This window comes from Larus michahellis, chromosome 4 (assembly GCF_964199755.1).
Source record: "Larus michahellis chromosome 4, bLarMic1.1, whole genome shotgun sequence".
NCBI lineage: Eukaryota > Metazoa > Chordata > Aves > Charadriiformes > Laridae > Larus > Larus michahellis.
The window spans coordinates 33880512-33951359 of record NC_133899.1 but is presented as its reverse complement, the minus strand read 5'-3'; the positions used below and the strand labels follow the sequence as shown (position 1 = coordinate 33951359).

The window sequence follows — 70848 nt, the reverse complement described above, 5'->3', positions numbered from 1 at the left end:
AGCGTCTGTGAATACTGACATGAAGCAAAGCAAGGGGGAATCCAAAGAATATACAGAACCAACCGGTTGTCTCTTGCACCATTTTCCCTTCCCTGCCCTCACAAGCCTCGTACAGAAAAATTCCTGTGCTGATTAACTCAAATACAGGAACATCACCCAGCACAGAACAAAACTCTTACATGTGATCTCCCTTCCCCCACACAGTTAAATCTGAATCACATAAAAAGCTATATTTAAAAAAAAAAAATCTATATCTCATGAGATGTTCGCTCAGCCTTTCCCTCACCAAAATTTAATTAGCTTGCCCCAACTGGAGCCATCACTTCAGCTAAGTGACAGCCTGCAATCACAGCCTTAGAAATATCTTAGTGTCTACAAAAGAAAGCTTCAGTTATCTACACAAACCTATATAAAGCTGCACACTGTGAAGCCATTTATCAACCTTTCATCACAATCCTTCTATAAAAGCCAGGTTTCAGTAGCAGGCAGAGCTGTTGAGCAGGGGCTATCTGCTTCCCAGGTTGCACGAGCTGCAAAAGCTATTGTTACTAAGGGTCTGATGCTCCTACCTATCAATACTTCTCAGTAAGTGTCACTCTTGTAGGTTAATAAGATGATGCTTCCACACAGCAACCACACACATACGTTGACTACAGCCGATCTGGAGAACAGACCTAGATGATACAACACTCAAGCTCATACTCAGAGAAGAGCCTGAGCTTCCAAGCCAGGTTGTTTGGAAAAAAACCCAACTATTTAACATATTTTAATCAACTACACTGCTTGTTTTTAGGTTCATGGGAAAACTAACACAGGGGCCAACAACAGTCAGCTGAAGAAAGCTACAGTCATCCGGTATTTTCCTGTAGCTGGCAGCTTACAGCCCCCATCTCTTCCCTGACTGAGCTGAAACCACTTAGAGAGAAGCATAGGTTTAATCCAAGTTCTTAAATTTCATCTCATTCCTTACCCCCAAAAGAGCAGTTAGTTGTTTACACCAACTCTCAGCACATCTCTAGATTAAAGATGTGATCTCGTCCCCACAAACTAGCTTAGTATAGGTATTATTATGGGCTGAAGCCTGACCACAGAGCCTTGCCCTGCAGCCCCTGGAGGGGGCCTGTCTGAAAACAGTCACCCTTTGTACCCAGATCTGTCTCCCCTCCCTTACAGGAGTCAGCTTGGCTTGCTGTAGATAATGACAGTTTACAGTTGCCATGAGCAGATGCACAAGTCAAAGCCTCAGAGGTAGGGCATGTTTGCAGTGACTCATGTTTAACACTAGTTCTCAAGTTTACAGCAACTACAATTAAGTTAAAGGTTCACTTTTGACACTGCTTTAACCACACTTCCAACCCGAGTAGACTGCAGCAGCCAGAAAGGTGTGCTAGCACACAAAACCAGCCCATCTAGCATAACTAAGCAAACAAAGTCACTTAAATCTCAAAAGACATTCAGTTAACACATCTAAGACATCTCAGGCCAAAACAACAGTTTATTTCATTTTCAGCAACATCTCAACCATCAAAAAAATAAACTCTAACACAGATGGATGGAAGACTTCTCTACAGTGTAACTAAGTGGGCTCTGACCCCAACGGTTTGAATTGGAGTAACATTTTATTATTCATCCAATAAGTTAGGAAGCATGAGAATAAAGTGCTTTATTTCTGAGCTGGTATGAGGTCATCAATGGACTGGCCTTTTTCAAGGCGTTTTTCCATTTCAATGAGCAGCTTCACACCATCCACCACCATCTGCACTAGCTCCACCTCCGAGAAGCCAAGACGATCGGCATTGGAGACATCAAACACTCCTCCAACAGCAGCCGTGTCCACACCACCTGGAGCAAGAGATTTAGTTAGTACACTGACCACTGCTAGAGCAGGCAAGCCCACCTTTCTTCCCTCACTAGCCTGAGGTGGGAACACAGCAAGAAAATCCCCTAACAAGATGCCACTCCTGCCTCCTCCCACATGCAGGGAAATAAAGTGCATGTGACTGTTAGCACAAGCCACTGAGCATGCCATGAGGCCAGCTCTTCATTCTTTTAACCCATGAGCAATCCAACCTGTGGTCAAGAAGTACCTGCTGGAGCTATTTCCTAGACAGAAGTTAAATCAGGATTCCCATCCCTGCTTACAAAAGGAATAGCTGCCATCAGGTCCACCTTATCTAGTGCTCAGAATACCACACAGAAGGACACACCTAGACAGCCAGATACAGTAAGGTATAAGCAGAGCACTGGCACCCCCAATTCAAGATAAGGTTTTAAGGCTTTGTCCTCTCCATGTGTTTTACAAGGGTACCTTTTGGATAGTTCGTCTGACAGGCATTGCCAGTGTGAACCAAGACATGGCTCTGGCTGTAGCTAGGCCTTTGCTGGTGTCCTAAGGCAGCCTGACTAGGACATCCCTGTTTCACTTCTCACCTGTGCCTCGTTTCTGCAGCCGCAGCCTCTTGAGGACTTCTCCAAACTTCTCATGTTTCCCAAGGTTCGGTAGCTTGATGTGCACACCAGCACGGAGCCCTGTTCCAAGGTTGGATGGGCAGGTCAGGATATAGCCCAAATGTGGATTCCACATGAACTCGTAGTTTTTGGACTTGAAGAGAGTTTCTATCTATAAATAGAAAGAATGGATGTTTAGAGATTATTCTCTGCCTGAAGGATGTAGGTTATCCATTAGTGCTCATTTACAGCTTCAGTTACATAGCAACAACCACAACAGTTTGAACAGCTATTTAAGTCAGTCACATAAGCCCCCTCCACTTGGAAAAAAAGGCCACCAACAAGGGGTTTAAGGCCTTAATCTTGCTCCTAGCAGTGAGACAGGCTAAATTTAAGCTCCACTACAAAAATTTGAAGTCACTATCTGTTACAAAGCTTGACCAAGTACATGTCAAGGTAGCACATCTGTTAGGATTAGGAAGAGGGCTGGTAAGGCTCAAGCTCCTATCAAGACTAGAAGCTGAGAAAAGCATTCAGCCTGGAAACTTCAGTTCAGCTTTGCCCATCCACATTCAAGCAATTTCTCCTCCCACCCAGGGTGTCTCAATGCTTGATTTATTGAGCCATGTAGAAATCCTTGAAGTACAGTTTAGACACTTGGATAAGGGTGCCACATCAGAGGACACATTCTAGATTTCATAGACACACCACCCTGCCAATAGAGGATGTTTCAGAGCTCTGGACCTCATCAGGGTGCTCCCAGAGCCCCAGGGTATGAAGCACCACCATGCACGACTCCAGAGGGGGCTTGAAAGAGTTTGCATTCTCAGCTCTAACCAGAGAAACATGTACCATTTGAATGTACAGCTCAGGCAATATTGATTTACCTGTGTTAGGCCAGTGCAGAAGCGGGTGAATACTTCCTTCATGTTGCCACCTTTCTGCATGGAAATAACTCTAAGGTGATCCTCCTCATTGATCCAAACAAGGAAGGTCTTGTTGTCATTGTGCCTAGGAGACAAGGCAAGCAATTTGTCATCTGTCCCGTCTGACATTTTTAAGATAATTGTAATAGCACCAGATTACTCATCATTGTAGCTTTTGAGAAGCTCACTTAGTTGCTTCTTCAATTAAGTTAATCTTACTTCTTTTGTCCATGCAGGACCTAAAAGAGTTAAGCTAGTAGTTTTTACCCTGCTCTTTTCAAGATGTAGACTGAATTGGCCTATATCTAAACAGGTCAAAACAATAACATGACATCAGCCAGTCTTACAGTATCAAACCTTAAAATCCAGTCATCCCCCTAGCTCACTTGTGGCCCAAGTTTACAAGTTTAAAAGATTTCATCTGTTCAGCAGAGTCTGCAGAAGGGAGATCAGTACAGTACTTTGAGGCAGCCCTGTACAGTGATGTTCACAATGACACTACATTGACAATGTGTAACAAAGCCCTTTATCAGAATTTTGTCAGATTCTGTGAAAACTGCACTTTTTACCTTATCACAGAACTAAGTTGAGTTTTTACTACTCATTTTAGATCAGAGCTCTTCAGAGATGCTACAAAAACCTCTGAAGACCAATGGCCCCCCCTTGTCCTAGCTTGCACCTAGAAGCAAGTACTACCATCAACATTTATCATGCTGATAATTTCTCACCTTGATTAGGATCAAAAATTAACTAGTACCTGAGGAAAGCTACATATGCGGACAACACTTGAGACTTTACACTTCAATCTTTTAGATTAGTCATGCTCAGATGATAGTGCTATCTAGTGCTGGCAATCTGCAGGTAGATGATGCAATCTCAAAGGTGACCTACAGAAACGAAGCATGCTTGCTCTGGTTTGTACTGAAGCAGCTACAGTAATAAGACTAGAGTATTCCAGTTGATAAAAACCTAGCCCTTAGCTTACAAGGGAGCAAGTTAATTATGCTGCAGAAGCTCCTGAGATGCAGAGTTTTATGTAGGTGACCTACATCTGACAACCAGAGTCATTCTATTCCACACCTCTGCATCAGTCAACTCATGTCACCAAGTCTCTGGGGGCAGGAGGGCAAACCTTATCAATAGTACAAGTAAAGCCACACTAGTCCAGCACCAGTTTCTGCAAGCAGGCATGATGAGACTACAAGGGAGCAACTATGCATCCAGTATCAAGTCTGAGCTAAGCCAACACTGTGATTTGTCACCACAGGTTACTCTAAGCTCCAGGGCCAAGAGCTGAATGTAGTGGCACATCTACTCCTTTAGAAGTAATCTACTATCATAAGCTAATTCAACTGTTGTCTGGTGCCTCACCAACCTGTGCTGGATGGGTAGGCTCCGGTTACAGGCTAGCCAAGCTGGCTTGTTCTTACCAGTCCAACGGGGTGCATAGAGACACATGTCCAAATTCTGCTGGTTTAGATACAATTTTCCCAGAGGATACCACATAAGTTTCTCATCGGATTCGGTAATATGAGTTCAGAAGCTGCCATTTTGCTCAATGGTACAAGCCACAACCAAAACTGCAAGATTTTTTTTTTTTTTGCAGGGACTTTGTACGACTTCTCCCTTCCATGTGTACTCACCAGATACCCCTGGCATCAGGCCAATCTCGTGCCATCCCAGAAGCCAACAGAAGAGGAGAAACTGGCTTGTCAAACAGGAAGTGATCATCAATCAGCTGCTGCTGCTCTGCATCAGTCATGTTCCTCAAAGCGTAGTACTTCCCCTTGAGATCACCTTCCAGACTACCCAGAGCTGAAAGAGAGTCCCTTTTAGGATGGGACCAAAGCTGCCAGACATTCCCAGCACTTTAGAGATCACACACCAAGCATGGCAATGTCTCATCTGCTGGGTTTGGTTCCTCCCTTGCTTTTATCTGCAATTGCAATGCCTTTGCAGCATTACAGAACTTAAGGCACTATCAGATGATTTGTCTGCACCTTCCAGGCTTATACAAATAGCCTTTGTTCCCTTACATGCAGCATAGAATCATTACTGGTGCCTAACTGTAGAAGTGGAGTGCATTCTTCCAAGGAGAATCAAGACCATGAATGTAACAAACAGTATTATTCTAGTCAAAGACTGTTACCCTGCCCTTGAGAGATTTTTGGAGTGACTACACTCTCAAGTCTCCAGAACTGCACCTTGAGTGTATCCTTCCCTATCACTTAATAGAGTTGGGAGGCAATAGAAAAAAACAAACTGCAGTGGAGGAGTTCCACTGAAAACTAGGGCTTACTCTAGTCAGCTGCACTTCTGGAGCAAGACTACACCTCTAAGCAAGCTGAACATTAAAGAAAGTCAATTAAAAGCAGCCACAAAATACTGCAACCATGACTCAAGCCCTGAAGTTGCTACATACCTGTCCAATTTCAGGTTTGGAACCAACCTCTTTCCACACGCACACAGAAAGCAGCTTTCAAGATCAGCAAAGGTCAACTAAATGCAGTCCAACTCCCCTCTGACATGTGCTCTTGCTCTGAGCTACGAACTGCAGTGCTGAGGCAGCTCTAATGTAATGAGCATTTTTCAGGGAAGGCTCCATGTTCAGTCTTGAGGGAGGTGGCTTTTGACAACTGCCTCCATTTTCAAACTCCAAAGCACACCTCTTGCGCAAAGGACACAAGTAGTTTCCCTGATGCACCCAGATCTCACTTTACCTTCAACAGAGAGCTTTTCAATAGCCCGCCTCTCTCCTCGACTACAGTGCGGGGGAAGACAGAATCCACGGATGCTTCTACCGGTTCTGACACGGGAACTTAGCACGTAATTGGGATCCAGGTCATCACCTCCCTACAAGATTAGGAAATCAGTAAGTACAGCCTTGTTGCCAAGATATCTACCCTAAATACATGTAGCTCGCATGCATTTAAGCAGTGTTTTACTTCAGGACTATTTTCTTCAGCATTAGCTCACCTATCTGTTTAACACAACCCTTGTTTTGAGGCTAAGGCTACGGCTACTAATAGTGCTAGAAGACAGGGATACCACCAGACCTCCAGTTTTATGTCCGCTTCAGACTACAGTCTGGGCTTCTGTTACCCCTTCAGATCTGCAATCTGGAGGGATCAACATGAGGCCAATCCTTGTTCTTTAGGTAGGTGTTTACTCTCGCAAGTGAGAATTATTCACTACTGTCATCCAAAATCTCTTATTTTCAACATGACCTATGACTAGCCAATCAACATTGCATTATGAATTCCTAGAGCCTACAGTAACATTTGAAACCCATAAAATGAGCAGAAATCCTTAATCCTAGCCACAGCAATGTATATTCTATAGTATGAGACCACCAGGTGATATGTAAGATCCAAGATCAGATAGTAGGAAGTGTTAAGTCTCCTGACAATCCTTACTGCTAGAGCAGTGTTGTTTAGCTTGACTACTACAGCCCACAGTTAATGGAAATACATGTTGAACATGTTTGGCATGACCTGTGTTGCAGCAGCAGATGAAGCAAGCTCCTGCTGCATGCCAGCTGCCTGGTTCTACCCAGCCACTGACATCCTACATCAGTAAGCCCTTAAGTCTGATTGCACTTGACACAGCCTATGGGTCTGTCTGTGCTGGGTGAGAATGAGGGGACAGAGCCTGAGCAATCAGTTTAGGCAGCTGCCAACAACTTTACCCAGTCCTCAGACCAGTAGGCACCAGTAATTGATCAAAAGTTTATACCTGCAAGTTATCAGCATTCAGGTCGGTCTTGTGCTCATCAGTTGGTTTGTAGCCACCATGCCTGTCTTCAATAACTGGATCAAAGAGTTCCTTAAACACATCATAGGATTCTTCATCACCAGCTACACATCCTACTGTCATTATGAAGGGATGGCCTGGAGTGGTAATAAAGTCAGAAGAGCTAAGTTTGGGTGATGTTTGGCTGTACTCCAGCGCAGCACTAACCTGGCAAGTTCTTTAGTGGCAGATCTAGTCACCTAGAAATGCATTCTTACATAAAAACATTTGGAGAGACCCTACATTTTACACTTCATCCAGTTAAGTCAAATGCAATGCTATGAAAACCCATAGCTGTTGCCATTAAACCATGCTTATTTGTCAAGCTTGGTTTAGGACAAATTTGCACAGCAAATCCAGTTTCACTAGCTAATTTAGACCACCAGATAGGACTTTATGTCTAAACAATCATGCTTCGCTGTAAGCAAGCATGCTTTGCTTTTTGTTCCTTCTGCTACAGGCAGAGATGCATTTCTGTAGTCTGCTCATAAATACCACCTCCACAAGATTAGTTTCAAGCCTCCGTATTCAAAAGCACCAGTTACTTCAGCTGGCTCACACAGAATATTCTCAATGCATTTTACCAGGATTATCAACCCCAGTCTGAATGACATCATCCAGGGTGAAGCCACTGGGCGTGACTCTGTCTCTCAGTTTCTTGTATAAATCCAGGGTTAGAACTTTGGCCATGTGGTTGTTGTGGGTGCTCAGGTCCGGGTACTCCTCATCAGGAGGCAGTCTCTGATTATTTAGTTGGGCCATTTTGATATTGCTAGAGTAAAAATAAATACTGTAATGTTAACATGTAAACACATCTGCTCCCCCTTTTTTCATAGAAGTGCTAGAGAACATCACATAACCAGTTTGGAATGGGAATAGACCAGAACAGTCAGGTAAGCCCACATTTTCACCCCCTAGTTGTGTTATAATTAGAATGCATTTGGGTTTTGGTTTTTTTTTGTTCAGATTGAAAGTATTTAGCAGAGCAGTTACATAATTGAAGTGTCTGGGAATTGATATGTCAGATCACAGCAAGGAACATGGCTTGACAGAACAAGGCGTCTTTTAACACAGCTACACCTTAGAGTCGTCTCTCAATGCTTTACAAGATTTGCCTCTCAGCAGCTCAAGAGCCTTGGGTGCTGTTGTCAAGAAGCACTTCCATTAAGGAGGGAGAACAGATAGTTACGCAGATCTAACGGTCCCCAGCCGTTACCTGGGTTGTCAACCCCAGTCTGGATGACATCATCCAGGGTAAATCCACTGGGAGTCTGTTTATCCCTCAACTTCTTGTACAGGTCCAGGGTCAGCACTTTGGCCATGTGATTGTTGTGAACGCTCAAGTCAGGGTACTCATCATCAGCAGAGTTCTTCATCTTCAGGAGGTTGTGGCTGTTTGAGAAGGGCATGTCTGACCCTACCGCAGTCACTAGGGGAGAAAGAAGGGAAGCCTATCACTGGGGGCTTGGCAAGCCTCCAAACCACCCGGGGGAAAGCCCGGCACCCAGGCAAGGTCACCTTGGCTGTTGTTCCACCCGTGCCTTTTACACCTTTGCTGCTACACCGCCTTCCACAAGAGCCAGGAAGGAGGAAAGAAAAAGAAGTTCTTCACCTCCACCGGCCTTGCCCCCCGTCCTTCAACATCCCAGCCGGCGGGGCAGGGACTCTCCCCGCTCCTCCGGGCCACCGCCCGAGTGAAGGGACGCGCCCAAGGTCGCACGGAGCGGCCGCGGCAGCACCGGGCAGACCCCGCCGGCGGCGATGGGGCGGGAAGGGGGGCGGGGGGCGTCCGGGCCGCCGCGGGGCTGTGGGGGCTCGGCCGCGCCGGGACGCCGGGCGGGGCGGCAGGTGAGCGGAGCAGCCCCGCGATGCCCTCAACGGGCGGTCGCGCCTCCTCTCGCGGCTGCCGGGCGGAGCGGGGAGAAGGACGAACGACCCGCCGCGCCCCGAGGGGCGATAGCGCCCGGCACCCTCCCCGCCTGCGGAGCCCCGACTGCTCCCCGCGTTGGGAGCGTAGGGGCGGGAAGGATCCGACAAGCCATTATACAACAGACGGCTCCCTCGGGGGACCTGGCTGGGGCGAGCATATGTAACTACCCTGCTAAATACCGGGTTAATCTGGTTTTAGAGCGGGGGCCGCTCCAACTTGGGGGGGGGGGGGGCAAACCCGCTGAGCACCTGCGCCGAGCTCCGCGCCGCGTCCCCTGCCCCACACCGCCCCCCCCCCCCGCAGCCCCGCTCCCCCTCCTCAGCCGGACCGGCTCCGCCCGACACAGTGAGGGGTAAGGAAAAAAAAAAAACAAACACATAACTTAAAAAAAAAAAAATCTTATTTTAAAGCTGCAGGACGGCTCGGCTGCCCCGGGACTTACCGAGGACTCCGCAGCCAAAGCAAGTACCTCCGCGCCCGCTCCGCACCCCGCCGCTGCCCTAGCCGGAGTGAAGCGGAGGCTCTACCGCCGCGCCTCTTTTATATAGAGCGCGACCCGCCGCCCCATTGGCCGCTATTTATAGCCCATTCATTCCATTGGGCCAGGCGCCGGAGGGCGGGGCCAGCGCTCTGTCGCTAGCCGGCGGCAGGCCCGCCGCCATTTTGGTATGGCCTCGTCGTGGGGCTGGGGGCGGTGCGGGACCCCCCGCCGGGCCGCTCCCCGCGGCGGAGGGGACACGGCGACTTCGCGAAGCGCCAACATGGCGTGCGGCAGTTCGCGTCCGCCTTCCATCAGCCAAGGGTTGTCCACAGGTGGCGGTGCCGTTGCACGCCAACACGGGCATGCGGCCATTGAGGCCTCACACCTTGGCTGAGGGTTCGATAACGGGTGTGACAACCCACCAGCCCAAAAATAATGGCATTTTAGCGCCAGCATGGCATGGCCCAAGTGGTGTGAGTGACTGCCTGTCCCCAGGTTGGCCTCGCCAAAACCATGGCCGCAGCCGTGGCTCTGAGCGGTGGCCCCCTTCGTCAGGGAGCAGCCGTGGCTCTGAGCGGTGGCCCCCTTCGGCAGGGAAAGACCCACAGCTCGTCCTGTGGCACCCACAGGCCATGGGCTCATTTTACAGTTTTAATTCGAAAGGTTGGGTGGTTGTGCCAAACACAGCGAGCGTCCTGCCCTCGTCATGTGCCAAAAAAAAAAAAAAGTCTTTTAAGTTTTCTGTATTGGCGAGCGTCTGAATTCCCACTGAAGACAGGAGGAGGAAGGCCAGTCTTTGACCCATCTAAAGCTCACCTGGAATTCATGGAAACGGTGACTTCCACCAGTCTCCGCGTAGGAATGAGCAGGGTTTGTCCCAAAGCTAAGACACAGCTGAGAATCCCATTGTTTGCCGAAATAAATAACATTAACACCGTGAATGACTACCTTGGTCTGACTTTCACCTTTACATAATAGTGTCTTTATCTTCCTCTGACGTGTTATTTCTCACAACAGAACCCGTGTTTATCCTCCTGTCCAAACAGAGGGTGCACGTATCCACGGGAATGCGGACCCGAGTCGCTGAGACACTTTGTCTCGCACCGGTTGTGAACGTCAGGAGACATCAGCAGGAACTCCTTCCCCACCACAATTCTTCCAGTGCCACAACCAGTGCTCTCACCCCAACAACGAGAAGCGTGTGCACTTTACTGAACGGCTCAGGATTAAAAAAAATAATAAAAAAAATAAAATAAGTATACAGATAGAGGAAATAGTTACAAAATAAAAAGCACAGACTGCTCCAAAGAAAAATGCATGTGTTTGGCTGCCATCCAGGTTTCTGAGTTATTCCAGGTCTGATAGACGGAGATGCTGAGTACACACATCTCCAGGAGACGCCAAGGGCCCAGCATCTGTGCGAGTCTGGTCCCTTATCTCCCGGATCAAAGAACAAATCCTCTCTCTGGGTCTCCTCTGCCTTTTTAACCTCACAAAATCCACCCCTATGTTTTACTAGTTTCCCACAACGCTCGTGCTTAAGAATAGTGTAAATTGCAAATAATGCCATCGCTAAGCAAGAATTAAATGAACGTAAGTGTAAAATCATAGCCAGAGTCCTCAAAATTAATGTAATATTGCTGGATGACTTCAGTTGAAAACATAGTTCTGATCGTGTTTTTTTTTTTATGTAAAACATTCAGGTTTTACTTTTAATTTAGAACAACAGAAATAAAACTAAGAACATTTTCCTACATTACACCACATTTTGTGGTGTTTTTCTTCACAAAAAAAAATCCTATCAGGGTAGGTACCGAAGGCTCCTTCTTGTTTTATTCCATAATCTGTTGCCACACAAACAGAAAGCAATCAACTGTTCTGCACTATAATTGTCCTGTAGATTTGTGGAGTCAAGGTCACCTCAAGAACCAAAATCCAAGGATCCATTTCTATTCATTGGATACGCTTTCCCTCCCAGTCTTGCAGAACAGGGAATACCAGTCATTATAGTTATTATAAGCTGGTAGTGCTCTCAATGTGCCATTCATTATAGCACTTCCGACACAAACAGACACCTCTCCTTTTCAAAACTTTTGTCTGAAAAGAAGACATGGAGAGTCACGGGCAGAAAGCAACCAAAATATATCCAATTCACATGTTTAATAAACAATGCACCCTCTACCCTCTTTTCTGCCCTAAGTCAGAAGTGGCTATTACCTCACTCACTTTTACTCAGACGGCATTTTAAGATTTGCTGAAAGCTGTGTGTAAATTGGATCCGACCTTTGTTAACGCATCCCATCCCAGCTTCCCTAGTGACTTAATTATAGATGCTGTGCCGTGTGTCAACAGTCTCTGATCAACCGTTTTATCTGGCTCATCTGCTGAGAGAATACTTTCTTTGGATAATCCTGTATGGCCTGTTAGATTGCGATAAAAGCACCAATACGTACTTTCTGTGCTGGGATGGTATCTTAGTGCCTACTGACTTACACCCTAGGTTGCCACTCAGCAGCTCAGGATGGAAAGGTGGGGTGATAACTCCGGACATCTCTGCACTGAGCTTTAACAATGAAGAATTAAGGAAAGTTAATCATGGGCCACGCAGCCAACTTCCTAAGAGGCTTAATTATAAATGTTGTGCAGTGTACAACTGCAAGAGGAGATGGGTGTTAGCTATTGAATGCGTCTTCTGAAATTACCCGCATGAACGTAAGAAGAACCTGAAGAATTAGGGGATAAACATCTTCTTGAAAATCTAGAATATTCCAAATTAGGAAATAGCAAGAGAAGGTGCTTTGCTACTACAATTGAATTGCTTCCAATTCCTGATTGACAACTAAACAGAACTTGAAAACGAAACATAACACTCAGGAATCGGTAGATTAAAGGAATTGGTTATAGCTGCATCTGCTTAACTTCCTAAATGAAACTTCTCTTCCCGTATACGTTTATCACTTAAAATATATTTGCCTAGTTATTATCATTCATGTATTTTTTCACACTGCTTAGGCAGTCAGTTGAAAATTACTGATCACTTCCAGCGAGCTGAGTGCCTGTGGAAACTAAGAGTTGCCGAGCATCTTGATCTTGCATACAGTCAGGCCCAGCTGCAGTTCATCATGGGAAAGAAAGGACATAAGAACATAAACAATGACAAATATAACCAAAGACACTGAAAATGACAGAAAAAAACCAACAAGGTAGGTACAAATATAAAGGCACAGTACAGCCATGACTGCAAGTCAGAAAAACATCTGAGTAGGAGTTCGCAGTTTAAGAAACCTCTGAAACTGCATACATTATGTTTAGACTAGATGGAGGAGAGTTTCATAACTAAATAACAAAGACTACTGCAATTATGATATGGGCAGGTCAACAGGCTAACAAAAAATATGTTCTCAGTGAAGGTAATGGGCAAAAATTCCCTTATACTTGGTAGAATCACGTTCATCACAAAAAAGTTACAAATTGTGATATAAACAGCTCTCCATCATTGTGTTCTTGATGGTGGAAGGATGACTTTTTCCCCACTGCTGTGCGTTACAGGTTACTGGGGAACGCAGCACCGTACAGAGGGTTATCTGATTTAGCTGGGAACGTTACCTGCACGTCCAGGGTGACTCACATACTCTCTGCTGTGCCTGTTCCCCTCCCGTACCAGGCAGCCTGGGCTTGTTGCGAGCAGAAGATGGGGCGATATTCTCCTCAGACCCACTGGGGCACGCGGGGCTCTCCACATCACCTCAATCCTAAACGCGAGACAGAAGCAGGAGTCAGTACCATGCTATTTGGGGTTGAGATAACGATTCCGCTGCTTCTGAGCCCACACTGTGGTTTCTCCTACAACCTCATGAAACCCGTACGAAGAGCTTGGCCTGCCCTGAGCTGCCTTCCCCTGGAGCAGGCTGTCCCGGGGGTGGGCCAGGCAGAACTTTCTGGAAGCCGGATGCCCGAGGTGAGGCCCAGGTCTGCTGACAGCAAAGGCGGAGCCATTTCTTGGGGAAGGGGCTTCACCCTTGTTGGTGGCAGGCCCCAGGACTCCACACACACATGGGCTCAATGGGTGAAGAACCTTAGTTCATGTTGTGTCCATCGCTCCCCATCATGGTTCTTCATAGCAACCTGCTGCCCAAAGGCACCCCTCGAGTTTCACCACGAGAGTGGTTGCCCCTCTGCGCCATCACGGCCCCACAGCCGACTGGGACCGCCGCCCCTGGCCGAGGCAACACCACGCCGGCCGGCTCGGCGAGGGGTGCTGAGGGCGGTCGGTGACCGTGCCCCTCCTCAGGGACACAGCAAGGAGCTCCGAGGGGACGGGAGGCTGCGGCGGGCAGAGCCCTGCGGGGCGGGAAGGCTGCGGGGACGGGCGCGGGGTGGGGGGGTGCTGAGAGGACGGGCGCGGGGTATGGGGTGGGTGCTGAGGGGACGGGCGGCGGACGCTGGGGCTGCTTGCATCGGGCACGGACGGCGGCGACTCGCCGGCTCCAGGCAGGGCTGGCGGGGGCGGAGGCGGCGGGGAGGCGGGAGCGTCAGCAGCCTGCGACCGGGGAGGAAGGAGGCGCTGGGCGGGCACCGCGTGTGAGAAGAGCCGGGCCGGGCCTTGCTGGCGGGGCTCAGCCCCGGAAGGTAACGGCTGTGGGGATGGGAAGAGCTGGTGGCTGCTGGGGGGACGCGAGGCTCTGAGGAGCGGCGGGGTCCTGGGTCCCGCCCGTTACGGGTTAATGCTGCTCCCTTGCAGGCCGATCCTTCCTCTCACCCCGCCGGCGTGCTCTGTCCCTTTCCCTGCCTGGTCTTTTCCGGGGAGGTCAACCCTGGACACGGCCCGCAGCAGCCATTAGGTTCCCGGGTCCGCTCCTCACGGGCACGGCAGCGGGGCTGCGGCTGAGGGGGCTCGGGAAGAAACGGCCCCCGGGGAGGGCGGGAGGCCCTGCCACCGGTGACAGCTTCTCTGCAGCGGGATCCACCGGCCTTCGTGTTACCAGGGGGCCCGGGAGGTGAGGTGATTATGCCTGCCTCTTCCTCCTCCTCCTCCTCGGGAGGTTTATCCCACTGCCGTGTCAAGCAGCCAGGCTTCTCAGGGAAGAGTCAGCCTGCCAGGTCGGTGTGGAAGCTGGTCAGGATAAGGAGAGGTGTGTCTGGGTTTTGGCTCAAGGGAACACAGAATCATTGTCATGGTTTAATTTGTGGGGCTGCAAGGGATCGCCTGGGCCATTGAGTTTAGGTCGCTGCAGCCATGGGAAAAGTAAAGTTGAGGCAAGCCCATAGAAAAGTCCTGTAACGCCTCACCACAAGGCACTGCCTCACCTTCCTTTCCACTCCCACGCCAGAGCACCCTTGAAAAAGTAATGCTGTACCATGACTTATGCGTGCTACCCAGAGAGTAAAGGAGATGCATTGGTAGGGAACCGGAAATCATTGAAAATGAATGAAAATGAGTGCTTGTAGATCACTGTGCTCCTTGCCATTTGGAGGAAGAAGAAGAAGCTACCCAAACTCCTCACAGATTCCAAATTTACACCAATTGTGTGAATATAACGTCCCAGGTGAGACCTGAACGCAAGAGCTCTGTCACTTGGGATGTCAGCATACGCTGCTGTGACAATTAGCTGTGGTAAATGTAGTGGCTCAAAGGAAAGCAAAGAAACTGGAAGCCAGTTCGTGTAATCAAAGGGAGAATAATTCTCTCTGTGTCCCTGCAGACATGCTGCAGGAATGTTGCTTTTGCACGTGGGTTTAACTGCAGTCTAAATAGTGAAAAAAATGGGATTACAGTCTAGCTCCTTTCAAATGGTACTGTTCTAAGAGCTGAAAACTACGTTGGATTGATAGTATCTAGAAGGAGAACTACAAGTGTAATTTAGAAAGATTATGAATATAATCAGAATGTGCAAGCTATAAAACACAGTTAAGCAGTTGTACTATCTCACAAAGTCCAGTATGTAAACATTTCTGAATTCATGGATGCCCTTTTTACTATTTCACCATATGTCCAGACAGGCCTATTCTGCTTTGGCATCCAAATACATTATGCAATAAGCATGTCATAAGCTTTGGATGTTTTGGCCACAAGCACATCTGTTTATCAGTCTCAGTGACTGCAGCAAAAAAATTATAAAGCTAGCTGCTTAACAGCAAATTGAACCACAATGGATTTTGGTCAACAAAAACAGACTAGAATTTGAGAACTAAAAGTTTTTAATAAAAATTAAGTAGGACCAAGCTGTTACACATTCAATACAAAAGCACCAGAATCAAGTCATTATTCTGAAACTAAAAGTAACCTTGCTTTTAATTTTCTCACGGAAGAAGTACCAGAAATCTGACTTTCAAAGCCTTCTGTTATAGTCTTTAATTTCTAACTTTGAGATCAACATTACTTCATTACACAGTTCCTTCTACAAATTGATCAACCTGCAGGTTAGAGAGTTAGCTGCCTTATTTGAAAGGCAGTGCCAGGTTGCTTGTAAGCCGCCTTCTTGTTTCTAGCTTGTCTTCTCAAAGACAACAAAGTTTAATTGTAATTCTCTAAACAGGTCTGAGACCATGGAGCTAAAGTGATACAACTGTTTACATTAGCTTGCAAATGGTTGTTTACATTTAGTAGCAGCACAGATCACTTACCAGACAATTACTTTGCACTCCCAATAGCAAATTAAAGGCTACAATATTCTTTTTTCTTTGCAGTTAGTCAAATTTATGCATAAATTAATGCAGATATTACCTTTATTCTATCTCTAGACCTTCATTTGCAAAACTTTCAAGTAAACTTTTGTTAGTGGTCCTAATAACTAGTGATTGATATCCAGGCAAGTAACAGTTGTCTTATGTTGTAAATTACCAAGGAATAAGCCAGCAGATGGAAATAAAAGTTACTACTACAACATACTCTGAATGCCTGTGCGGGAATTGAACAGAGTGCTGAAATCGACACTACCTTGCAAGTTTCTCAGTAGTGTTGGGGAGCAAGCTGAGTAAATTATAATGTATTTCCTAAATTTTCTTTAACATGTATCATAAAATAGGGAAAATATTGCTTATATTCAAATCTGTGGGATCTTTCAATTGATGTTAATTGGATCAAGAATGCAGCAGGGGAGAGGTTCCTGAACTTCACGGAGTTTCCTTGCTAACGTCTTATTTACACAGTGTGTTCTTGTTCTGTATTGGGTAAAAAAGATGACTTGGGTTTTATGTCTGTAGTTTCAGCTCCATCGTGATCCTGCAAAACTCTCTTGACATATTTATTCTCTTCTAGGTGACAACCACTAGCCGACTACAAGACTGTCACAATGAGTTTTGTTGAATATGGAGATACAATAAAGGATGGTGACACAGCTATTGTGTTCTTGGGTCATGAATCCATGTTTCCTGTCAAAGTCCAGCATGGCACTGTAACTCAGACTAAGTATGGGGTCATCAGGCATTCCACGGACCTCATAGGCAAGAAGTATGGCTCCAAAGTGACCTGCAGTAAAGGAGGATGGGTGTTTATTCTTCATCCCACTCCAGAACTGTGGACCATGAATCTTCCACACAGGACGCAGATTCTGTATTCCACTGACATCTCTATAATCACCATGATGTTAGAACTGAAGCCAGGCTCCATAGTATGTGAATCAGGTAATAATATATTGAAATCCTTTATTAAGAACTAACACAAACACTTCTGTGAAAAAACAGGCTTATCCTTACATTATTTTTTTTTCCATTGTGATAATAAATTTCCCAGCCTACACATTGAGTAGTTCTGTTTCATTTGCACGTTACCAGCTGCTGTTTCTTCAACAAGTCATGTTACCTCAGTATGCTGGCCTCAAATGCCAGTATACCTTTGAGTATGTGTTTGATTAGTTCATCTTCTTAAAATAAATCTATAAACATATTTCCTTCCCTTTTCTGAAACTATGGTTAAGTACTTAAAAAATATTTTTAAATACATGATTTGAATCAAAATTCATGCTTTGAAGTTGCAGTTTCAGAGACCATAGTTGAGATGAGCCAGTGAAAGAGACTCTGATGATAGGGTGTTGAACTAATAAAGGAAATAAATTGGCAGTATTTATATAATGCGATACCATATAAGTACATATATTTTGTCTTTCTCTTCCAATGTGTGATCCACGTGTAGCACTGCAATGCATGCAAAATCATGGTAGCTGTATACAATGGAAGATGTGTTCATCACAGGGCTGTGTTTTGTTTCTAAAGTTTGTTTAATTTATTACAGCTTCCATGATTTTGCTTGCTTTGCAAGTAAGGAGTGAAATTTATATTAATAGATATTTTGCTGGTTAGATACAGTTTATAATAACGCCTTCATGACTTTATTACTGCAGGCAGTATGAGACTTGCTTGATTTGATTGCATCTCTGTAGTTTGGAAAAATATGAACTGAGGTAGTTTGTCCTTGTTTTTTTCTAGCTGTTTCCTTTGAGTCTTTTTATGAAGCAGTTTTGTACACTTCCATCTCAAGTATGGATATGGCAAAGGATCAGCATGATGGTGTTGTGATGCACTGTATTTTCTTGGATGTAACATTTCCTCTTCCCACCCAAGCATAATTTTGGGCAGCTTTTCAGGCCTAATGACCACTTTCCAACCCAACTGAAACGCCACATATCTCTGCATCCAGTTGCACGGATTAAGAAACAGGTGGTATATGGAGCTGGTTGCTGCATAGCAGCACTTGAAACAGGCAAAGCCATATGCAGAAGCCTCTGGTATTGCTAAAATGGTTAGGTCCTGTGAGTTTATAATTTGGTTTGTAGGACGATCGGGCATCTTTAGGTTTGTCATGGGAAGTAGCCATATTGTTTATTGGGCAGCTCTTCACCTCTTCCCCTCCCTGCTATGTTTAGACAGGATGGGAAAAATAAACACAGCAAATTATTCAGGGTGGGGGAAGATTTGAATAGCTCTGTGTCTGCCTCACTTGGAATAGGAGAACATAGCTGCACATAAAATGTTTTCAGTAATGTCAAAGGTACCTAGAGAGGATGAGAATATTTAAAAGCTCATTTATCTAAACAACTAAGAAATGGACGCTTGATGAGGTAACCTATCCAGATTCCAAAAAATGTTATGAGTCAAAAGTCATAGCCACAAACAATCCTTTTTGCTAATGGGAAACTGTCCCCAGGTTTATTTTAATGCCTATGCTGTCAAAGTATTATAACTTAAGCTTTCCAGGAAAAGTGAACAGTTTTACTGCTATAGTTGTGCTTGTATTGTTTGAAGGATTCACTGTTCATGAAGAAACAATGAAAGACTATTGCATGAAATTCATCTGGTTAACCTTGAAGCAAGAGATCTTACTGCAAATTTGCTTGCAACTGACCAGAAATGGTGATTTGAATTAAAATACGGGTATTGACAACTGGAGCCTCCAGTGTGATGATGTAACCTACTTCAGTGCCATCCTAAATTAGACAGTATTCAGTGATCCAAAATCATTAGTTCTAGATTAACCTTGTGTGGCCTAGACAGAACCAGCCCAATGGCGATTAATAGAAACAAGACAGGAAATCTGGTCTAGTAATGACATTTGAGTCTGTTTCCTGCTGCTGCTGGTTTTAGATGTATTTTGAGCATTAATTGGCATGGAGGTCTCTCTCTCTTGTTATTTGAAATTGAACTGATATGCATAGTTGCTGTACAGACTGGCAAAGCAGGCACTGTAAGGAGGCTAGGCTCTTTTCCTCTTGTTTTACTAATTAGGCCGTGGAAGAGTGCCCTACATTTACCCAGTGTAAGCAAGCAGAATTGTGGATTAGTCTCCACAACTGTATGAAGAAAGGGTCGAAAAAGTAAGATGAAATTCCCTCTACGTCATGCTGTGAATACGGGTATAAATGATCTTTTGTGTGTGATTATAAAAATTCGGTAGAATAACCAGAAGGTTTAATTTTATATCACTTGAATTATACAGTTTAAATTGATTAGTCGTGATTTTTCGTAAATGATATAAACACATTAATACAGTTTTTATTATTTTTAATGATCTTTAGTAAATATATAAATAGCAAGCTTGTCAGCAGTGCATGCATAATTAAAACGACCCAAGCATACTCAATAGAGAGGCTATAAGGGAACCTAGCATCTGCCTGATGTTTCATCACAGAGGTGTAGGAATATGATCCTTTTTCTGTCTTCTGCTAATTTCTAATTTATAAAGGTATGTTGAGATTTAAAAACTGCTAGCACCGTTACTGGAGCTAAGATCTCTTAAAAGCATTGGTCCCTGGTCTGAGGAATTCCCCACTCTGATGCCGTCTTTAACAGCCCGATCTTTTCAGAATTAAAGGCTACTTGAGATAGCTGCTAAAATACCTGCTGTGGGTTGCCTGATAGTGTGAAACTTTAAATCTCATCAACTCTGATCCTGTTTGTGTTCATTGCATGTGCAGCCACTGTCTAGCTAAAGGAATAAGCTGAATCTTTTTTTTTTTTTTTGTGTTGCAACATTCTCCAAAACTAATCTTGATGTCAACTTCCCAGGCAAGGCTATTTTCAGTCCAGTGATTACAGCTGCCTGTAGTATAACAGCTCCATTTGATGACAGATTTTGAGGTTTTTACATTTATTTTTATAGTACATTGGAACCAATATGAAACCATTCTGATATTTTTTCCAAACAAAAGTGTGTGGAACCCTTTTTGTTTGTTTGTTTTTCTTTTTAGTCCCCACGTATTAAGGCTTTTTTACTGTCCTCTCTCCCTGGTGAGACCTAAACAAGTGTCTGTGCTAACCCTCAGAATTACCCAGGGAATGCAGTACAGCACTGTGAAACCTCATTTAATCTGATAAATCTCAGAAATATTTTGTCTTCAATGGAGCATAGTATTTAGACAAAATGTAATTTAGTCAAAAGTATTCTAACCACCATCCCAGTGATCCTCAGCATTCAGCAAAATCAGACTCACACGAGCAAAAATGTTAATTGGATTTTTTGTTTCCCTTCAGCTAAATCCCAAATTAAAAATCACTAAACCCCGTTCATTGCCACACACCAATGAGTTTCTGAGCCCACAGTCTCGATTTCTGAAGACTGAGAACGGTATTCTGGGTCCTCGTGGTTTCTCTGTGGAGGAGTAACAAGAGCTGCCAGCCAGCCTTGCACTAGAGCTTCTCAAAAACAATTATGAAATTTTCAAACTCACAGCCTGGGTATAGATTTTGTTAAGAGTACACTCATAAAAAATTCATGAGGACTTAATGATTAATGGATACTTAATAAATGATTAATAGTTTATTGTGGAGCCCTAGCAAGTCAGCTGTATGGTTATGACTCTTTTGAAGTGCTTATAGACTTTTTGACAAATACTGCTCATGTCTTTACTGGTTTTGTGGCATAAGTATATGTAAACTGTTTGCGCCTCTATGTTTAGTGCAAAGTACAGACCAAAGTTTGTAGGTATTAGTTTGATTTTGGAACGTGCTCATACTAATTAAGCCTATGTTTTATAATGTCTCCCTTATCTACTTCTTAACAGCTGTCGGGTTAGAGAGAGAATTCAAAACCCCAGTCCTTGTATAGCACCTTTTGAAGTATAAGGAAGGCCTCATCAGTACAAATGTCAGAGAACATAGTATTCTCTTGACTTGCCAAAGGACTGAAACAAAACTGTGGCCACATGAGGCATCACTCTCATTTATTCAGACTTGTGGCTGACCTGCAGCTGATGAGGAATGCTGTTCATACCCTACAGCATTTGTTTCCAGACTTTCTGGACTCGCTTTCATCTTATCATTTCATTGACCACCAAGCGCATTTCTCATGCAGCTCTGAACTTAATATTATGCCTGTTCTGCAGAAGATCCCTCCCTAAAGAACTCTGACTCTTGAATCTCTAAGGAAAAATTCAGTCTTTACATTCCTGTGCCTTTTGTAGGCAGTACCAACCTTGAAAACTTCCCTACGATCCTTCACCCTACTCCTCAATCTGGTCAGTGTGCAGTGGCCCTCTCTGACTGCTGCCTAAAATGCCTATTTTGGCATGGTGTCCACAAAAGATAGGCAGGAGAATGAGTGAATCTTCTGTAAAGGGAACTTCTTGATTTCCTGTTCCCTCTTTCAGCTGCCAGCCCATCTCCTTGAAACTCTTTCCCTCCCTCTCCTCCTCTCTTTCTTTGTCTCTGCTCTTGCTGTATCTCCCCTCAGCCACCATGATTTGTGCCCTTGACTACCTTCACAGTAAGATCTTTGGGTTAGTTTTCATCAGACGCTTAATACCTCTTCATATATTTGCTAAAAATCATGAATGATTCTACAGTTACATAAACTTGTCATATACAGTGAGCAGTTTTCTTCTGTTCAGTGTTTCTTGACAGATAGGAGCTGTGGAGTTTAGCTCTGTCTAAAGATTAATTTTCCTTTGGTTTTGAGGCTCCTTCCGTTCTCATGGCTGACTCATGACCTGTCTTACTATTTGCTAGGTCTAAGTGGCGTAACTAGGAGACAAATACAGCAACACTGTCATTGTTTTGTTGTATTTACTCATTTTCGAATATCTTAGGTAGCCAAATTTTGCAGTAGAAACATCAGTTCTATTAAAATATTACTAGATATTGTAGAGACGCAGCATTAAATAATACTCTGCATACTTTTCACTTTTCCTGTTTCCAAGCAATATGAACCTGTGTATGCACTTAGCTTTATTACAAAATGCTTTTGCTTATGCACAGCTGTAAACATCTATAGGTCCTAAATCACAATTTGTCATTCTTTTTTAAAAAATAAGCACCTATGATGAGAAATTTTTAGGGAGGACAAGCCAACTGATAGCCTGCAATGAGGAAACACAGTGGAACACAGAATCAGGTCACTTATGTTTATAGCATGGGTGGGATTCCAGGACATTAGACAAATACCCTTTGCAGTAAGAAAACCAGACTAAACAGAAAACAGTGTAAAAATGTACTCTCTTATTCAGTTATCAGTCAAGTACTATGCTAGATGCTTTGGTAACACTCATGTTTCTCTTGACAGTGTTCTGATGTGTATCTATAGTGTGCTGAAATAGCACATGTTATTTTTGAACAGCTCAGATGTCCACTGCAGCTTTGAAAAGGTGAGAAACGATCTTAACATGGACGTTGTCTCAAGATAGCTGAGGTGTGTAGAGGCATCTCAGTGGAAAACCTGTCACTTGAATAAGCAGAGAGTGAGAGGAACACATCTGTTTCAGGTCAGGGGAACGATTGAGGAGTTCATCTGATCAATACTTTCTTGTCTACAAATGAGGAGGATGTATCAGTAGGTGCTGAGCTGGAATGTTTTATCTAGGTGTCCACTTATTAGGATTGAAATCCTAAAACTGCAGTGTTTTCCCTGTCTTGGGAGAGGGCAGAAACACTCCCCTGAGCTTAGAGGTATCAGAGAAGAACCAAGTGTGCTTGATCCCCAGAAGAAAGGAAGGATATTACATCAGTCTGCAGGGCCATTTGCCACCTAACTCGTGTGGTTTTAACACAGGATCTTAATTCATGGCTTTGGACTGAGATGGACCACTTTCCTAGTCTACATGCTGAACCCTACATAGTGCCTCCTCCTCAGATTTTGAGCTTTGAGTATGGCGTATTGGGGACCCTGCGGTGTGTCATTAAATGCCTGCAATGCAAATGTCTGCTTTTTGACTAAGTTGTTTAAGATCACAGAATAGTCAATGTAAAAGAGCACCGTATTTTCCAAAGGCATTAGTGCTCACCTAAGCGAGCTCTAGAACAGCAGCTGTGGTGTTAAAAATGTCTTCAGTACAGATTGAATTATCATCGTTTCACCTCTCTACAGTTCTGTAGAGTCCATTCATGATTAATACACTCTAGTTAAATGGGCGTTGTCCTGTGGTAGAGAGCAAACAGTTTCGAAGGCTATTTGTAGTGGAAGTTGTCAGAACGGCAAGTATCCTGGTGTAAAAATTATAAATTGTATGTGTTCTAGAAATTGTCTTAACTTCTGCTTTCTAGGCCAAATCAGGAACATAGGCATTTCACTGCACCTGTATGAGAATGAAAATCTATTGAAGTCCATCTGGCTCTTAAATTGCCTCTTCTCATGCAAAATGTTAATTTCGGGCATTCAGGTTTTTGGTTCATTTATATGCAGGTAATTCAGCTATGATATTTCCAGTTTGATAGCATTCTAATTCATGTTTTATTAGTTCCCCTTGAGTTTTGCTGCTTCCCTGACTGCTTCTGTCTCATGCTAAGGATGCCTTTAATTTCCCAAGGAAACATCAACCTGACTAGAAGTTACTCCAAAATGGTGCCTAAGACTTTTTGAGTCACATTTTGCTGAATTCTGCTTTTTTCAGTAGTGATTTTGAAAGAAGGACAGAGAGAAATTGAAAAGGAATAGAGAAGGTGGTGGGAGGACTCGAATGTTGCAGATTTGCAGGGGAGAAGGTGAACATAAACATTCATTTGCCCTTCTACAACATCAGAGAAACACAGGGTTGAATCCCTGCCTTCTGTAGACAGCACTGATTGGACTTCAGGGGTTGTGTTGAGTATGGACTCATGCTGAGCTGCCAGACCTTCATGTTCTTAATGAGTCAAGTCAAGCGTGCTGAACTATCAGGTACCTGAGAGTTGAGGGTCATCATCATTTCACAGGACTGGGTTCAGAATCCTTCATCTCTTCAAGGAGAGATTTTACAATAGTGGGTGATTCATAACCATTTTGGTTTTTGTTTCCTGCAGTTTTGAGAGTGCTGTCGCAGAAAAGGCAGGCAGTATCTTCAGAAATACTCTCATTAATGATGTTAGTGTGATAGAATTTGGTATGTTAAAATGCGGCACATACGTATTTTTCTCATGTTTGCGGTAGCCAGTCAACAATAAATAATTCCTGGCAACCTTGTTTAACAAAAGCTCAGTCCGTAATACACATGCAAGTGGTGACTTCCAGCATCCTGGTTTTCGTTCAGGATTTGGCTTGGAGTGTTTGTGAATAAAAAAAAGAGTACAAGAAAAGAAGCCAAAAAATCTTAATGGGTTTTCCTAGCAAGGAGACAAACAGTATCTTCTGTGTTGTTTTTAAGAGCAGATTTAAAAGCAAAGTGATTAAAAATTTAAAAGAATATGAACAAGGAAACTGGATACGTGCACAAGCTGCCTCCCTCTTCTGCTTATAGCCCAGCTGTGCTGACAGGCCTTCTGCTCACTCCTTTAGATTAGCAGAGAAAGATGCAAAAAGTGTGCAGCATTACCCATTTGAGAGGTAAAATAATTAAATTCTGTCAGTTTGCAAAAGTTCTTAGTTGTGCAATCCTGCCTTCTGGTATGAAATGTAAAGGCAGAATTTCAGTCATTTTTAGCATCCTGTGAACAATAGTTCGCTGCTCTTGTCATAAAAATCAATGAAATGCTATTTCTTTGCTATGCACATATTCAATTGAGTTTTTACAACCACATGGCTACTGTGCTACCATTACTCCTTTTGACCAGGGAAAAGTTTGTGTTGACTTTTAGAGCCTACAGGTGCTATGACCAGATAGTTTTTCCTGTGTGCACATATAAGTGTCTTTTGCCTTTATTTTAATACTGGCATGGATTTTCACTTTAAATAAATGTGCATGTCACAGTTTCTCTCGTTGGTGGACCTCTCTGAGGCCAGTGCTAAAATCTGTAGGTTCTCCCTCCGCGTTTAATCTGCCCCATTAGAGCTGGGGGGAGGGTGCTAGTCTGCCCCTTGGGGTCAGAGCCCTCTCAGGGGGAAGCACAGGAGCAGTGCTGATTCCGCAGTGCAGTCAGTTGAGCCAGTGGCAAACATGGGCCCTGAGCTCTGTTTACAGTCTGAATGGCTCCCCTTTCAGAGCTGTCAGATTAAATAGAGTGCCACGGCAGTGTTTCTCCCCTTATGTGACTAGAGGGCAAGAGCCTTGGATCCGGCAGTAAACTGTGACTTCCTGTGCAGTTATGGAAAGTATTGCTCCAATTAAGCGGCTGTACCAGCCCCTGTGTCCCCTAATTAATTTCCTTTCTACTAGTTCCTGAGCTTTCTCCACCACTGCTGTACTTCAGGTTCTGTCCTTTATAAGTTTTTTAATATTTATGTTAGTTGAAAGAACTTGCTTCAGGCTGAAATTTAGCCTGAACAGTCATTGAAGATAGCTAGAAATAGATTTTCTTTCTATAGGAGAAATGTGTTCGAAGTACAGAATTATAAGTCAATAAACACAGATAATTTGGCGTTGCTGTGGGGTTTGGGGTTTGGGGGGGGTTATTCTGTTAAATGCCACTTGAGTGAGTAATTTGCAATGTGAATTGGTATATGGGTGTTTTCTTCAGTGAAAATGTTGGTTATTAGTCATTCATCTATTTAATACGCCAATGGATCATTTAAAATAAGTTTCCTAAATTATCAAACTAAAGCAAGAAAAAAAAAATCAGTGCCTTAATAGTCCCTGGTTGTACATGGTAATTGTACTTACATACAATTTCAGGTATGTGATGGATCTCATTAGACCTCATTAAGATTGTGTTGGTGTGAACGTATGTAAGTCACTTGTGAAAATAGGTCATTTGGTCAGTGTGACTGTGAGGAGCCCAGAGGCCTTAGTTTTGGATAATATCAGTGGGAGCAAAGGATGGCCCATGTCTCTTAAGAGACCTGGGCAAAACAGACTCCATATCCTGAAGGACATTTGTTCGCAAGGATATCAATAGGATTTTCAAGCACAGACCCTTGCCAACATCTCTGCTTTGTTTTAATGAAGTATAAAGTTTTGAAAATATATTAAAATTTGCCTTCTTTTCACCCTAGAAGAGTCTGGCACTTTGAAAAAACCTCTCTGATTGATTTCCGTGATTTTTTCCTGTCACATTTACATCCTCGTGTTCTCTTGTGGCACTTGTTAGAGCGATAGCTGACCCTTAGCATTATTGTTCTACTCCAGGGAGAGAGGACAGGTCCTGAGTTTGCCAGATTTTTAATTAATGCTTTGAGGACCCTGAAGACTGTTTCCAAGATCATTTAGTCCCCCTCTCCTTGTGCAAGAAGGACTGTTCTCTTTCAGTAGTTTAACCAATGGTTTCTGTTCATTGGGATTTTGAGTAAGTGTGCAAGCAGGAGGACTAATGGAGAAGACCTTTGTTCTAATGTTTAGCACTGTCAAAAGGCATTTCATGACCTGTTTTTTCTTTTCTAGGTACAGGCAGCGGATCCCTCTCCCATGCTCTCATCAGGACAGTGGCTCCCACAGGGCACCTGTACACAGTGGAATTCCACCAACAGCGGGCTGAGAAGGCCAGGGAGGAGTTTCGGGAGCATGGAGTGGAGCATCTGGTCACCGTGACCAACCAGGATGTCTGCAAAAATGGGTTTGGTGTCTCAAACATTGCAGATGCCGTGTTCCTAGATATTCCATCTCCATGGGAAGCTATAGGACATGCAAAGTCAGCGTTAAAAGCTGAAGGTAACTGCACTTCTCTCTCTCTCTGCTCAGAAAGCGCTATGCATGCACACATCTCTGCCTTTGAGCCATACGCTAGATCTGCTCGCTTCCATTGTGTGATAACTAACTGTTCTCAAATGTCAAAGACTCTAGGCATTTCTAAGGCTGAAAAACCTTCAAAAGAGGTCTTAAATTTTCAGTGGAAGATGTGAAAGGAGAAGAACAACTTTTTCTTACAGGCCTGTGCTAGCTGCTACAATTAGCATGGGCAGTTTATAAAAAACCCTTTGAACCTTTGTCAAGTGCATTTTGCTAGATCCGAGGTGTGTGGGAAGCAGCAGCAACTATAAATGCTGAAAGCAAATTTCTTTGTCAATTCAGTGGAAAGGTGTTTGTATAAAAGGTATTCAGACACACTTCACATCAATCATTGCAGATTTGGACCTATTTAACAGAGCACCCCATCAGTAATGTTAAAGAAAATGTGGTTATACTTAAATATGCTTGCCAATTGCTGCCTTAAATCTCTGCTCTTGTTGCTAATGAGAAGTTTGCTGTTGGTTACAGTGGGAATGGGACATCATAAATGCTGTTCTAGCTTATGCCAGTTATTCTGAGATTATGACAGCAAGTGAGAACTGCTGTTGAGGTATTGGATGGATTTCATCAGTTTATAATCAATCTTTTCCCTATTGAAAAATAAGCTTCAGTGAATAAATCATTCTTTTAGGCTGGAATAAGTTTTCCCCTAATTAATGTTATACTAGTGTAACTGTACTAGCGTGGATCTGAACTAACTTGTGCCAGATCACTTCCATCTACAAAAGTGACTTTTCTATCGAGAGAGCATGGAGTGCTGAACAGTGCCCATGCTGGGAAATGAGTTTAGTAAAACTTGATTATGTGCCAAGGCCCAGTTCTTTGTTAAAATATATATTCACAGGCTTGACTTTTAAGTGAATTGCAAGGTCTCTTGAAATCACAGGATTTAAGCCTGTTCTTAAAGGTCACTGAATGTGCATTACCTTGCTCAGTCAGGACCAACCCAGCTGTTAGGCTACCTCAGCTGCTACTGAAAATTTTCTAGAAAGCTGTGTAACACATGCTTTCTTTAAAAAGTGAATAAATAGAGACTTGTTAGCACTCTGTACCTGCAAGGGTTACAGCTCAGCATGTAGCTGCTTTCCAGTGTGTCCTGGGAAAAAAATAATTTTCGTTGCACTGTACGATGCCCTTCCCATGCTCAAATTATCTAATCTAGTGAGCACAACACTCAGCTGACTTCCCAGCTTAGAAGGCGCTGCATTGCGCAGTCCAATTTGAATTAAGTGGTGCATGTTTAGAATACTAAGCAGAGCTGCTTGAACAGTTCCAAGTTTTGAATCCTCGTCTTACTCCAGCATTTGAAATCCTAAAAAAGGTATTACAGTCACAAACTGGCCATGCCATCTGGCTATACTTCTCTGTGCTATGCTACAAGGTTACATCTGCTAGGCAATATAAATAATACTTTAAAATCCCGCATTTTTGTTTTGTGAAGTCGCATCATGCACTTTATGTATCAGTCAAAAGGTGAAGTTGCTGATCCTTGCTGCAGTTTTTGCTGCAAACAGCCACCAGTATCTGAGATCTGGTGTTGATCTAAGGCTCATCATTTGGGTTTCATAGTACCTGACTGAGCTGGGCGCTTTTTTTATTTATTTTGCATATAAACAGAAGCTGTTTTTCTTTTTCATATAAAATATAATTGATTGCAGTAGTAATGGGAACAAACTTACACACATTTCTGTTTTATTCCAAATCATGTGGGTAGTTTTGTTGTGGGTTTTTTTTACTGCTGTAAAATCTAAAATATGATAGAAGCGTATCTGTAACTGCTTCCCTTTCCCTACCGCAGGCAGATAATTTTATAGTGCTCCTTTGTTTTGTTTTCAAATACTTAAAGCTATTCTGCAGTAAGAACAGTCTGTGCACATACTGCTGTTGTTCAGCGCTGTTCCGAGCGGTAGTACAGTGATAAGCATAACTGGAGAAAATGAGTCGTTACACTCTTTTCCCTCCGTGCCCTCTCTCACATCTGGACAGGGTCACGTTTGAACCATTCACACTGTAGGTTTTATTGTGATGTACCATGCAAATATTGCAGCTGTAGTGCCAGATAGTGGTAATTTATTTCCTAAGGTCTTAAGGTACTTTGAACGAAATAAGGAGCTAAGTGAATTCAATACATAGCATCAGCTAGCCTCCTCTTTGAAACCACAATATTCATTATAGAGCGTTCAGCTGAGACAGTATGTAAGAGAGAGTTCTGAAGCTTAACAAAACCCTATCAAATCACTGTTTCCTCTCCTACTTAAGCTCAAGATCCTGAATAGTTGTAGCTCCTACTAGGCTGAGTGTTAATGATCCTCTTTACAGAGTACATTTATCACTCACGTTATGCCTTGCAGTATGCTGTAAATACACTACTTAGAGTAGCTTGGTCTCCCATTTAAAGCACTGCCAACCTCTGAAGAGCTAAAAGAATAAAATGGCACAGTAGGTTTGTGACTAGAAGGTTCTTGTTCTCTGGTGATGTGCCCTGCTGACGTTCAGGCTTGCATCTCGGCTGCATCCTTCTGTGCTAATTTCACCGGTCACACTTTCGGCAGAAATGCTGCTTGTCATATCTGTTGGGCACTGCTGCACTGCAGAACTTGCTTTCATTTCCAGACCTGCACTGTTTTTCTTTTGCAGCATCTGCTGATTAATACTTCTCTATAGTCATAGCTGCTGTTCCCAATATCTGACCTTGGTGGTTATTGCAAAGTTGCTGTTATCCTCTTTTAAATTTTTAAAAATTAAGAAAATGAAAAAATTGTGAGGTAACAAAAATATCCTTAATATTCTACAGTTCTTAAATGCCCTGAAACTTTTGAGTCGCCATCATCTCACAGCTGCATACTGTAATGCTTTGAATATAATTCTGCACCCACCTAGTCTGCTCTCCTAAATATTGTCTATTTCTTCCAAGACTGTGGAAGATGAGGCAGAAATTCATTTGTACAATTTTCATATAGATTTTACATTTTCAGGTAGGGACATGGAAAAATACAGCTATATATTAGGTTGGATCGACCTCTTGCATTATAAATCAGTCGGTGGTGGTATTTAGATTAACAGTCTGAGTCACAAAATTATTAAAACCACACCACTTTTATTTCCTTTCTTTCTTTTAAAGATTTTACTCTTAAATTCAGACTTGCCACTCCATCTTGAGCATCATAAAGCCCCTGAATTATGAGTTTGTCAAATTGTCGTCCTTGAGATATCACCTTAATCAGCTAACATGGTGCTGTCAGGTCTCCTCCCAAAACTCTGCTGGGAAAGTTCCCTCTGAACATCTCCCTGTTTCGGCCTCTGCATTTCCTGCCGTCACAGAAGCCCTTCAGCAGTATTCTGCTCTTTGTAGTAGTAGCTGGTTGTCATTTCCAAAGTCTTATATTTGTTTCATTTGTACACAATGGACTTAAAATGGTCTTGTCTGCATTTTTTCCCCTTAGCATAGCCATTGATTGTTGTCCTAACCTGTCAGGTTTGGTTATTATAGGTGCTTTATAAGATGCTATATATCTCATCCTCCCAGTAGCCTGTGGTGCAGGTGAGGTATTGCCTGGTTTAGCTTGTTTCAATTTTCATTTGGGCTTGCCTCCCTCCTCCTCTGAGCTTTCAGGGAATACCACATACATGTAGAAAGTCTCACTGGCTATTTTTCTTGAGCCCCAGAGGTTATTCATGGTCCCATTTTTAAATGACCCAGGTGTGGCTTTGTGAAGCAGCTGAAATCCCTGGCCACAAGTCTCATCCCTGTGGTATCTGGGTAGGGAGTACGCCAGGCTGAATCATGCTGAGAAGAGGGCAGTGACATCAAGGCTGATGGTGTTTGGGCGCCGGCTACCTCACACAGGGAATGTGTTAGGGCAGGAAGTGGAGCCTGACAGTCTAGCAAGCTGTTGTCCTCCACCCATGCAGGTGGTATTCAAATCGGTATCAAGGCTTCTCATGTCCCCAGGAGATTGTTTTGGAATAAATGGATGAAGCGATAAGTGTTTGCTAAAATGTCAGCACCAGCCTTTTCTAGTGTGGGTACCTGCTTTGATTTGAAGGAGAATTAACTCAAGGTGAGGTTAAAGATCCACAAACTAAGTTGAAGCATATCCTCTCAACATTGAGGGGCCACCTGGCCTACTGCAAAGCTGCCCACTAGGATCTAAGACCAGGTGCTAACCCACAAAGCAGCTTCATCTGGTTCCCAAGCACTGGCTTTTTGCTGAGCCAGCCTCAGTAGTTCTATCTCGTTTGAGGGCATTAACCTAGCTCCAGTCTGTCAGGGATTGGTAGGTCAGGTGCGCACAATGGGCATGGCCTGAAGTAAAAGTGATTCCGTCATGTGTCAAGAGTCAAGCAGAAGTATTCCTGCATCGTAATCCATGCTGTGGAATGCTGGCCAAAGCTATTGGCCTTTACACAGTTTGTAGGAAGTAGTTTGGGATGAAAGGATCCTTAAAGGAAGTTGTTAGATTTTCTTCCCCAATTTGGAGCCAACTGATTTTTTTAATTTCCTTGTTGCATGATTTTGCCAGTCCATAACAGTAAGCTGGAATAAATTTCTTGTGAAGGATGCACCTACAAATGTAGAGGTTAAGGTCACATTTGCAGAAAATCACATCAAGCTCCTATTAATGAGCTGGCAAGTGATTTGGAGAAAATTTTCTTTTCTGAATCAAGAAACATCCTTTAATTTCTTCCAACAGCTGAATCCTCTAATTTCACTTGTCAGGGAAGCTACATCAAATCGCCCACGAGCACACTCACTTAAAGGACGTTCTGTCCCCTTTTACAGAGGCAATATTTTTAGTGTCCTACTAGCACAGAGTAAATGCCACGGTGATGCTGCTCAGTGACTCTCCTGCCTCGCCCCTATATAATGATAATGCCTATGCGATTTTTTTCTTCTATGCGATCTTTGTAACATAATCTTCCAATTACGACAGTGCACTGAAGTTCCAAAACCCAGAGCTGTGTTCTTTTACCAGAGATAAAAATGCTGTGTTGTATGCTTTACATCACAGAATAATTTCTAAAATTACAGGCCCGTTTTCCTGAAACTTATTGGTGCTGCACTACATATGTTCTTTTTGCATCTTATGAATAATATTGGGATGATGAAAAAACCTGTCAGAGCACTTGTGACACATACTATAACCTACAGAAGTGAGAGCGCATAACTTGGACATGTTTTCTGTATCGTAATTATGCACTGGAGTTATTGTCAACTGGGTGACGCTGCCAGATTTTCTATACATGAAACCCAGTGCAATTATTAGCTAAATAGAACTGGTAGAGGGTTAGTCCTTGCTCAGACAAACTAGAAACAAAATTGTATGTTGGGGTTGCACAGGAAGGTACCAGCCACTGTTGTTGAAGGAGGACCAACTTTCAAGGCACTGACCTCTTGTAAAGATGCAAGGTGTGTCCCTTGATTACTAATTAGATACTGTGTGTTAAAATGTACAGTGCTATGTGGATGCAAATCTTCTCTTTTATTTCCCCCTTCCCTTAAGCTCTCTTCTCTAAACATTCCAGTCTGAATTGTACTTCAGTTTTCATATCCTCTCGACCCTATTGGTGGTTACAATGACTGCCAGGACTGTGTGGGCTTGTTCCAGCCAACGGCTTCGGGAGATTTAACCTCTCCATTAAATGTTTCAAACTAACTCACTCCCTGTAAAACTGAAGGTAGAAAAAAAATTTAAGTCTCTCATACAAGCTCATTATTCTCTTTTCCTCAACTGCAGCACTTGTCAGATGCATTATACATGAATAAACACATTTTTAGACAGCTCTTCAGATCAAAAAGCTCACACAGCTTCCCAATGTGAACAGGATTAATCTCAGATAATTACTATATCAATTTATGATGACACATAGATCTCATTAACCAAATTTAGGAACAGTAGCTTTCCTATAAAGAGAGGTCTGAAAGAACCCAACCTCAGTTCGTACTAAAAAGTTTCCGTTCAGTTGTTTTCACTGCCCTCTGGTCTAGTCCACTCCTTCGTGATCCACAGACAGAGCAGTGTGCCCCAGCGAGCAGAGAGGGAGGTAGTACATGTCTTTTCTTCCTTCACTAAGGAATCCTTGGCATGGCCAGACAAAGCAATGCATATTCAAGTCCTTTAAGCCTTAAATGCCCCTTGATGTCTAAAGGACAAGAGGGCTCTTAGAGAAAATGAGAATTGTGAATGCTGAAATCTAGATTTATACCTATTTGGTGATTGTGACAGAAAGGGTGTTGCCTAGCTGGTAATCCAGTGGGGGTGCAGAGGGCAGCCCACAGTGCAGAGAATTCAGAAGCATCTGGTCTGTTGAAGATGATGGCGTCTCTGTTCCTAGAACAGAAGAGCATGTCCTTCTGAGTGCTGGTTTTCTGCTGCTCAGAGTCCAGTTTTTTTTGCTGGTCTAAATACACCATGGCAGTTGAAGCTTCCCAAATCTTTTTATTTTAGACAGCCTCTCGCAGTCTGGAAATGCAGTTCCGTTTTTGGCTTCCTACCTTCTGCTAATTGTAGCTTTCCAATGTTCTCTTAATATCTGCTCAATCAAATAAGTCCAGCCTGTAAGCCAAATCTGGCTTGCCTGATGGTGTGTGCCGGAAAAAGCAGAGGAGAACCCTCTCCTACTTCTTAGGATCCATAAAGACAGATGCTTGGTGGTTTTCCTTCTAAGCTTGTTGTAGGTATAGTTATTTGGGAGAGATGTATAACAATAACCAGAACAATAGGTATGAAAGGGAAAAAGTGAAATTGGCAGAACACTAAAACCCACTGGATGCTCTCAGTTACATAAAGTATCAGCTATTACTCTGTTGTCTCACTCTTCGTACCTGAGAAGCTCCCAGCAGTGCAGTAAGTAAAGTAACGTTTTTTTTTGTGCTTCCCCTCTGGATATTAGCTATTGCAAGCAAGAGCTTTCTTCCCTACCAAGTGGCTTGAAAGCCCATTTTCTGTAACCCTACTTCCCCAAGCAGTCCGCTTTGCGAGGAGGCAGTCTGATAAATCATCACCAAGTTTGGTGTTGACATGCTGTGCTCAGCTGACCATCCCGAGGCAAAACGAAGGGTGCTCTGCCTTTAATTGAAGGCTTGACAAGAACCGTAGGCGGCTCTGCAGCTTGTATGGCAACAGCTGTGTGCAGGCTTCTTAGTTTTTGCGTGTAAATCTAGAGCATGTGAATTCGAAAGCCTAAACATATCTTGAAATCCTTGTAGTCAGAATAAATAAGAACAGAGTTACTGCAATTGTAAATATATTTCCCTTTTTTATTGCAATAGAAACACCAAAACCAAAAAGCCTGAATGAAATAGTAGTAAGCCTCTGGTCTCTCTGCAAATTCTTGCTTTGCAGACAAAGAGTTATTGTGAACTGACATTTAGCTAAGTTCGACATTTGTTCAGTTCCTTACACAATAAGAATATAACATTTTTCTTTATTGCATATTTGCATCATAGTAGCTTTCTAATTATGCAACAGAAATGTCTTCCTGAGCTTTTTTCTTTTACATCTACAGACATAGTAGAAGTGTGTACTACTTTGGCCAGGAAAGATTAGCTGTCTGATTCAGAATCATTTTGCTAGCTCTGGCCATCCTGATGAACATATAAATCTAATTTAATGGGAGCTAGCGGACTGGGTGTGCAATTACATTGGCATCAACAGAGTTGGTTAATAAAGACACATACCAGCATTAATTTTGCAGGTGATTATTAGATTTGTTTTTTAATTGTCACTCCAGGGAATTACTTGTCCAGGGTACTTTGTTCTGAAGATGCATGATAAGAACCCCTGGCTGTGGAGACTTTATTTCAGGACTAAAATTAAATCCTACTTAGTGCGTGGTGGATGAATGGTCATGGCAAGTGTTCTTCCCCAGTCAGTACCCAGCACATCATTGCTGCACAGTAACTAGAGTGCTACAGTGACGCTTTCAGACCTGATGCTTTCTTTTTTTAGAGATGTGACTTTAGAAACGAAAAAGGAAAAAAAAAGGGAGTTTGAGATAAAGCAGGCTTCACGTAGTCCCAGCATAGCCTCTATTTTTAGCAGGATGCTTTGCTCTCACTTGCACGGGTTCTTTAACTACTTAGACAACTGGTGTTGGAAGGATTGACTGGATGAGCCTGGGAGAGGGCTGGGAAGGAATGCAAATCAGGTCAGCAGCATTTTCATCTAATTGTAATAAGTAAAACAATAGCTGAAGCTGCATTGCCCAGTGTTCCTTCCCCCAGCACAAAAGCTTTTCAGGAAGGGCAGTTGCCTTGTGGGACACCGTGTCCTGGGTAAAAGCACATGCCCTGGCTTTACGGCAGACAGTATCCTTATAATTCTTTGATCTGATTTGTCTGTGGCTTTTCAGAGTAAATCTGAATCATTCTATTCTCAGCTCTTTAAGGTGACATTGTAGCACACAGAAAGTTGTAGGGGACCTATTAATACTCTGTATTTAGAATCAAAAATCTGAACTGTGCACAGACAAGGAGACAAGTGTTAATTTGTCACTTAAAAGTCCTATCCTAGAGTTTTGAAACATTTGCTGTAAATCTGCCCAATGTGATATCCAGCAAACTTTAATGCTCAGGAGACATGCTAGTCAGCTTGACTAAAAGGGTAAAGCCTTGACAGCACTCCATCTATGGCATGGAGAGATTACTTTATTCTGTACACACATACCATCATTCTCAAATAAACACAGCCGCTTTTGTCAGACTGTGTGTGCACGCACGCTTATATTCTAATGAAGGCAACTCTGTACAGTGTGTGGAGAATGACTTCTGGCTTTGTGTAGGTGCCAACTTCAGTTCGGTGCCTCAGTCCAGGATAGCGGATAGCAATTCCAAAAGAGCTGCTGCTGTAAAAGGATCAACTTTAACAGTTTTAGTGTGCATGAATGTGGTGAGCAACACTGGATTTGGAAGATTGAATTTGCTGTTGCAATTTTTAAGGGGCATCTTGTAGAGTCACCCATGTTTGATTTTATGCTGACATTTTAAGACTGCATAGTTGCCTCTTGGAGAATTTCTTGAAGGATGTTTTCACTCTGTCTGCATAATAGTAATTCTATGGGCATCTGGCAGAATTTGAAAAAAGATAAAAAGTGGTTCATTTTGGTTTTTTCCATCTTTTCCACTACCTGTCTCATTTTGCAGGTGGCCGCATCTGTTCTTTCTCCCCCTGCATCGAACAAGTCCAAAGAACATGCCTGGCGATGGAAGAATACGGTTTTACAGAGATTAACACCTTGGAAATTCTGCTCCGAGTGTACAATGTAAGGACAATTAGCTTGCAAATCCCTGACCTTGGAAAAGCAGCTGAGGATAATTCTAGCACTGGCTTTGACAGCAGCAACCCATCAAACCACGGTAGTCTGTGCACTAATCTGCAGCAAGGAACTGTGCAGTTCAAAAGCGGCGTGCCACTCAGGGAGATGGTCGGTCACACTGGATACCTGACCTTTGCCACCAAGAGCCTGTGTTAGTACATGTTGAGTTTGTGCAGTTTGGAGTGGTTTGTGTGTTTGTGTTTGTTTTCTGTTTTCATGGTTCTTTTTTGTAGGGCATCCAAATTTTTACTTGTCAGGGAATTCCATATATAGTCAGATTGGGTTGGAATATGCTTTGTTTAAATAGCACACAAGCATTAACCAGAGCAGCATCAAGGGAATGTTGAAACTCTGGAATGGTGCTCCACTTGCCGTCAGAAAGAAGATAAATTAATAGTGAATGGCCATTCACTGGAATGTGCAGAATAAAGATCCCTCCCGATAAGAAAGCAAAACAAACAGCACACTAATTGCAAATTTTTTCCTCCTCTTTTCTGAATTACTTTCCCAGGTTTGTGGTTTTATTTTTTTCTAGCAGCACCAAACACTTTTTTTTTCAACTTCTCTAGTGTCCGTGTTGCTCTTAGCAATGTGAAAGTGCCTACTTGCTTCATTTTAGATAAGAAGGTTGTGAGGTCATAGGGTTGCCAGCGCAACTGATCACAAAATTACTGTTTCCTTGGAATAAGGTTTGGCTGCACAGAGGATTATTGGCAATGCTCAGGAACATAACCTCTCACTCCATTCCAGGCTGGCATCTGCAAATCATTTAGATTACACAAAGGTCAAAGAAGTGTGCTAAATGTTGGATTTAGTTTAAAATAGTATATTGTGCTCATCAATTTATAGTACAAATTTGGACGTGGATTCATACTATAGTCTTCTAATAGATCATCCACTTTCGTAGTTGATGAATCCACTGTCAAAATTCACTGAAGAGCTGGTTACTATTACCTGAACACCTTTTTGTAACTGGTGTGGCTGAGGTTCCGTTTGTTTGATGGTTTATGTGCATTATGGTGTACTATTTTCCTGCAGTTGAATGACATATTGCTTTTGGCAGAATTTCTGTCTCCAGGTTGCAACAGCAATGCAAACTTAGTAAAATCCTCAACCAGCTTTATTAATTAAGTTTTCAGACCATTTACTCTTTGGTCTTCCATACAAAGCTGGTGGGTGTGATGAACTATTTGAATGCTGGATTAAATTTTGTATTTACAGATTAAAATAATTATGCAAATTTATAAAGTTCCTTCTTTCTGTTTCCTTTTTTTTTTTATTAAATGAATTCACAAATATTTTTATTCCAGCCACTAGTACTGTCTCTGAAGCGTTTAGCTGTGTGTTGCATTCCGTACCTGAATATATTGATTGCCATATAAAAAAAATAACCATTCATAAACTGCTGCCTGAACATTTGAACCTGATATCCCTCCCCCATTCTTGACAAAAATAAACAAAGCTAAGCTTTTAACGTGTTATAGCAGAACGCTAATCCATAACGGTTTAAAGAAAGCTCAACCGATCACGACAGCAAAGATAAACTGTTGAGCAGATTAAAGGCAGAAAGCAATTCTGTTCAACTAAATCAGTTATGTAAGTTGGCCTATAACTGTAGCAGTTCTCCAGAAATTGTGTTAAAGTTCTCTTTCTACTGCTGTTAAAGGCATGCAGTGAACTGTGAACACTGCTTATATCGTTTGGTAGCTGTATTCTAGTGACATGCTTGCATGCGTATGCATATGCACGTTTGTGTGCTTAAACCACCAGCATAGAAGTAAGGCCAAGGTACTAACATAAATCAGAAGAAAGGATGGGGAAATACAACGTTAATGCTACAAGGTTGTTCTTAACTCAGAACAAGGTGATTCTCGTTCACTAACAAGTGGGATCCCCAGTCTTCACCAGGGATAATTCCAGCCCCAGACTTGATTCTTTTTTCCTGACAGATTTTATTTTAAAACAGTGTAACATTTAAACAGGACTAAAGAGGAAAAACGTCATGTTTCTGTCCTACAAATAGATATGGAATGGAAATACCGATGTATCTTCATGGAGCTTGAAACAAGGCTGATGCCTTTTTGCCTACAAAGCCCAATTCAAACCCCCTTGAAATAAACCATTGACTTTGCATGGTCCCATATTGATTTGATCCCTGCTGAGGAAGGGCAAGCATTGCGTAAGAGGAGAAGGATTTCATTTCTGCCTTTGCAATATTAAAAAGGCTTCTGTGTTTTTGTTGCCAATCACAGCGATGGCCAGCAGCACCACACCACTTCCTGCTGTTGCTTTGTTGTCAGGGTCACAAGGGGGATCTCACACTATCCAGCATGGACGGTACTGTGCTGCCAGAACCTCCCACTGGGTAATTCTGCTTATGATCACCCGTGTTTTACATTCTGGCTACATTTCCTGACAAAAGTGGTAAATCAGAAACATAGGTCTTTCCTGCCATACTGGGGGAATCGGCTGGGGCCACACTTTCAAAGACTCCTTTCTCTTTTTAATACGTTTTAGTCTTCAGTCTGGAATGAAACATCTCTTCTTGCCCTGACACAGTTTGGTCACAAGTTGTCAGGCTGCACATTTTCATTGCGGCCATGCACTTGGATCCTGCAGTTGTGGACAAGCACCAGTACACAGCTCTGCCCAACAGCCAGCACAGCTTGTCCCGTTGTGCTCCATGCCCAACAAGCTAGCGTGGAGAGCAGTCTGGGACACCTTGCAATCTACAAGGCAAACAGTAATGACTAAGAGGAGGCTTGTGAAATGCTTGAGAGATCTGCTGCTGTTTGCTGTTAACCTGTGCTTTAATTAAAGCATTACAGATCTGTATCTTACTGTGGTTGTTTCCTGCTTACCTGTTAGCACAACACTGTTTTCCTCTGAAGAAGATGTGATCATAAATCCTGCTTGAGAGCCTTAAAGGGATAAAGTAGCAAAAATGCTAGGAACTCACTCTTCTGCTTAATTCCCTACTCTTGTCTTCTCCTTAGGTGCTTTGGGATACGTGATGGTGAGGAGATGGTTCTTCCTGGGAAGTGTTCCAGTGATGAGGGTTCTGGTTCACAGTCACTCCCTCGAGAGTACATCTGTGCTCCATTAGTTCTGGTCAACTGGATGATTGCGGAAGTCATGGTGACCCAGAAAGGAGGGGGGCTCAGGGATGCAGCGAGCCTAGATCTACTTGTAAATACTAGCGCGCATCCCAGCAGAGTCTGCATCATTTAGGTGGGCGAGTGCACTGGGCAGCCCACGTCTTCGGGCCTTACCAGGTTCCTTCTGGACAGAGACTGGAGAAGACTGTCACTCCTGGGCTGCAGTTGAGTGGTGTTCGGTGCTCCCAGCTCACCTCCAATGCCAGTGGGAGCAGCAGAGGCTCGGGAAAGGAGGGTTGAGAAATGGCTGGGCTGCTTGCGCAAATGCAAGGGAGGCACGATGAGAGCAAAGTGGGAGAGTCAGCATTGCGTAACCATGATGTTACACCAAAGGTACGTGCAGCTGTGACTAGTCAAAGGGAGGAAGGGGGTTACTCTAGTACCAGAAAGGACTGTCTGTGTCACCACGAGGGAAAGCACTTACGTGCTGCTGGCCTCTCGAGTGCTCCTGAGGAACTATGTTGTTCAGATGCCAAAAGAGGGGAGCCAGATTGTGTTATTTCCTTTCTCCCTACGTGACAGCTTCTGAACTGGAACGAATCGGCATCAGTATCAGTACAGGGAACAAATAAACCTTGAATTGTCAAATAAAAATATTCCTCACTGGTATCCAGGCCTTTACCTGCATTATCTCACCCAGGAGCTCTGCGTCCTTTTGTGGGCTGTTCAGGATGCCCTGTTCTCCTCTGCCGGAGGGCAGTAGCTTTGAACACTGAGGTTAGCTGTCTGATATGCTGATAGAAATAAATGCAGAAGCCAGCTGGGAACAGTGGCCTGTGGGGCATCTCACTGTACCTGCGTGTTTCTACCTGGCTGCGAAGGTAGATCACCCACAACTGCGCTTCCCTTATCGTGGAGTGTCCCTTCCCGTCATCTTCCCCTCCTTCTGCCCTCAAACCCAAAGCTAACAAACAGCCAAACTGCTAGCATGCACCTGGTGCTCCGAGGCAGCTCAGATTGCACCGCCAGGTTTTTGGCAGAGGCAAGCATTTTCCTTTTGCTCTTTACTGGCCCACAAGGCAGGGAGAAGGACTGGTTTTTTGCCACCCGACCTGGACATGCAGCCACAGAAGCTCTGCAGATACGGCATCTGCCAGGTGCTGTGGGGAGAAACTTCCGGAGTGCTCCTGAGCCCGGGCACCCCCAGAGAGTGGTGTGCTGCCGTGGCAACGGCGCAGCATCATTCAAGCCGCTGAAGACCTCAGCCTTAAGTTATTTCGGCGGTGGGGGCTGAGTGGGTTGATGCTAAATATCTTATTCCTTTATAGTTCTTAAGAGGGCGATTTGCATGAATGGTTCCAGTGGAGCTGTGGAGAAGCTCTCCCCGGGGGTCCAGATAGCTGCAGGAAATGTCAGAGACGAGGACGGAGTGAATTCAGAGCTACTGCTCCCAGAAGTGCTGGCTGAGAAGTCAAAGCTAGTAAGTAGAGGAAGGAGCTTTTTCCATCTTTTTCTGATAGCGCTGATACTGATCCAGCATGAAGCCCAGGTGCAGGACTAGTTCTAGTCAGCTAGGAGAAACTGGTGCTTTAGCAACCTCCCTTTCTATTAGGCACCATGCAGGAAGGGGAAGTCTGCAGTGGGATTTTCCTCTTTCTCTCTTCTGTTGCTTTGGGGGGGGGGCTGTAGTCCCCCCTCCTTCCTCGAGTCTCAAACACGTGTGCAGTAGTTACCCCTAACACAGGTGTCTGGGACTCGGCATGGCTGGTCCCTGGGCGCGTGGAATGAAAGTTTGTGATGCCAAAATAGTCTGAGACAGAAGTTACTTTATTCCACTTGGGGGAGTTGAGGAAGATGATGAGATTGTAGGCTCTGTGCTACTTTTTACATTGGTCCCCTATGCCCTTAGGAATTATCCATAAAGCACTATTTCAGAATAATTTAAAAAAAAAAAAATCAAGAGCCACCTATTCTTAGGAATCAGCTGGATTTGAGAACCAAAGCTGCTTGGAGGAAGAAGTGGTAGAAGCAACAGCAAGTAGGGAATGATTTCTGGGAGAAGGCGCCTCCTTCCCTGACCTTTTGCAATGAAGAGGCAATTCCCCAGAAGGTTCCAGCAGCTCCCCTTAAAAGCTGTGGATCAGAAGCGCTCAGTAGTGAGGATGTTGGTTCAATCAGGCTATTTCAACAAGGCACGTGGGCTGGGATCTACACCTGATGGAGTGGAAAGGAGGGAGGGAGAGGAAAAGGAAGTTTTTAAATTGTCTGCAGTCAGCTCAACCTGTTGGATTGCATGTATGTCATGTCACGCTGTTGTTATGAGAGTCACAGTATGGTCTGAATCATCTTAACAAAATATACAATAAACTTATATATAGTACAGAAGAGAGTCACCCACTTCAATACATTACTGGGCAAGAGCATGGGACAAGAAAGAGATTTGATTGCCTGTGTTGAAAAATCAGGTTTAACTAAAGAACCAGCTGCAGTTTCTGCACGTTCTCTTGCTGTGTTTTTGTGTCCTCTGTCAGATAAGATGGAAACATTTAAGAAAACAGATAAAATTTGAATGGAATATATACCCCACAAGCACACAAATCTTCCTAGACAGGAGATTGACTTCTAGCTTTTACCACCCAGTGCTCCCAGGAGGATCCTTCATTGTCAACATTTCTTCATTGATCTTAGCAGCACTTTAAAGAGAGAGAAAATGACCATTTTTCAGCGGAGAGAGCAAATATTCACATGGTTACGGCTGATTACCAGCCTGTGGACACATGTCAGAGCAAGGTCAACAGCACTGGACTCCTTAAGGTTTCTTATGTAGACTATAAATGGGGCTGTCTCCCCCCGCAACAGGTTGCCAGCATTACATCCAGCCCCTATGCATTGCTATGCATTGCCAGCATTACAACAACACCAAGAGGCCCAGGTGGGCTAAACACTGCGCACACAGCCTGTCCCAGAGAGCTCACCAGCTGAGCAAGCCATGGGCAAACCAGACGTGGCATGACCGGCACATGACCGTGCAGCACTTCAGCTAACCCAGGGCTTTCTCCCGACCTCAGGAACCGTGCTGCGTCTTGTGCGTTATCCTTCAGAGCATTTTCAGCCCCCGAGGGAATAAGCCGGGCTCAATGTTTCCTTCAGACTGAGCAAGTGCCTTTGCACCCGCCGGCTCCTTCTGCACCACTTCTGACAGAGGTATATTAGAAGAGTCAAGGTGCAACTTGCCTCCCTAGGAGAAGAAAATGCAATTCTTCCGCATGATAAATCTCCATGTGAGGCATGATTTCTGCTTTGTAAGGAAACAGTTCCTCATTTCTCATGCAGTTTGATTTTGAACCTGCAAACACTTACTCAGGGAGGAGGAAGTCGCAGAAGGAGATGGAAGTAGCTGCTGCTGCTGTGAGAGCAGGGTGGTACCTCCGCGTTAGGTAGCTGTGGCTGCCTGGAGAAAGCGCAGATTTCTCAAAGAAGGTAAAGGGATTTCATGCCCCAGCTCCTACTGACTTTCCTTCCTCATTTATTTCAGTGGGATTTCAGCACAACTGTCTTGATGACCCGGGCCCTGGTTGCATCGGCTTCTTTGGGACTTGTACAGCACCATGCTCATTTTAAAGGCTGATGCATAAGGGGATAGTGTAAGTCAGTGGCAGGATGGAAAACAGGACCTGACATCCCAGATCTTCCCTCTGCTAGAAGGGTTATAGCTCCGTCCTAAATAACGGTGCTCTCCTGATGCTAAGCAAGAGTCTCTTCCAAAGCAAAGCTGTTCCTGCTCTCTCATGGCAGCATCTCGTTGCCCACAAGTTCTTACAGTACCTGGATGCAAATATAGTTAGATAACGTTCACCGTGTCATGGCTCATTACCAAATCAGAGCATGCAGCCGTATCAGTGCTTAATGATTTTCTGAAACTTTAATTCATTTTACTCTATAGCCATTTCCATTAATTAGCTGGATTAATTTCATACAGATTAAAAATGTAAGTCGATCTCTTTGAAGCAGAGAAGTGGCATTTTTAAAATCTATATTCTATCCCAAGCCTATAAATACATCTGCCTCAGAAATCAGCTGTTTATGGTTGATCTTACAGCAGAGAGGATGACTCAAAGAGGCTTATGCACTGCATTGTTTTTATCAGAGCTGAAAAAAAACCCAAATTCCCTGTGAATTAGAAGAATCAATGACTATAGATAGATCCTGTACTTTTCCCCTGCCAGATGAAACGTGGCACTGGTTTCGGATAGTCTGGATCCAATGCAGTCACCTTAGCAGCAGATAGTCACATTTTGTTGCACTTTTACAGAATGCCAGCCAGCATTTAACTTCCTTGAGTAAAAATCAACAAAGCAGAAATACTACATAGGCTGCTAATTGCTCAAAACACCACACAGGCAGTGTTTTCTTTTCATGCTGCCCCACTGCATTATAGAACACCTAAGAGTGGTTGAATTCAATTATACACCCCAGAGTAATATTAAAAAACCATGAGTAAGGCTGCAGAGCCACCCATGCAAAAAGCTAGGGAATCTAATAGAATTAAGGCACTTTCTGAAGCCATTAGTTGTAGGATAAATAAGGCTAAATTCAGGGAAAAGGAACGGAGGATAGAGGTCCTAGTTGGGTCTCGCAGGAGCGTGGAGGTCACGAGTGGCATCCCAGCATCCATGCTGGTACTTGCGCAGCTCAACATCGTTATAAATGACCTGGAAAAACGGCTGAGCAGTTATCCAAGGCCGTCTGCTGATGGCACAAAGTTATTTATGGCAGGAGGATAGGGACAGGTTGTAAAGAACTATAGAAAGACCTTACAGGTGAGTCCTTCTTATGAATGACTGGACAATAAAGTGCAGGTGAAACTCAGTGTAGATAAATGCAAAGGGCTACCGGGGTGAGGGGAAGGGGGCAATCCTACTGGGAAGAGAAGTGATGGGTGTTGGGTACCAGGTGTTGGGGCTGCAGCATGGAGAGAGAAGCTCACAGCGGTGGCTGCTCCAGGCTAAGCGACACCACCGAGAGGAGCACCATCATCCTCTCTGAGGGAACGACAAGCTTGTTCCTTTTCAGAGGAGCTGTTTTAAACCTCCTAGCTGAGCACGACTAAATGGAACTAATCTAGGAGCTCATGCCCATTTACTCAACGGTCCCCTCTGTACCTTCCTGGCAGTGATGGTCTAAAGCTCCGTGACACTTCCCAAAACATGTAATGGCTGCTTGCTGCAAGTCCAAGTCAAGTTCCAGTTGTGTTTTCAACTACAGCAATAAGATTTATATTGCTAAACGCTAGTGGTTCTTAACAGCACATTTGCCCACTTGTAAGATGGGAGGTTTTCATTATGACTTTGTTTCCTAAACATTTGAAAGCCTTTGAAAAGCAGAGGGCTTGCTTGCCTGTGTCCGTAAACATTCAAACGTTGCTTGAATCGTTTTCTACCCTGTATTTATCCTCTGAGTATGCGTGTTGCTCTTTGGCAAGTGCAGCAGTCCTGTGAGACCAATGATGGAAGAAGCCTCCTACCTGCAGTGGCGTAGCCTGGGGAGCTAAACCTCCTGGCTCCCGTTTCTGAATTTGCGATGAACCAAACACCCAGACTTTTAAATTCCTTGTTTAAACTCCATTCCACCCAAAAAACAAGGACTACAACTGCCGGAGCACCAGGAAGGGCCCTGCCGAGTAGTACCTTCAGCTGCACTAACTGATGGAGAGCTGGAAAACTCTCCTTGTCCTGCATCTGCACCTCTCGTTCCATTTACCTACGGCAGGGTTTGGGCTGCAAGCGGGTGGCTGCAGCGGGGAGCAGCTGCATCACAGCTGCCAACAGCACTTCAACTTTTTTCTGACTACTAAGTAGTCCAACTCTTCCACTTTGTTTGGCAAAAAAAAAAAGCAGTAAACACACTACAATTTGCAGGAAATTTTTCAACAGCCCAGGCTAAATTCAGTCTTTATGTGCTTGGAATTTATTTAAAATAATTGCTATTTATGTTTGGGTTTGTTTGGTTTTTTTTTTGGCTTTTTACCAATCTAATCAGCATAATTTGACTGTGCTGGAACACATCTACAAGACTACAGAACTGCTCTTGCAGATCGTGCAGATTAAACATGAACTAATTAGTAGATTTCTGGATCTCTAAGTCCACAGCTTTGGAAAAAGCTGACAATGCCCATCAGTGTTCCCACAAGAGGAGAGAGACAAAACCCAGACACACCAGAAAAATGACTACAGATGGAGATACATGTGAGAAGTCTTTGCAAAAGAAAAAAAAAAAAAACACCACAAAGACATTGTGATATTAAGCAACAGCAATTAATTTACTTTTTTTCTTCTAAACGTTTCAAGAGTAAAGACTTTTTTATTACTTTAGTTTGCTCTTTTGTGGAAATTAAACATGGTTCTGTAACAGCTAGTGGCCATAAAATAAACCACTGCAGGGTAAAAAGGAAAATGTGTCAGGAGCTACGAATACGAATATTGAATTCACCCACGAGTTAGTCCGAGTACATCCAAAAGCCATGACGTCAGTAAAAAAGGAAAAACTCTGACTATCGCCCTGGGAATGAAACCAAAAAATTGCTTTGCCAATATGTGAAGGCTTCTTCATTCTGAAAGTCTTCTAAAAGTTTCCTCCAGAGACAACAATAACTTGATCAGAAACGTTCCAGCAGATGATGAAGAACAATAACAGCTGCTCCGAGGCTCACAGCAAACAATGGAAAGTCCCCCATCGATTTGCTCAGTCTTGAACGGGGTCCAAAATTCACAGAATTTCGGAGAAGAGGTAAAAGCAGCTGTCTGCCTGCGATAGCGGCGTTCACGGGAATGGCCCTATAATTCAAGCCCCGTCCAACAACTGCCACTGACAGGCAAAAGCCTAAAAAAATGCGCTGGAAAATTGAGTTCAGCGCTGGTCCCGAGGAAGGATGCTGCCTTCCCAGGCCCTGCATTTGACGGGATAACGGGGACAAACTTGGAAAGGTCTCTCTAGAATTATGACTCGTCGTGCATAAGGTGACATTGTTAAATCCCAGGTGCATTAAAGAGGTGTTTTTATGGTCCTGTTTGGTTAGTCACATGCAGTCAGGGTGCTCTCCTGATCCCACTGGTACCGGTTTTATGGGATGTCTCTCGGTTGAATTTGCTGGCGCTGAGCTTATCACGCTGCCAGTCGGGGCTGATTGGGCTGGAAAGGCTCTGCACTTTGATCTGATCTGATCTAATTAACTTCCCAGACGGTTTCACCTTCAGCAGTTACCCGGGGGATAACCGTAGATGGGACTGCTCTAATGATTTCCCCTTACCAACGCCACCTAAGGCCTTTCTCAACGCGCAAGAGCAGGAGGCTGCCATGTCTCTGCCCGGAGCCCCTGTTCTCCTACCCAGTGCAATTAGCCTTAATGAGGAAATTTAAACCAATGACATCAGAAATTTGGCTCATTATCATTGAAATACAGGTAAAAGAGGCAAGACAGTGTCAAAAACATCTGAAGAATGTCCCGGTGCTGGAGCCTGAGTTTCACGGTGCGGTGCCGGCGCTGCCCCAGCTGCCGGGGATTTAATGCCATGTAACCGCAGCCGGCACCCAGGCTCGGCTCCGCAGCCGTGCGAGGAATTTCAGTTGGGTTTAGCAGAAGGACAAATTCCTCTTTCCCCTCTTCGGCACCTGGAGCAAACCTGCGCAAGCGAGGCTTCGTGCCTTCCCCACAGTTCAGAGGAGACCGGCTCTGCGCTGACGTACAGTAGCTGCGGAAAGTAAGCAGGAATGATCTGAATCCTAACAACATCTGCTTCACTTTCATATCTCTTCCCCTGCCACCATCCCCCAAGAAAAGAAGTATTTGGGAAGTCCCGGAGACTCTTTTCCCCATGATGCAGCTTAAAGTCGGTTTCAATAAAAGACCACACTTCTCTGCAAACAGAGCTTTAACAGCAGATTTATTTCTTTAGCAGGGAAATCAAGCTGAAGATAAAATAAAATTAACCCTATTCCCAAGCCTTTCACTAGGTACATGTTTATTTTGTCATTTCTCACAAAACTACAGTCTTTTATTTGAAGGGAGCTTGTGTTGCATCATACCCTTTTGGCCAGGTACAATAAATACTCCTAAAAATAATCCTAATAAACCTTGTGCAAACTTGCACATTATAAGCACACTCTGTTCCCAAATTCCTGTCCCTGCTCCGTGGAACCGAAATCAGGCTTTTTCCATGACATGGTTAAAGCTTGTGCGCAGGCTGAGCAGAGGCTCTGGATCCTCTGCTCCTTGTAGTTAAAATCCCTCTGGAATTTGTGTCAACTTATCCAAAGAGCCACTTGGAAACCCAGCACAGGGCTTAAACCCCCCTCCCCTGTGCTATTTTCAAGCACAAGCTCTGGCAACTCTGAAGCATTTATTCAAATCGCACCCACAACATTTCCTCTTGGTCTCCTTTTAATGTCTGGATTTACATCTTTCCCCCTCTCTCAGGCAGCTCTCGGGTGGCGCAGTGGCGTTGGGGCTGGTGCCCGAGCGCAGGAATGGTGCGCAGTGCTCTCACGGGGCAGGAGCAGGGGACGACTTTCTCGTCTTAAGGCTTTGCAAATCGCGGTAGGCACAGGGTAGGTCGGTTTGTGCTCCGAAAGGCACGTTGGCACTTTGGCACGTGTGATGGCAACGCAGGCAGCAGCCTTTGCTTTATCTCCTTGATCACCTTTATAGCTTTACCTGCCTGCGTCATGTGCTGTGAATTCTGACATTAGTTATGGATGGGTTTGGGGGGTTTTTTTGCAGTAAAGGTTTTATTTGGGTGAAACGAAGCAGTGGTGCCTTCACCACAAACACTCGCACTCCGTCATCAATACGCACCTGCAAAGCAAAGGCTGGGCAGCAACAGAAAATCCGCCCCCCCCCCGCCTCCCCGAGGTGGATGTGCCCCAGAGGCGATGCTGCTGTTAGCTGGAAGAGCAGAAGGAGTGCACCCCGCTGTGCCCGTGTGTCCCTGTCACCTCCTGGGACGCTGCAGGGGACTGATGTTACCCCGCTGGAGGAACCGTGTTCTCTCCCCGCCTGTCTCGCCAGGAGCAAGCGAGGAAGGAGGAGCCAGCTTCAGAAACCCAAGCCACAGAACTGGGAAGGCTTTGTCCTCGTTCCTTGCTGAAATCGGTCTGTCCGCTTCTCTGCCTGTCTTCCTGCTCCCAGTCAGACCTCTCTCTAAACCCCAGGAACGCCAGTGACGGTCTTGGGAGGGCATGGGCGGAGAGGCCGCTCCTGCTCTGGGAAATCAACCCCTCCGGCTGCCGGGGCAGTTTCTTGCAAATTCAAAACAAAGAAATCAAGGAAAATGTGATTACCTGTATGGGATAGCTTCAGCTGATGGAGCAGGGCCAAGTGTCCCTGTTTGCTGCTGCCAAACCGGACTCTGTGTTTGACCTTGGACATGTCACTTAGGTCCAGGACAGCTCTGTCACGGGCAAGGACTCTGCAGTCCGTCCCCACGGGGACAGATACTGCTGCTGGCTCTGCCCCTAGCATTCTGCTATCTGTTTATTATTCATACTAAGCCGTCTAACATGCTTGTTTATAATGTTAGTTTCTGCTTAACAAAGGCCGTATGGACATGATGATAGATTATATGCAGAAAGCAAAATGAAGGGTGCTTTGTAAAGTCAGCATATTAGCGCTTTGTTCAGTAAATTAAGGTCTTTTAGAATGCTTATGTACATTGAAACAAATATCTGTCATAAATCATGTAGTTCAGGCCTAGGATTTATATCCAAGCTTTCCGAAAGCCGGGGAAGGATCCAATATAACTCAGCCTTATTTCTGCACAAAATAAGTGCTCTGTACTCTTCATCCAAGATGAAAGCAAAGTGTCTGGAGATCTCTGGAGCACAGTTGCAATAGCCAAGCTCAGCAGTAAGGTACACTAGCTGGAAGCCAGATGGGCTTGTGGTAGCCCAGATTAAAGAGGGAGCGACATGATGCAGCCTAGTGCATCCCCTGCTCCTCTCACCTGCCTCCCACCAGCCTGGGCTGCCCAGGGACAATGCTTCAATTTAGTAATGAAAGTGTTCTCTCATTTTGCTCCAGATCTTCACAAGATATACCCCGTTCTCAGTGTAAATATCAAGAATCTCAAAAACTCTTCCTTGCTGCACACAGAGCTAAACAAAAATGTCTCTTCCCTAGAGCTGGCACTGTTTAAGAAGTCTTAAGGAGCTTCTTGTATTCATAAAAATGCTTTGTTTTTAAAAGCTTGCCATTTCGTATTTAAATAACAGCTTTTAATGTGTCTTTTGCATCTCTCCAAAGTTGTAACCCTTTTTCCTCCCACTTTTCTCCAAAGTCCATGTTACGGAGCATACACGATACGAACTTGCAGCTTCCCCTTCCTGAGGGAAGTCAAACAACTTGCCAAATGGCAACTAGGAGGAAATATCGGCAGGGAAAGTTAATTTTAATGAGAAGAAAGGAAAACTCCCAGAGACAAAAGTCAAGCCAGCCTGCACTACCAGTGGAAAGTCCCATGGGACCCCTGAAAATCATACCTCAAGGGCTCAACTCACAAGCACCTTTGCTGGGCTTTCTCTCCAGCATCTTCTGGTCTTCAAGATCTTTCTGAGAGATCTTGAAAGACCCCTCTTCTTTCAAGGTCCAGCCCAGCATCATGTAACATGGAGAACTTGCTACCCCTGCATGATCTCTCTCTGAATTCTGCCTGCCCGCAAAAAGTTGAAGAATTGGCATACTCTTTTTTTTTTCCCCCAAGCCAGACCTATTCTTTTAATTACAGGTTTTAACGTGATATAATGTCACTCTTGTGCTCTCGGGCACCCTACTGTGTGCTTTTGCAGAGCAACAGAAGTATCCTAGCAGAGATAAGATCTTTATAAACCCATTGTCCTTGTTAAACAAAGAGGACTTTGATTCTATAGCAACATTGCATTTGGTGAAAACTTTATTTGCAGGCAGTCCTTTCCCTACAGCCTGCCAGAGAAACCTACCATTGACCTTCGAAGGCTTTTAAATTCATGTCTAGCAAAGAAAGTGCAAGGTGAGCACCTGACTTCCAACCTGTTTGTCAGACCTGCCATTGCTGGCCCCACCTCAGCACGTAACCTTCAGCCGTGGACTCTGAGCTTGCAGTCAGCGCTTTTACCGCCCGAGCTCTTTGAAATGCCTTTCAACCCCACTGCAAATGGTAATACCCGTGATAGAGAGAGATTAAAGGCCGAGGGGGGATGTCATAGGAACTACGGTATCTCTCTACTTCTCTGCCAATATTTTCCAGGAGCCTATTTCCTCTTATATCAGGATATATTTAAAAAGAAAAAAAATCGATCTGCCTTATGCAAATACTTCTTATCAGCAGATAAATGCACCTGCGCCACCAGGCATATGCGATTAAGGAGCCTGGGCTCGAGGTGACACAGTGGTAGCACATGGTACCGTGCAGAACAGCAGGTGGATTCTTTCCGTCTAAAAAGTTATTTGTACTAACTATAAGGAATGAACCATTAAGCACAAGTGACCCATTTAGCAAAATGCTTTACAGACCACCGTTGAGTGGATCCTCCAATCTAGCCTACCTGTGCCAGTTTCAGGATGGGAACAGGGGGAAAATGTGGCTTTAATCCCTTAAACTCTTGAGATGAGCAAAATAATATAAATGTGTATAATACAAAACTGCATGTCTATGATCCCAGGTGCTATGGTGGCACCCAGGAACTCACCAGCAATGCTTCCTTCCTTCCTTCTAAGGACAGTAATTTGGGAAGTAGTTTCCCAGGCTGCCATGTACTAAGCGTTTTTCTCAATAAAACCATGCCCAGGATTTAGGGAGCGGATCTAAACCCACAGACATCATTGGAAACCCTCCCATTGACTTCATCAGCCTTTGAATCGGCCCCTCATTTCTGCGGGTGCTGCGGGAACAGGGATACACAGTGCTCCACAGTATTGTTTTTAAAAACATATTGGGGATCATCCCTCCCTCTGGCAACCTTCAGTTTAGCAGCTTAATCATCAGACAGGAACAAGAGTAGCTGGAAGATCTCCCACCTTCCTGTAACAAGTTAATGTTCTCCCCTGCTATATTAGCCGTCATACATCTATATATATCGTCATTTGTTTCTTACCCTCCTCCAGATCAGAGAGCTGCTTAATCACAGCTTGTCAACTCCTGCCTTGCCATATTTCAGCCTGCTCATTTAAAATGTTGTTATTTGTTCCCTGGGCAGCCAGCAGTAAACCAGAGAAGCAATCAATAAATGTCCGTAACTGGAGCTCAGACTGCAAGCGGAAGCTTTGTCTAAAACAACAGGGGGAGGATAAATCCTTGTTTCCTTCCCCCCGGCACCACTGACTGCACGTATGCAGTGATTCACTTGTCAGCTTGCCATTAGCAGACGCGCTCTCCCTCCCAAAGCACAGGAGTTGTGAAAGAGGAGAGGGGACAGCCACGCATGGAAGCGTGGTACCCCCTTGGGCAAGCAGCGGGTACCCCCTTGGGCAAGCTGCATCCCTTCTCCAGGATGGGCTCACACCTCCAGGACATCCCTCCCTGTGCTTTTGACACTCTGCAAACCAAGATATTGTAGAGTCATAGAATGGTTTAGGTTGGAAGGGACCTTAAAGATTATCCAGTTCCAACCCCCCTGCCATGTGCAGGAACATCTCCTGCTAGACCAGGTTGCTCAAAGCCCCGTCCAGCCTGGCCTTGAACACTTCCAGGGATGGGGCATCCACAGCTTCCCTGGGCAACCTGTTCCAGTGTCTCACCATACTCAGAGCGAAAAATTTCTTCCTGATATCTAACCTAAATCCACCCTCTTCCACCTTGAAGCCACTACCCCTCATCCTATCACTACATGCCTTTGTAAAAATTCCCTCTCCAGCTTTGTTGTAGGCCCCCTTCAAATCCTGGAAGGGGCTATAAGGTTTCCCTGGCGCCGTTCTCTTCTCCAGGCTGACCAACCCCAACTCTCTCAGCCTGTCCTCATAGGAGAGGTGCTCCAGCCCTCTCATCATCTTCATGGCCCTCCTGTGGACCCTTTCCAACAGGTAAATCAGTGTGAACCAAATCCACGGTGGCCACAGCACAGCTGGCAGCCCTGCAGACACATGCCAGTCAGAGCTGCTGCCCCTTCAGAAGCAGGGAGGAGCCAGTCCTCTCCATCATGACAGCCCGTGCCAGGTGTCCCATCCCTCCCCACATGTCGCCTGCTGCATAGCTCATCAGCAAGAGCTGGGGATTTCTTCCTGGCCTCAAGCAGCAGTAACGCTGCACCTTGGAGCCTCCAGACCCATAACTCTTGTCAGGGCTGCAAACGCTGCTGAGATATAAGCGACATCCCCCTCCTTCTCCTGCTCTCCCAGCCCTCCTCTATTGGGATTCTTTGGAAGCAAACAAATGTCGTCACACTCCCACGAGCCATACTTTTGGAAAGTAGAGAGATTATTCTTCTTACCAGCACTTCACACGTGGACAATACTACCGGATTACAACAAAACAAAAGCAAAAATCCATCCTGATTTTTGCCTGCTGCCATTAAACTCCAAGGCGTTGTCCAGACTGGGAAGTTGCCTCCAGTTGTAACTTGCCAATTAAATTGAGGTACCAAATGCCTCTTTAGATGGCAATCTAAATACATGTTAATTACACTGCTGGTGCAACCAGTAACTGACATGGAAAGGGGTTGATTGGTGGACAAATGGCGGAAACCAATTTTGCATGCCAGTGATGGAGCTTGTGTAGGTGACTCTCTCCCTGGGTGCTCTCGCTCATCTCCAAAGCTCCCACCAGGCAGCACGTGGGTCACCACGCTCCCAGCTGGCCTGAGCTCCTGAGCTGCTGTTTCCATGCCATTTAACACCACCATGATGCATGTCATAAGGCATAAACCTGGCACTAGTTGAGCACCGGGGACATAAGCCAGAAATAGGAGCTATCCCTTCTGGGGCCGATGCGCGGCCGGCTCCCTGGGGTGGGGGATGCATGCTCAGAGATGTAAGCATCCCGGCAGCCCTGGGACCAGGCACTGCTGCATATCCTTGGCATGTTAAGCAAAACTGGCACAGAAAGGCGCTGCCCAGCCTCAGCAAAGGGGTAAGAAACGCGGTGCCAATAGCAAAGTGTTCGTAGGCTTGGGCCCTGTATTTAAGCGGCTCCAAATGCTTAATACCGATGTCTTGTTAGGTACAGTAAAAAGGCATCAGCCATGTGGAAGGGGTTTGCGTGACAGCTCTTTTACCCCAGAGGCATTTCAATAATCACTACATTAATTGCATCCCAGTTTGTACATTTTAGTCCGTCGAACCTAAAAGCAGTATCTGTTTATGCACATACATTTTAAGTCCACTTAAGCACACAAAGCCATGAGAGGTGGTTTTCTTTCCTGCCATCTCTGCCTGGGATCCTGTGCGTGTCTACAAGTATTTCCATTTGTTCCCCTTATCAGAACATTTTCTTTATACAGTAGAATACTTGAGATATCCGTTAGGTTTAATGCCAGTCGGTAGGATGGATCTTCTCCAGTTTTAGCCTTATCTTTATCTGTAAGCCCTCAAAAATAAGTGTTCAAAACTTACTAAGTGTTCGCAAGTTGACCTATAGAGAAAAACTAGGCAAATGAAGATCATGGAATAATGTTTTTCTTACAGACATACCTTTTAGGAAAGATTCAAATTAGAAATCATCTGCTCTTAAACAAGCAAGATACGTCCCTGTGGGTAAATCAGGCACTGCAAAGTAGGCGCTGGAAGAGTTCCAGAATTTGGGAACTGGAAAATACAGCTGATTTTCACTGCTGATCATAACAGACATTGTTCAGTGGTGGACTTGGCAGTGTTAGGTTTATGGTTGGACTCAATGATCTTAAAGGTCTTTCCCAGCCTAAATGACACTACGATTCTATGATTGCACTTCATTGCGATAGCCTGAAATGGCTTGGTGGGCTCTGCTTGTTTCAGTAGCCTGGTTTGATCTGTGTTGAGCTCTGTAGGTGCAGATGCCACTTAGCTCCTATTATTTCATTTTTAATATATTACTTGTACCCTGATCGTCGGCTGTTGGCCCAAATAGCATGACAATTCTCCTACAAACCACAGAGACAGTTAGATGAGAAGTCCCTTCCAAAGGGACTTGACTCTGTCAAGTCAGCAGAGAAATTCCCATGGGTGCTAAAGCAGATCTGAAGTAGGTATGTGATACAACAGCTGCAAGTAATGGAAGGAGGGAATATTGTAGGAACAGAGTAAAGGAAACAGAAGGTTACACAGAATGCTCAAAATATCCTTTCATTCCTGCCAGAGATTAGTCAGTCTTGTCTCCAACCACAACACGTCGTCTACTAAAGCAGCCCTTAGGAACACTGTTCTCTGTTCTCCTCCTCCAAATGTGATCCTACATCTTCTGCCTTGACGCTGGGAGCAGGCACCCATGCTGTCGCATTTGCAGCTGCCAAGGTGGAGAGAAAAAATTCAGGCTATCCCAGCTGATCTACTCACGTCTCACAGTCGTCAGCGCTCAGCAGTGAGACACTGGCTGTCCATGTTGTCCTGTCCCACACACACCCTGAAACCAGAGAGATGCACACAGAGACGGACCTGGCCTGCACTTCTAAAGAACTTTTCCTTCTGTCTCCATCTTCTCTTGCAGCAAACCAGGTTCCCAGATGGCTCACCCTACAGAAATACTCCACTGTAACAGCTCTTGGATACAACTGAAGTTTGAGAAATGCTACCATGGTGCTGGCGGGAAGAAAATAAGACTTGTCAACTCTGTTCTCAGATGACAATAAGTGTCACATGAATCACTGCCATCCCAGCCAGAGAGCACTATTAGTGTCAAGGAGAATACTAAAGAAGATAAGGAGTGCAGAAAAGCACGTGCAGCCCACTTTAATTACTCCCATCACTAACAAGTCAATGAATCGAAGCATGGAAGTGAATGTGTACAAAAAGGTGCAAAGCTGAAGAAAGCACCCTTTATTCCCTGACGGAGAGGGAGGAGGCTTGTATCAGCAGATCAAAGTTTCAAAAGCAGTAAGAAAAGTTGAACTTGAAGCTGTGCTGGCCACGCCATGCCCTTGGGCGACTTTGGATAAAGTCAATCTCCCTTCTGCAAAGTAGGGATGGTACCTTCTTTCCTGTACCGTTGCCCATCTGGATTTGGTGTTTTTCTATGTTCTCCTGGTAGGTTCTCCTCTGAACTGTCCAGTGCAGAGGAGCTCCAACCTCTAGGCAGGAATCCCCGAAACCTAAATAATAATCCATACAACCTCTGTTCTTCTGCATTAAATGTAGAGGCAATGAGGCAAGAGGCTCTGTAGTGGGTTGAAGACTACTAGATGTACTCTCTGGGATCAGGACACCCCTGTGAGGAGACTGAAAGTGTCCTATTTAGTGCCCTTTCTCCAAAACCATCATCATTACTGTTCAAGAATAATCCTCTCTCTACTCTCTCCTTTCTTCACTTCAAAAGGCCCGTGACATTATGGCAAACTGGCTAGGAACAAGACCAGCCAGGCAGTTTTTAATCAAACAAAGCAATTAGAGTCTTTCCCTTCTCACTCTGCTAGCCAGGGATACTCACCGTCATGCTCAGTTAATGCCCTCTGCTCTGGAGCAAAAGTATCAGCTCAGACCTTGATTCAGGCCCTCCGTGCCTGGGAAGGAAGGACTGTTTCACATCCTGATTCAGAGCCTCCTGACGCTCAGGAGAAGGGCTCACTCCAGTCCTGATTCATGCTGTTGTGATCTGATTCAAACCCCCCCGGCCCAGCAGGGAAGTGGGACCATGACTCAGATGTCCAGGTTCAGAGCAGGGTGACTCAGGACCCCTGCAAGACCACAGCTGGGATGACTTCTCCAAAAACACCTCTGCTCCTCTGCTACCTACTGGGGAACACGCTACTGCCTGGGATGAGCTGTTATAAGACACACTTAGGACCAGATTAATACAAAGAAGCTGTATGTTCAGGGAACAGTAGGGCACCAGGATATTCAGGCTGAAGTTGCCCCATGGGTAAATAGATGCTAATCCACCTCTGGTGATCATTGCACTTTCAACCTGTTGCAAGAACCTGCCCGGCACGGCCCCTCCTTCTGACACAGTGCCAGGTCTTGTTCTGCAGACGCTGCTAGATTGATGCCCTTTGTGTCCTGCCTTGAAGAATTCAATGAGCTTTTTCGGCATGAGCAGCTCAGGTCTGCTGGGTTTTGTACCTCATGCTTACACTTATGGGACCTGACAGTGGCTCTTTAATTCTTAATCCTTCTGAGAAGCAGACTGTGTGTTCCTTCCAACTTGGATCAGTCTGGACCTCATTAGCTCTTCTCACCCGGGTGTGCCTAGAGGAGGTGTCAGACACACAGACCCAGGCAAAATTGCCGTGCTTGTTACTGCAATCAAGGCCTGTGAATTTTACACTAAATTGGAGCTGAACTCCATGGCAAAGCCCCTGTGGCTTCCTCGGCATTTCAGATTTCTGATTTGGTATATTTTCCTTTTTTGCCTTCCAGATTTCCATTTACATTCAGAATGGAGGTTAGGGTGCGCCAGGACACAAACTAGTAATGCAGTCCATCTAGGGGCCCTTACTCTTGGTAGTGGTGGGTGATGACTGGCCCCACATCTTCAGGGACAGGTATTTGGGTGTGCATACTTGGGGAGGCTGAAAGCTTTCAAAAATCTTCACTGACATCCATTGATGAACAGTGAGAAGAGCAGTCAAAAGCTGATAAAGAATCCAGAGCAGGATCGATAATGTTATCGTGTCAAAAGGGCAGTCCTCAGCTGATGCTCTTGATGGGCATCATCCTTGGATGAGGTCTGAACAGGTCGGCTTTCAGGTGGGCTCAAGAAATCAAACACATCCCATTGGATCCCAATGCCCTCCTCAGGAACAAAGACACATTGCCCATTGGTATGTGCTTAGATGGGGTCGGATCACCCTTCCCTTGGTATTTCAGATCTGTAAACTATGCTTAATTTCCCCAATGTCTTGCTGAAGGATTAAGTTAATGCCATTGGAGAGGAGAGGAGAGGAGAGGAGAGGAGAGGAGAGGAGAGGAGAGGAGAGGAGAGGAGAGGAGAGGAGAGGAGAGGAGAGAAGAGAAGAGAAGAGAAGAGAAGAGAAGAGAAGAGAAGAGAAGAGAAGAGAAGAGAAGAGAAGAGAAGAGAAGAGAAGAGAAGAGAAAAGCCAAAATATTTGTAACTCATAGCTACTTTGTGGAAAAAATTAGCTGGGAGGCGGGGTGGGCTGTGAACTTTGGCAGCTGGTTTGGGACTATTAGGACCAGCCTGGTACCAACAAGCACCATGGCTTGCAGTCTGCTGTTAGACAGGTTCTCTAAAAGATCCAATGCTGCTCAAAATCAAACACACATAAAAATGTCACTAAACATAGCAGCATTTGAACCCTCCCCACAGGCCTGGGAGTCAGGAACCAAAGAAGGAGAGCGGGATGTCTCTAGCATCAGCTGCCACTGGCTGTTGGCAGAAGGCAAGAGTGAGGGGCTCAGCTCTGCGTCTTGAAGCCTTCACACCACTGAGGGCCCAACCTCCCGCAAAAAGAATTGCGGCTTCTGAAGGCCAGTTCAGAGCAGACCCCAAGATATGGTGAGACCAGAAAGCACTTTTAATGTGGAATTTTATACAATGAACTGCAGAGTTTCCTTCTGCTCTTTAAGTTTGTTTCTGCAGAGTAGTTTCTAGTTCAGAAAAGGAAAAAATGCTTGGCACGCCTGAGCACTGCCTGAGCACTCATCATGGAAAGAGGCAGAGCTTTTCCTGGGCACCGCAGCCCCGCGATTGTTTGCCTTACTAAAAAAAGGGATCATAACTTATCTTAACCCTGAGATCCCCGGCGTTTTCCGCAGTGCACATCAGAGCAGTGTCAGGGAGCCGAGGCTGAGGGCTCGGTGTGGTGATCGCTGGCTGAGCGGGAACATCACGCTCACTGGGACACAATGCAGACGGCAGCATCCCCAGATCCAGAAAAGTACGATCCCAGCTCTATGGGCAAGAGAAAACAGGGAGGGCTGTTTGTCGAGGGGGAGCAGGATTTGGGGTGAGCATCCCAAAGGGACAGCTATGGGCTGGAGCACAACTCACATTGACAAGCCCGGCACGAGCATCGCTTCTTAAAAATCCAACTTTATTCAGATTTGAGATACGCTTCGTTGTTATTTGCTGGTTTTGTCTTGGCCCTGTTATGCTAAGCATGGCAGGGTCAGAGAGGAGAGGGAAAGATGAGTTAAGGAGTTAAAAGTGCTTTCACGGCATCTCAGGGAAACCCTATTTCCCTCATGTTGCTTATGCCGTGGGATCTCTAAACCCACCAGAGTCTTGGAGACTTAGCAACAGTTAATGCAAAACAAACTGTAGCATGGTTAAGTAATCCCTTTTTTACATGATGCAGCTGCAATTTGTCCTTCATTGTCATTAAAACCAAAGAAGCTGGAAGTAAGTTGCTTTAGCCAAATCAGGACAGAGCTAAGTGACCAACAATCCCGCTGCTATGTTGGCCCTGAATCTATGTTTTTTCCAGAGACTGATGCAGACTGAGATGCTTGCATTTGCTCGCTTGCTCTCTCATGATCAACATCATTTCACTCCCCCAGTTTTCATCGGGAGAGGTATATTAGCAGATAAGTCATCTACACGGTTTTATTACCATTTTCCTCGCTGAAGAGCAGCGTGCGCGCTGCGATGGATCCCGAGCGCAGACATCCATACCTCCCGGCTGCAGCAGCAGCAGAGGTAACAGCCTGGCTCTGTGGTATTAGCTCTCCTTCCAGTTACGTTCAGCACCCTTGGGCGACCTTGCTAACATTTTGAGCAACGCACGCCATTTATCTGAGCAACACGTGAGCCCAATGTGAGCCTGCATATGGTAGACTGACCCTCACACTGCTTGAGTGAGAGCTATGTATTTCCACGTTTCCCTTTTTCTAGTAAAATATTGACCCTTTTTCCACTGGGGCAAAACTGGTAGATTGGGTAGAACTGAGATAAGTACAGTCAATCTGAACACAGTCAAACAAAAGACTTGTCTGCGTTAATGCAGAATTAATAATCTGGACCTCAGTTGATTTACATGAGCGCAGCTCCACTGGTTTCACTGCCCTCTCCCTGTTCACATGAACTTTATTTGTGGCCCATGCACTCAAGCCCATTTTGTCGAAAGGACGCAGCACAGCACCTCTCCATCACCACTGCAGCGGCACCCTGCCCTGTTCCCAACCTCATCTTGAGCAAAAGCCTTCTGGTGCCGAGCGGCTTTGCACACTGCAGAGGCCTGCTGGTGTTGAAGTCCCTCCCAAGACCTTTCTTTTAAGTTATGAAATCAAAAGGAAGTACATTCATCAGAGGAATTATGTTTTTATATTACCCGCTGCCCATGTCTGGAAGGTGAAGGTACAAGAAAAATGCTGTTTGTCAAATAAGTAGCGATGTCACCATAGACTTAAGCTGAAAGAGGTTCAGACTCTTGTTCCTGGATCAGAGAAATCCATGCTTAGTTATTAAAGTCACAGTCATCTTCCTTTACTTCTGTTTTTTTCAGTAGAAAATATGCACAAGTTTCCAGTCCCTGCCCTTGCCTGACCCTCAGCCAATGACCCTTCTTAGACCCAGCTATTCAGTACCACGTTGTCAGGTATCTCCTTCCTTCACCAGCTGCATGGGAACTGATTTACTTGCCCTTTAAAAAAAAAATCATCTTCCTCTAGACATTTCTTCTTCTAATTACCCAAACCTTTGTTTCCTTTCCACTGCCTGATGAGTGCTATTTATATCCACAGCTGCTGAAGTATCTTCTTCCCAATAGCAGGTGAAGAAGATTCCTATCACAGCACGTGCTCTAAAAATCCTAATCTGTTTTCTAAAGTCATTTGATGCTACCTGTCTTTTGCCTTGGGGAAACTGCCTCTCTGTATTTTGGTGTCATGCACAAAATGACAGGAATGTCCCTGGGAGGGGGGAAAAGCAATGAAAATTAAAGGAAAGCACCGTGACAATACAGCTAAGCTGACTGCACGGCTGAAAATGGTGGTCCCACCTCCCTTCCCCTACAATGAAGCACTGTGGCTTTGTGGAGGAACCAGCCAGCTATCCTCCTTTTCCTTGTGGGATTAGTTTTCTGATTGTCCATCTCCTTGAACCTCCTCACTCTGCTGGCACAAGAGGAAAAATGGAAGCAGCAAGGGAAGAAGACAGTGGAAGAAACGCCCCTTCGAGCAACAACTACTCCATACATCACTAGAAGTATTTGGGTCTGGAGATCTCTGTCCTGGAGTAGTTAATTTGAAGGAGTTATAAATCTGCCCCAAACTCAGAGGAGGCACGTGGAATGGTCATACAGGAGGTCAGTTGCTTCTGGCCTTGTTGCCTGTGCTGCAAACCTCATCCTGTGCTGCAAACGGACCTCAGGCCGTGCCGCAAACCTCACACAAACCCATTCCACACAGCTACATCCAGGCAAACATTTCCAGGGTCAGCAACACCCGTGCTGCAAAGTCCAGACTCAGATTTTCAGCTTCTTCCCTGCAGTATCAAGAGAACCAAACCTTTGTTGCACTGCCGTTTGTTTGTCCTACAAGAGAGCAGAAGTCACACCTGAACTCAAATGGGCTTGGTCCCCTTTTGTGTCAGTCAGGCTTCAAAGCAGATGTGGTTAAAATGGGAGCTTGTGTTAAAACTGACCCTTCTAGCATCAATTTCACTGCAGTTATGGAGAACCTTTTTCATTTAACTGGGCACAACAGAGCCTTCAGGTTCAGCTGCGTCATCAGTGACTAAAATTAAAAACGAAGAACAAATGAAGAACAACACTATCGAACCAGCTGAGAAAGGGGCGCAAGCCCAACTTTCTGTAGCTTAAGGGATGGTTTTTGCCCCACGGAAATTTGCAGACCAAAGGGCAGAGGCTCTGGTAAGTGCATTGAACCTCCCCACTGCAGCTGTGCGACAGGCACACAATTGTTATGGACTCGGTCCCACAGGTACCTCAGCAAGATGCATCCAGGAGAGCCATTGCAGGATTCAACCTTCAAAATCCGTGCTAATCGCATGAGCATGCTAAAGAGTGAGCCAATGTGCCGCGATCAGCTCTCAGTCTTCAAAAGTTTTGCAATTTCTCCTTGTGCTGAAGGAGGAATGAACCAACAACCGCAACTCCGTCCGGAGGGAGGTCAGCAAGCTGCACCCCAGCAAATTGCCGACCTGATGATGGTCTCTGCTGGCTTCAGCTTTATCAGCCTCATTCCAGGCACCAGTCTGCTACAGCAATTAGTTTTAATTCAAGTGCTGTCACCTTGTGCTCAAGTTCAATGTACTGGCATCTCATGTGAGACTGACATGACGTATCGCCGCTCCGGGAGCTATCTTAGTAACACTCCACTGCCAAATATCTTAAAGGGCTGTTGATACTAAAGAGATGCTCTGAGTTATTTGCACCAACGGCAGCTTGGTGGACCCACTGCAACATACACGGGGGGCAGTCCCCAAAATAATCCTGAGAAGTGCAGAACATGTGATGATGCGTCACATGAAAGAGGGGCAAAAACTCCATGTAAAACATTTCCAAAGTTACCCACAGAGGGAAACGGGGAGGAAGTCATGAGAAGAGAAGAATATTCCTGTAAGAAAGGAAGAAAAAATCTTCAGAGTGAGATGAGCCGTCAGGGGCAGACCGACCCCTGGGAGGGCGCTGAAACTGCACAGCGAGAGCATTGAATAGACTGCGGTGTGACCACGTGTATCTGCACTCTGAGGGCAAAAATGCCAGTTTTGTGCAAACACCTCTGCCAGGACAGGACACATTTATGGTGGTTTTTGCCCACCATGCCGGGCCAGCATGCCGGTCCCTGTGCATCACTGACTGACACCAGTCAGGCAGCTGCTGTAAAACCCTGTGCCTGGGGAATGCTGTACACAGGTAAGTCCTCACATGTGCGCTGGTGACAAGGAAATATCTGGTGATATTTTATGTGTTATTGGAAAATAATAACCTCTACTCACAAAAGTCACTCTGATTTTGGACCTCTCTGCCTTAGAAAACCAAGCCTAGCACACATGAAACTGTCCTGAGAAACCACCTGGTAAAAAAAAAAAACAGTCCTTGTCGCAGCTCTTGTGTTGGGCTCTTGGGAACAGGGGTGCCGAGGGCCACCAGCTGCATTCCCCAGTAAGCACCATGCGGGCCAGCAAGAGGGACACAGCAGCAAAGGTCCCTCCGTGCCGTGAGCTGACAAGGGCCAGGCTGAGCTCATGCCCTTTGCATTCAGCAGGATCTGTCACCTCCCTTGGTGCAATGTCAGGGACATTATTCCCGAATACTTTGTAAACAGAGGTGTGTTTGCTGCAGCGCATTCCCGACGGGGCTGGTCGGAGCTGCCCTGGCAGGGCAGAGGGAGTGGAGCACCCGCCTTTCGTCTGGCTGCACGACGTCTGCTGGTGGCACGGCGCCAGCGGCAGCCATGCCGCGGGCTTAGAGGCTCTTTGCAGTTCCTGGGAAAAGATCCACGTTCCCTGAGTGGGGCTGCAAGGAGTCCCTGTCTGCCCCTCCATCCACCCCTACCTTTATCCATGGGCGCAGGGGGGCTCCCCCTGCAAGGTGCTCTGAGCTCCCCTGGGCCGGTGCTGGCCCCCAGCAACCACATGTACCCGCGTCCTCCTCAAAGCATCCCTCCAGTTTTCACCAAAACCAGCCTGACCTCATTTGTAGTAGCCTCCCCAAAGTTGGCGCACACAGAGACCCCCTTGGCCATGCCAAAGGGGCTCTGGCCGTGCCCAGCCAAGGAGGCTCACCTCCCCCTCCGCAACCGCCCAGCGCTGGGCACAAGAAATCCCATCTGCCCTCTCCCTTCCCAGGACAGATTTGCATATTGGGTCAAGCGAGTGTTTCCAGCCGCTTGATTTCCAGGGGATAATATTATTCATGAAGCTATTTGCAGCCCCCAAATCCTTGGTTGCTGTTTGTTTGCTTCTTTCTCACTCCCTCTTCCCTGCCTTTTACTCCCCCTTGGCTGTTTTTTCTGTTTTTTAAAAAAAAAAAAAGTTTCCCTTGGCTGTACTTTCAGTAGGACGTTTCAAAGTCGGGCTGAGATGGGTATTAAACAAGGATAGATGCCAGGTTCCTTTTCGCTACATCCAAAACCACCAGAATAGCACCGAAAGCTGTAAATTAGGTCAGCTTTGCGCAAGAGCTTCCCGAGCCTTTGCTGGGAGCGACGCCGCACAGCCTTCGGCTGACTATCGCTTTAAACGGATCTGGTGCAGCTTGTCTTGGGGGACTGGTGCGACGCAGTGACACCTCTCCCAGGGCTGCCCCCTCCCCTATATAGACACAATTTGGGACCCAGACCTGCTCCTCTGAGGGTGCACAGTCAAGGGGAGGCACAGGAACCCTGCAGCACCCCAAGGCTGGGGCCTGATAGCCAAAGGAGATAGCGAGGGTGAATATGGGGCAGGGTCCCAGCCCGCAGAGGAGAAAGGCTGCAGACGGGCAGGACGGGCAGCAGCGGTGGCAGCATCTCTCGGATGAACAGCAAGAGCAGCAACGCTGAGGGCTGAGATTGCCTGGGGGGGGCTTCCCGTCAAGTCCTGCACAGCTTCCAGCACAGCGCTGTAGAGGCTCAAAAACGCCTTTTCGGATACAACCGGTGAACCAGGGGGATCACTGGTGCCGAGATGATGCATTCTGTGCCTGAGGGCAGAGGGACAGGCAGCCGGCTGAATGTGCTCTCTTGTCAGCTAAGCCATTGCCACCTTGGTGCGCCATTCACGAGGTGAAGCCAGCTCCGTGCTCCCTGCGGTAGAAGATTAGCTCCCTGGTTTTGGAAATGTGGAAGCAAGCAAGCGGGGATATGGGGCAGGGGATATTTTGAGAGAAATTCCCATGGAAGAGAATTAATGGTCTCATACGACTTTGCTGACTTTGCAGAGCGCTTGCTGGTGCAACTCAGGGAAGAGCGAAGAACAGAACAAAAATACATGCTCCTTCCCCAGAACGCTCGCCCGGCTTCCTCTGACCTACAGCTGAGGGACCTCCTTGTTTAGGGGTGAGGCCTGTGTGTTTAGTAGCCCTGGGCATATTTGCCTTCAGTGAGTTTGTCTAATTGCTTTTTGAACCTGCGTAACCTTGGGGCGACCTGTCCCACCCTTCACATGTGTGTTTGGGAACACACGGGCCGTCTTCTCTCTGCTCACTCGGATTTCAGAGTCCTGCCCTGTTCCATGTGGCACCCTCAGTGCTGGCTCTTTGCCCCAGGGCAGGCCGCCCCCTGGGCTGGGGACAGGTACGCCTGGAGGAGAGATGGAAGGAGAAATAGGTCCAAGTCCTCAGCCATTAATGGAAACGCAGGAGCACGAGGAATGTAATTAGCGTCTTGGCATGGTGCTTGGGAAAGCCAGAGAAGCATGTCAGAGAGAGGCGGAGAAAGGGATCAGAGGATAAGCCGGAGAGCAGAGATCACGAAAACAGAAAGTAAAACACAGGGCCAGCATTGTGAGGCCCTTAAAGGACGGAGGTCTCCTGGCTTGGGCAGCTCTACCGTGCCTCTCCTGGTAGCTTCAGACACCTGTGGGGCCTCTGGGGATGTAGAGGACAAAGCCTATGGTGTGAAAGGCTTCTTCAAGGACCTGCAATTCTTTCCAAACCCTTTCTACCCTGAACGCCACTTCTGCGGTTTCCATGGAGATGTCATCAATGGGAGAGTGAGCGGAGGTCCACGTGTCCTGGGTGGGAGGAGAGAGACCAACAAGAGCAATCTCACTGTCTTGAACCTATGGCAAGTCTAATCAAGTATAAAGATGCAGATTAGCTAGGAAAATCTTCTCACTGCCCTGACACTTGCAGGAAGCACAGTGGAGGTTCACATGTGGTGTCCCCTTGAGATCTTTGCGTGCTGGAGGCAGGCAAGAGGAGGTGGAGAGCGAGCGGGATGGAGATCTCCTTACCACCTCCAGCTGAACTCCCCGGTGGCAACACAGTCCAAAACAATAAGAAAATAACCACTTTCTACCCTGAATGGCAACAGCAGACCTTCAGCAAAGCCTTGAGTTTTCTTAAATTGCAGGAGTGAGCTGCAGCTCGGGCTCGCCAAGGCCATCTGCCCCTGCTCCCTCCTGAACGGCACGGCCGTCCTCTCTGCAGAACAGCCATCGCATCCCAGGACCGGGTGGTAGGGTGGCTGTCTGCAGACTGGGAGGAGGGAAGTCTTGGACCTCACCGCTGAGTGTTTATTTGCAAGATGCTGTTGCGTTTGGATAGAGCTCTGTGCAGGATGTGTCTGCAGTAAACACAGGAAAAGGGCTGACGCTGGAGTCGAGTGGAAGGGCTGGCAATAGTTCCCAGTTTTAATTAAAATGGCCCCTCTTGGGGTAGCACGTGATTCCCAAAATGATTGTTGATGAAGGCAGGCAGGTTGCTGAGGGCTCCTCCTTCAGGGTTCTGTGAAGGTGCCTTGGTCATTTGAGTTTCCTGCCTAGAAATGGCCCAAGGAGACACCAGATGCATCTGTGAAAATACGTGCATGGATTTAAACCCAAAAACATCTCCTGGTAATTTTTTTTTAACCTCAAAATCAAGCATGGGCTTGAGACAGAAACAAAACCTACGTCGTGCTGTGTTGATTGTGCACAAGCCCTCCTGATTGCAAGGGCTGCTTCTTGGCCAGGGAGCAAGAGGGATGTTAAAGAAACTCCAGGTTGCCGTGCCTGGCTCTGTAATTTCACAATTCCCATGCTCAAAATGTCTGAAGGCCTGTAAATGGATTTTCCATAGAGCACTGCCCCCTGCTGTGGGCTCTCCATTCCCACACATTTCACTCCTCACAAACCCTCCTGGTAGGAATAATCTGCAAAATAATGGCAGTCTCATGAGATTCTGGGCCATTTGCTGCCTATTTGTCTGCTCGGTGTCCTGCGGGTCCCCACAGAGCAGAGGCTTCCTCAAAATGTGGGGAAGGAGAAATACCAACAGAACAAAAGGCAGGAACAAGGGGCAAAGGAATTCAGTCAACGTATCTCTTTACCTCAACGAAATCCCTGACTGATACCTGAGATCTGGGGGCATCTGGGCCTGCAGCAGCTGCAGCCCAGGCCTTTGACACTGGGGCTTACCCCACCATGGAGGCTTGTTGTGTGACTAATGCAGCAGGTGGGAACGGATGGGACAGTTGCTGATGCCACTGGGGCAAGCCCATACGTACGTGAAGGGCTTGAGCGATTTTACTGCTCAGCAGCGATGGAGGAAACGCACACCTCTAAAGAATCGCTCGTCTTGGTGGTAATGAGACGCTTTGGGTCAAACCCTCAGCCGTGATGCTCGGGGAGTTATGGCCCTGCACGGCAGTGGGAGAGGACCCCAGGAAGCTCCTCTCACGGGGAGCAGTGCTGTAGGAGATGTGTCCAACTCAGTGCCGCTATCAGCACTCTCGCAAAATTTTCCCAACCAGTCAGGACATAAAAATGCACCCCAATGACATTATATTTGCAGCAACCCAGCCCTCCCACGTGGCTATCGCGCTTGCTGGCGTGAGCAAGTTTATTTGGCGCAACAACATGATTTTCACAACACGATTCTTTTCCCAGCATTGCCAGGGCTAATGTTTAAAGTCTTCTCGACAATTTAGCCATGCTCAGGGGTAAGCCTGCTAACAGAAAAATCTGATTTCTGGTAACTCGATCTGTTGTTGAGTGAGTGGTCTGCCTGCAGCTGTGCTGCTGGACTGCCTCGTTTTTATGGTGGATAAAGTATTTCAAAGGTGCCCTCATGTCCCGTGGAGGTGATGCTGTTCTTCTCATTTCTAGCAGATGAACACAGTAGCTAAAGACCCAGCCTCTCACCTGCTGAAGTCCATCACAGCTTTGCCCTTGTCTTCAGGAGAAGCTGGTGGTGACTTTCAGTAAAAGATGAAGAGAAAAGGTATAAGAATGAAGAAAAGTCCTGTTAGCATCCAAGCTGCAGGAGGAAAAGCTGCAGTTTTTGGAAACAGAGGAGACAGAGAGGACAGGAAGTTTTAGAAACCGCATGCATTCTAGATTAAATGAGTTTACGTGCATTTACTTTGAATAACCATGAAACATCTTGGCAAAAGTCTACCCTACAGTAGATTGTAAAGTATTATATGGTAGATTATAAAAAGACTAGTCAGAGAATACCTTGATTGGCAGATAAAAAGAGGTGGCTGCTGTAGCGCGATTCACAAAACGAAGCCCCAGGGCACTGCTACCTACAAAACAGCAGTTCCACCCACACCACAAAGACACGGCTGCAAGCAAAGGGAAGGGAGAGGAGGGTTTCTCCCATGGTTGTAATTGGGACCTTGAGGTAGGAGAGATGGAGATGGCTCTGGGAGAAGTGTTTTTAGCCAGGAAGAAGGCTGTTTTGGTTGACATTCATACTGGGAAAACCTGTTGGCATTGGTGAACCGCCAAAGACTATAAGAACTATCGCAGCATTCCCTGTTGGTTTGGGAGACACAAGGTTTGATTCTGCAACCTGGCTTCTGATTCCCCATGTCAGCAACTCCCAGCAAAAGGTAGAAAATATATCTTTATCGTGATGTCTGTGGCTGAGCTAGGAACTGAAATAGTAGGTACTGAGGAGAATCTCTGCTGGCCTGGAAAACTCACAAAGGCAATGCAGTGTAAGGTGTATTTCTGCATCCTCCACCCGCTTTGCAAAATCTCCCTGAGAAAGCCAAAAGAAAAGGTTTGGGACTTTTTTTTTACCTCTTCTGCCATTTATTTTCTTGACGTGATTCACTGTTGCCATTAAATTAAATGTATCCAGGTTAGAGGAGAGTGAATTTATGCAGGGATTAAAATAGGCTAACGTTATGCCATTGAAAAATTACTTAGCTTGCTAGTGAATGAGAGCTCAGTGCTGACCCACACAAGTATTTCTGCCCAGGAACAAAAACAGGTCTAAAAGACAGAAATGAGAAGACAGCTGGCAGGATGAAATGAAGAAAGAGAGAATGTCAGCTGCCTCTCCTGGGACCAGGCGTCTTTGAAATGAGCCCTGCCAGGCGAAATAGAAGTCCTGTTGCCGGGCTGTAGCAAAATATTAGCAAAGGCCGGATCCTGTACGCCTCAAGGTTGGGGTGTATCAACATAAGATAAAAGTGATAAGTGAGGTTGGAATGTGAGTGCTCCAGCTCAGCATTAATGCTTATGTCCCACCAGTCTCTGCTCCTCAGCATACCTAAGAGAAAGAGAACGAGTTTGCCATGGCCCTGAGACTGGCATCCATCAATGCTGAGGGCAATCCCTGGTGTCTCTTGTGCTAACCCCCTGCAAGGGATCAGGGACAAGAAACTATGCCCAGTACATCAGGAAAATGGACAGAGGGACCCAGTATAGATCTTCTCACGCTGCCATGATGATCCATCTCAGGTTTGAATGAGTTTCCCACTGACAAACCACACTGTTGGCAGATGTAGGTGGACTTCACATGAGCTTAGGAGCTTATTGAAATGTCACAAAATAAGAGAAAGGTTTTTTCCTTTATCATATTGGTATGACTGAAATCTGAAAGCCAGAAGGGGTTTGGACTGGGGGAGGATCACAACCCACCTCTGGCCATAATTATTTCAACATGGCTGTTCAGACAGAACATGGGCAGTCTTTGTCCTGCCATAATTATTTTTGCTGAGGTATGTTTTTTCTTGCTGTAGCCAGGAAAAAAATTGTTGTAGGACGCTTCATACCACTAGCCATTTGGGTCCATACTGTGTCTACTACATAGGACAGATTAATAACATGTACTTATTTCTGTACATATAAGAATAAATATTCATCCCAGGAGCTGGTAAATCCCGTTTCAACTACTGTATATAGACTACCTCTCTTAGTGCATAAATTGTACAGGTATAACTGATATATATGTTTTAGATGGGGAGAGTTATTCCATTTCTGTACAGGAGCAGCTATCCCGATACAGATGTATTTATACCAGCATATCTGTGCCACTCAGAAGGAGTTTTGCCATGTTAACTGTGTGCACAGCTCAGCATGAAGGCTTATTGCAGCCAGCAGAAGCTATCAAAATGTGTGCAGTCTACTAGAACGCATGCCCTTCTGCAAGACATGGTGAGCACGCTTCCTCCAGCAGCGCGGGGGGTGACCGTGAAGTAGAGCCGGTGTTGAAAAAAAAGTAAAACAGGTGACCTCAAGTATCAGGAGAGCTTCTTCAAAGAAATAGTGTCTTCCCTCCAGTGGGGGAAGTAGAGTTGTTTACTCCTTTTTTGATCCAACAGTAGTGGGTGTAATTAAAGGCAGCCAAAAGCACGGCCTGATTTGTTTGACTCACTGGCAGTCTGAATAGCTGCCTCGCGTTTTGTTCAGCCGCACCAGAAGCCAGCCTGTTTTGCAGGGTAACACAAGGACAGGGTACAACGGGTTAATATCCCCCTTTCTAAGGAGCACCTCTTTTTCCCCCTGGGCCACCATTTGACAATTCTGGAGAGTTTTTCCCCCCATGGATTTTCCATGTTGCTATTTTGGGGAGATTTCAGAAGCACAGCATAGCCTTCGTCTGTTCAGCTTCTTTCTGACTGTAAAACAGCCTCCCTGCACCACTAACCATCTAAGTGTTTGGTATTAAATTATCCATCAGAGCGCCTTCGGTAGCAGAGGGAGTTGATTGCACCGTCTTTACGGGGGATAAAAATAGCGAACGTCAGAGGTGAGGGCAGCAGGGAGGGCCGAGGCAAGGCTAACGAAGGCAGCGGCACTTTTACTCTGACTGAAGTTGGTATCTTCACCTGCAGACAGCGGGGATTGGTAAAAAAGGATCTAATTTCTGTAATCAATTGAAATGTAAACACTGGTGTCTGAATTCATGCTGATGACCTTCATCTGTTAGGCAGGGAATGAGGCGCTGGATACCGCAAATTTCCCCGCAGCAGCCTGAAAACTCCCAGTCGCCAGCCTAAAACCCCTGCCTGCCCCTTCACCTTCCTCCGGAAAACATCCCCGCTCCCCTTGCCAGTGCCAGCACTGCGCTGAGCTCACACGCCCCAGCCTCGCAGGAGGCACGGTGAGCTCCCTGCGCTCTGACAGGAGGGAAACCAGCTCCTTGCAATTTCTGCAGCTGTTAAATAAGTGAGGCACCCTCCTGCCCTGCTCCGCAGAGCCCCCAACCCCTGGCCACCCCCTTCCAGCTGCTCTGCTCCCAGTCCAGGCTCTGCCAAGTCCATCATCGTCATCGACGCAGTGCGGCAGCGCTGCCTCCAGACCTTGCTGAGAACTGACAAACTCATTGTTGCTTGCAGCCCAGAGGCAGGGCTGACATGCAGAGGCGGGAGTCTTTTGCCGATAGTGTGTCCTGAAGCAGGGAGGAGGTGGGATTCGCC

The 70848-nt window shown here is 45.4% G+C and overlaps 2 protein-coding genes across 7 annotated transcripts; one reads left to right on the top strand and one right to left on the bottom strand.

Annotated features, from left to right (window-relative positions):
* Nucleotides 1–1475: 1475 nt before the first annotated feature.
* On the bottom strand, nt 1476–9766 carry CKB (creatine kinase B). 2 transcript variants are annotated; one of them, XM_074583881.1, is made up of 8 exons: nt 9539–9766; nt 8383–8595; nt 7110–7264; nt 6095–6227; nt 5018–5189; nt 3336–3459; nt 2431–2620; nt 1476–1842 (listed from the first exon to the last, which is right to left on the bottom strand). In XM_074583881.1, exons 2-8 carry the CDS (start codon nt 8573–8575, stop codon nt 1664–1666), a joined length of 1146 nt encoding a protein of 381 aa, XP_074439982.1. In that variant the 5' UTR covers nt 8576–8595; nt 9539–9766; the 3' UTR covers nt 1476–1663. The 2 variants fall into 2 exon arrangements, with proteins under 2 accessions (XP_074439982.1, XP_074439983.1); XM_074583882.1 differs by lacking the exon at nt 8383–8595 and adding an exon at nt 7751–7938 and having other exon boundaries at nt 9539–9654.
* Nucleotides 9767–14094: 4328 nt separating this feature from the next.
* Nucleotides 14095–41433, top strand: TRMT61A (tRNA methyltransferase 61A). Of its 5 annotated transcripts, none has more exons than XM_074583874.1 (5): nt 14116–14206; nt 16836–17200; nt 26731–26997; nt 36221–36544; nt 39390–41433. In XM_074583874.1, exons 2-5 carry the CDS (start codon nt 16870–16872, stop codon nt 39497–39499), a joined length of 1032 nt encoding a protein of 343 aa, XP_074439975.1. In that variant the 5' UTR covers nt 14116–14206; nt 16836–16869; the 3' UTR covers nt 39500–41433. The 5 variants fall into 5 exon arrangements, with proteins under 5 accessions (XP_074439981.1, XP_074439975.1, XP_074439979.1 ...); XM_074583878.1 differs by having other exon boundaries at nt 14138–14677; nt 39390–39609; XM_074583877.1 differs by lacking the exon at nt 14116–14206 and adding an exon at nt 14591–14709 and having other exon boundaries at nt 39390–39609.
* Nucleotides 41434–70848: the final 29415 nt, after the last annotated feature.

Coding starts and splice junctions, on each gene's coding strand:
- CKB (XM_074583881.1), bottom strand. CDS start 8,575: ATGCCCTTCTCAAACAGCCACAACCTCCTGAAGATGAAGAACTCTGCT. Junction 7,265..8,382: donor GACTGGGGTTGACAACCCAG/GTAACGGCTGGG, acceptor TTACCACTCCAG/GCCATCCCTTCATAATGACA. Junction 6,228..7,109: donor TGAATGCTGATAACTTGCAG/GTATAAACTTTT, acceptor CTAATCTTGTAG/GGAGGTGATGACCTGGATCC.
- TRMT61A (XM_074583874.1), top strand. CDS start 16,870: ATGAGTTTTGTTGAATATGGAGATACAATAAAGGATGGTGACACAGCT. Junction 26,998..36,220: donor GTCAGCGTTAAAAGCTGAAG/GTAACTGCACTT, acceptor CTCATTTTGCAG/GTGGCCGCATCTGTTCTTTC. Junction 36,545..39,389: donor CTTTGCCACCAAGAGCCTGT/GTTAGTACATGT, acceptor TCTTCTCCTTAG/GTGCTTTGGGATACGTGATG.